The following is a 71,252-nucleotide window of genomic DNA, read 5'->3' as shown; positions in this document are numbered from 1 at the left end:
AGAGTATAATTATATACTAATGTGATATATGAGTATAATCTCATAAGACAGTCAAACAGCAGAGTTTAGACTCTAGAGAGAATGTAAGTGAAAGCCATGCATGGGCTCGCCTTCTGCCACCGTCACCATCTCCCAGGCAGCTTCCATTGTGTCCTTTCTCACCTTTCTTCATGTTAATGCAAACACATGTGTGTTCAGACAAAAAAATGCATGTTTCAGTCATGAATGAGGTCACACACCCCATGCTGTTAAGTGGTTTACTTCTTGCTTGCAGTGATACTCTTCTCACTCACGGAGGTACCTCTGTCTTGTCCATTGATTGCTGCAAATCTCAGGAGTGACTGTAGAATAATTCCTTAGGTTGTCCTCTCTTGATGGGGTTTCAGCTTCCTTAATTTATTTCTCTTCTCCATTCTTCAGAGTGATGCAATTGATAACCCTGGGAAGTGTTTCCTTAAGGAGATGTGCCCTGTTTCTCTTTGACAGCCTCCTCCCGGTGCAATCACCGATGAGATGAACTTGTTATATCTAGGTGTACACTACCAAACTGTGTCAGACAATGGTTTCTCCAAGTAACAACTTCCAGCACGGACAGCCTTGCCGGTGTGGGGGCCTGTGCTAGTCTTTGAAAAGTGTTGACTCTGACAAATGAGATATAACACCATTGTTGATAATCTGCATTTCTTTAATTATTAGTAATGTGTCTTAGCTCGGCTTCAGATAACAGAAATCACCATGAGGGGAAAAAGATTTACTATTGAAACACAGTTGATTAAAATTATGTCCAATCAGATGGAACAGAAGGTTCCAGGTTGAGATTCCAAGACTGAATCTCAGCTACAGACTGACCCATGGATGCAGCTTCCCCTCCTGCCATGCTCTGGAAGCTGGGGACTTGAGAACCTGGGACCTAATCACAGACTTGGCAGTCTGGATGCCAGGAAGCCTTGGCCATACCTGGGTTCCAGGACCGTGCTATCCGAGCTAAACCACGGATGCCTACATTCTGTCAAGCATACCCATGGATCTGGAGACCCATAGATGCAGAGAAACACACACACACACACACACACACACACACACACACACACACACACACACACAGACACACACACACAGACACACACACACACAGACACACACACACACACACAGACACACACACACACACACACACACACAGACACACACACACAGACACACACACAGACACACACACACACAGACACACACACAGACACACACAGACACACACACACACACACACACACACAGACACACACACACACACACAGACACACACACACACACACACACACACACACACACACACACACACACACCCTCTAGACCAGCGGGCCTCAATCTTCCTAATGCTACAACCGTTTAATACAGATCCTCATGTTGTGATGATCCTCCCACCATAAAATTATTTTCGTTGCTATATCATAATTGTAATTTTGCTGTTACGAATCATAATGTAAATATCTGTGTTTTCTGACCATCTTAGGAGATCTCTATGAAAGGATTGTTTGATCCCTCCAAGGAGTCAGGACCGCCATGTTGAGAAATGCTGTTCTAGACCTTGTTAGCCAGGGGAGCTCATAGCTCTTAGGAGACCCCACATTAGAATCTATAAAGCCATGTGTGAAAGCTCAGCACTAAGGAGGCTGGAGTGGAAAGCGTTGCCACACACATCCCAGCAGGCAGGAAGGCAAGCTGCAAGATGGAGGCTGAGCCAGTCTGAAATCTGTGACATAATTGTACTTCTGTGTTTTGTATCTTTTTTCCAAATGGATTGCTCAGTTATACCTCTTGTCTACTTTTCTACTGGGATTACATTTTTCTGCTTGATTTATTGATGATTTTATGTGTTACCTGGAAAATAATTTTAGCTATTATATTTACAATAATCATCTATTTATTTAATTTGCATTTCCTGTCATGTAGACATTAAAGGTGTGCGCCACCACCACCTGGGCTTTTATAGACATTTTATGTTTAATTTTTAAAGCTAACTCTATCATGTGGTGTAATCATGTCTCAGCCTTTTGGCTAAGATCAAGTGTAATGTGTGGTAGATCCAGGCATCTAGATTAACACTGCCCCACCCCCACCCTGTGTGGAAAACAAATTGTCCCAGCTAGCTTAGTTTGATTAATTTGTTGAATAATTTGTTTGCCACCCCCTCAAAAACAAAAAACAAAAAACAAAACAAAACCAATAGTCTAAACCTGAGGGATAAGAAGAAAAAAGAAAAATTATACAAAACAAAAAAACCTGGAGAATGTTTTAAAAAATAGGTCAACCTCCCTCCTTTTTCTCAAGCCCTTTTCTCCCTTGATAAAGTCTAACAATAATTAATTTTGATGACTTCACACTTTTTGGTTATCCAAAAGCCTTAAAGTATAGATGTGATAAGTAACACTCCTACTCAGAAGGCTTGATTGGGCCCTTCTTCCTCAATGTTAAAGGTTTAAACTGTTGGCTGGTCCTGTGTTTACCTGTGTGATTCCCATCCCCTACCAGTGGCCCTTGCCATCTTCCTTCCCGGGTCATGTGTGCAGGAGTGAAGACACATCCCAGGAACTTGCTAACAGAAACCAAAAACTTGTTCAGACATCCATACCAGCAACTTCTTTACACCACTGGACATCCTTTAGGATGCCCTGCCCCCTATCTACTGGTATTTCTCCATGTGCATTCCATGAGAAGTCAGCTAGAAGTGGGCTGGAGTGACGGTTCATCCGTAAGAGCACTGGCAACTTTTCCAGAGGTTCTGAGTTCAGTTCCCAGCACTCACTTGGTGGGTCATGACCATCTATAACTGTGGTCCCATGGAATCTGATGTCTTCTTCTAGTGTGCAGATGCACATGCACACCAACACCCATATACATAAAATACATAAAGAAAGAAATCTTGCAGGACGTTGGTGGTGCATGCCTTTAATCCCACCACTCGGGAGGCAGAGACAGGTGGATCTCTGTGAGTTCAAGGCCAGCCTGGTCCCAGAGCGAGTGCCAGGATAGGCTCCAAAGCTACACAGAGAAACCCTGCCTCGAAAAACAAAATAAAACAAACAAACAAACAAAAAAACAAAACAAAACAAAAAGAAATCTTAAGGCTGGAGAGATGGCTCAGTGGTTAGGAACACTACCTGGTCTTCCAGAGGTCCTGAGTTCAATTCCCAGCAACCACATGATGACTTACAACTATCTGAAATGAGATCTGGTGCCCTCTTCTGGCCTACAGGGATACATGCGAACAGAACACTGTATACATAATAAGTAAATAAAATATGTTTTAAAAAGAAACAAATCTTAAAAATGAAAGCAGAAGGAGTCAAAAACAGAAGGACCACAAGCTTGAAGTCTGTCTGATGTAAGCACCAAGCCAGCCAGGGATACATAGTTAAACTTTATCTCAAAAACAACAACAACAAAAAGTTGGCTAGAACAGTTCTTTGTTGCAATGTGTTTAATAGTCTTGGCTAACACCCCACTAAATGCATTAGCACTCCCCCAAACCTACCTACCTCCTATGCTGGTCTGGACAACCTAAAAAAGCTGTTCTCACATGCTTCTAAACATACCATTCCTGTCCCTTAGCTGAAAAGGAGAGAGGGAGGAGAAAACAGACAAAATCAGAAAGAACGCCATTACCGTAAGGCATCTTCTCAACTCCCTTTCCAAAGTCCACGTGTTCCTAGACAGACTGGCAAAACCTTTTCTGCCAAGCTTTCCCAAGCTTCTCCAACTGCCAGAGCCTTTTGTCTTCCTGTATCTCCTCTTGCATGGTCTCCATGCCCACCCGTGTAGCCATGCTGTAGGCATGTCCACACGTGCATCCATCCAGCAGACAATCTACCCAGTAAGCATGTATTGAGCTTTACTTGTGCACTGAGCACGTTTTATATTGTACTCGTTATGGCTGTCTCATCTGGCCTCATACACTGTACTATCAGGCAGACCCCCAGATCTAGACTTCCATTTTCCAGAGTGCTTTGTGTATCCGCTGCTTGCTGCTAAATATTAGCAGGATGGAAGTTACTATATATAGATAAGAGTTTTGACCCATGTCCCAGATCCTCATTCAAAAGCACTGAGAAGAGTTTTTTTTTTTTTTTCAAGATGCACAACATGTTTTATTTGATAAGCAAAAAATCTTTCATAGGTTAACAGCAATAAGAAAAACCAAACAGGCTGGGTGTTGGTGGTGTAAGCCTTCAATCCCAGCACTCAGGAGGCAGAGGCAGGCAGATCTCTGTGTATTTGAGGCCAGCCTGGTCTACAGAGTGAGTGCCAGCACAGGCTCCAAAGTGACATAGAGAAACCCTGTTTCACAGAATCAAAACACAGTCCAGGCGGCGGTGGCTCACACCTTTAGTCCCAGAACTTGCGTAGCAGAGGCAGCGAATATGAGTTGAGGTCATCCTGGTGTACAAGAGCTAGTTCCAGAATGGCCTCCAAACCCTGTATGGCAAAAATATTTTTTTTAAATAAACAATACTTTTCTAAGTTTCAAAGTATTTGTGTGATTATCTTGAAAAAAAAATTACCCAAAGAGCTAGTACTTTTTCAGAAAGCTAACTGTGGAATTTCCTCCCTTGGCCAGTCAAATCTTGTCCCTAGATATGACCCTTGCTAGTAGTTTCCTTCCAAGACTTATAAAACATGTTTATGTAGATTCAAAGACAGCTATGCCCTTATAAACATCTATCAAATTAGCACACACACACACACACACACACACACACACACACACACACACACAGCTATTAGAGCACGAATTTGAGAAAACCCTATGAATTCATGCAGGAAATAAATCTGGATGAGTAACTTAAATGTTTATCATTCTTTAAGCTACAAAGGAGTTTAAGTGCATTTTTATTCTTTGATCCTGGAAAGCTCAGAGAAGTTGACAGACTCCCCCTGGTCCTAGAGTCATCAAGGGCTCAACTAGAACTTAAACTGAAGTCAGACCAGGGATGTAGTTCAGTGTATAGCACTTGTTGAGTATAACGGAAGGTCCTGGGTTCAACCCCCCAGCACAGTTTACCTTAAAAGAGAACTCGAACCCAGGCCTTCGGCCTTCTGATTCATTGTTGTTTTAACCTTGCCATCTCTGAAGGTCATGAAATTATTTTTTGAGTCCAGCGCTTAATGGAGGATGTCTCTGAAATGCTTATTGCATTATATTGATAAGAAGTGATTGCTCAGGTTTATGAGTATTTGCCATGGTTTCCAAACTGCTGTAATCACATCACCTATACTGCCTCATTGAACCTTCTGAGAAGCATATGATGTGGGCAGTCCTGGCAGTACTGTCAGCTTCTGTGCAAGGAGACCTGGGTTCAGAAAGGTAATAACCCATGAGAGGGTGTGCAGCTTGAGTGTTCGTGGCTTTGGGTTTTGAACTCAAGTCCCTCTGTTTCAAGGTCTGTGCACTTAGGGTACTGTTTGCATTTGATGCATACACAATACTAGATAAACAGCTACTATGTGAAACAAATGCACTGTGAATTTGACATGAAGTCTATTTTAGAGGCTTTGCAATATGAAAGCAGAGAGGGGGAGAAGTATAAATGCTTCTAGATAAGAAGATAAATGCAAACTGGGTGATAGCATCGCATGCCTTTAATCCCAACACTCAGGAGACAGAGGCAGGCGGATCTCTGTGAGTTCGAGGCCAGCCTGGTCTACAAAGCTACACAGAAAAACTCTGTTTTGAAAAACAACAACAACAACAACAACAACAACAACAAACAACAAAAAGATAAACACTTAAGTAAAAATAAAGCAATAAAAAGAAGCAAGCAACAGAGAACACAGGGGAACATGGGACAATGGGACAGAAAGCTACAGAGTGAAAAGTCCAAGGGAAAAGAGGGATTGGCCCTCTCCACTTCTACCATGAGTCCTCTGAAACCAGCCCAGGGCTCTGATGCCTTGGTGTATGTATCCAAAGACTCCCGAACCCCATCCCCCACATCCCCAGCAGCCTGGGTACCAGCAGGATGAGGAGGCAGGTGCATCTTCTAACCACCACAGCCGTGAGAATAGGAACTGAGAGGAGAGGGGCTGGGAATGCAAGAGCCATGAAGACAAGCCTTGAAAAGTGATAGACTGTGTGTGCCTGTGTGTGGAGGGCTCTGAGTAGAGGGCACCAGTTAGGGTATACTCGCTGGCAAGAGGCAGGGATACAGCTGCCTCTCTCTTCAGCAGAAAGTCCTCCAGTACCACCATGGGTGCCAATGAGAGTGAGCAGCAGTCTGTGGGAAGGGCACTGTGGAGAAGGCAGATGGGGTGGAAGCTGGGGACAGAACTGGCAAAAAAACGAAGGCAAGGCCAGAGCAAGGGCGGAGGAAAATCTTTTTTGCCCTTGGGTGGTGGCATCTCCAAAAAGGGGGTCTGAGTCACCAGGGAAGACATGGATAACAGGGATGGGTCTTTACATCACCCTCCCTCACTTCCTCTCCAGTCATTTGGTATTTTTGACTTCTCCACCCTTTGTCCCCTTCTCCTGCCCCCAGCAAATCTGGCGTGTCTCTCTCTCTCTGTGTGTGTGTGTGTGTGTGTGTGTGTGTGTGTGTGTGTGTGTGTGCGCGCGTGTGTGTGCGTGTGTGTGTTTCTATATATGTACAATAAAGTCTCAGAACAATATTAGCTGAAAACAAAGGAGACTGTTATGCCTTGGCTGATTTTGAACTACAAAAATAGTCTTTGTATATGGTTAATGAACTGGGTCAACAACCCAAATAAAAGGACAGGTAAAAATTCTTTATACTACTGAGTAATGGACTGAGGAGTTGAGCACTGTTCCCAGCTGCTGTCATGTCTTGTTTGGGTCAAAGGGTCTACTCTGAGATCCGGCTAGGGAAGGTTAGTTACATAGTCACTGACTATAAGCCAGGGCAAACTGCAGTAAAGACATGCCCTGGAGTGGGGTGACAGATAACCTGGCCTCAAGTGCTCCTAGCTGTCCACACACCCATCTTGTTGGGTTTACAGAATCTCTGTACCTGCCCCTCCCCCATGGTCACTTAGGCTAGGCTTCCCTAGGAGGCACTGACCCAAAGAGTTCAATCAGCAACTGTCTTGGGAGAAGCCAGAAGACCCACAGGGCATCAAGGATGCTCATCCTAGCTTTTTGTTCTGCTTCTCTGGGTCCTGCCTGGTTCTCTGGCACTTTAAAGTCTGCTCATACAGGACCTTAAATGCTCACTCATTCAATGTAGTGCCATTTGGGTTACTCTCTATCTACAAGGAACCACCACAGATGGCTGCTGTGGATTCCAAACCATAATGTTTAGAATTCTTTACAAGATGAAAACGTGGGACCTTAGCTAAAGGCTATTGAGGGATTCAAGCTAAGAAGGGTCAAGCATGAACACAAATGCATGCTTCTGGGGGTGCACAGCCATGGCGCCAGGCCTGGTTGGCTCAGAGGCAGAGGTTAGGGGTGTCCATCATCTGAGTCCCAGCTGCCCTTCTGGGCCAGCCCCTCAGACCTTGCTGCTTTCCACTGGGTTTGCAGAAGGACTTCGGGACAGGAAGGAACAAGGCCACATATTTTTTAAAAGGAGTTGAGCGGCCCCTGCTGGATGCAAAGCGGCACTGATGCCAAACTCTGAAAACTAGCGAGAATATCATTCTTTTGTGTGTGGCAAATATATTATTTTGGTAATTAAATAGGAATATCTAATGCTTAATGTATCTAAGGTCCCTAATGAAAATTATCTCAATTCTGTCTCCATTCTAGAAATAAGACAAATGAGAAAATTATAAGAATTCTGATGGGATCTTCTAGGGCACTGATGTGGCCTTCGGAAGGATATAGGTTTAGAAATGTGACAGTCTGGGTTGGAAGTCACTTATTATTTGAGTGACGTGTCTTTTAACCAGAAACAAGTTAATTTTAACTTGGAATTGACATTAAAATATAAGCTGCCGTCTCCTGTTGAAAGGACAGTGACATCCAGCTAAAAAGAGAAGGCAAGACTGGAGATCCTTGAGCCATGGAGGTGTCCTATCTCTCCCAGGGGCCACTGTTTCTATACCGTGAAGGGGTGGGTCTCATCTGGGCTTCAGATGATGGGCAGATCCTGGACTCTTGTTTTCCCCAGGAACAGAGATTGTATTTGCTTGCATGCCTGTGTCTTGCTCAGAAAATTCAGTCATGGATTATAAAACAGGGCTCACATTGTGTGTGAATCTCTTTAAGACCTTACCGCCACAATCCAGGGTTCTCACTGTGCAGTGGGCACCCCTGGACAAGGTCTACCAGGAAGAGCTATCCCAAGCTTCTCTATTTCCTCTTTGACCTTGCTTGTCCAAGCCACCATAATCTCTTTGAGTGTGAAATTTTTTGTTTTTGCACTTCCTGTCTTTGTGAAATCCATACGTTGGGGTGACTTATATTAACAAACAAACAAACAAGAACAACAACAAAACCCAAAGCTGGGTGGGGATGTCCCATGCCTTTCATCCAGCACTTGGCGAGTTCGAGGCCAGCCTGGTCTGCAGAGCTAGCTCCAGGACAACAAGGATTATACAGAGGAAATCGTGTCTCACAAAAACTAAACAAAACAAAAAGACCAAGCAGTTCCCTAGCTCTGATTAAACCTTTTAATGGCTTGGGAAAATGTTGAGAAGTCTCTTGCCCACCCAGGCCCCTTGCTTGTAACACCAGTTCCACTTTGGGGGTTTGTACAGTTTGTGCTCTGTAGTCAATATTCACCTCTCATTATGTCCCATTTCCACTCGGCTCATATGTCAGGTGTTGGTGTACAAACTCCAGGCAGGTATAAGAAATGTCACATTTTCTTTAATGCAAATGAAATCTATTTGAGTCTATTTTACTATATCTCAGCAATACCCCTTTCCTTATTTTTTTACCCACTCTCTCTCTCTCTCTCTCTCTCTCTCTCTCTCTCTCTCTCTGTATCTCTTTCTCTGTATGTATGTGTGTGTGTAGCTACAGTGTATGTGTGTGTGTAGCCACTATGTGTGTATGTGTGTGTGTGTCTGTGTGTAGGCTGTCGAAGGCACCCAGCTTATTTCTCTAGAGTGTTGTGTTTATATTGTCTCCAAGGGATGGCTGGAAGCTAACAACTGACAATTCATAGTAGTCCATCTGTCTCCAGAGTGAGAGCTTGATGCCATAAGATTAAGGGTCCTTGCAGGCTCAGGCTGAGGCTCTGAGCTGAAAGCATTTCTTTCTCAGCTCTCCCTGGTCTGCCCCACTTCTTCCAGGCTTCTGGAAGCCTCTTGATCCATCACACTTACAAAGGACACCTTACTATAGACTCTGCTTCTAGGGACCCAAACTCAGTCATATCCTTTATCCTTTCTGGATACATGCGATTTGAATCTATGGTTTGTACAGTTATTAGTTTAATATTGATTTATTATTAAGTGCACAAAGATCCCAAGGGGCCTTTTTTCACTCATCTCACTATGTTGCCCTGGGTGTCCTGGAACTTGCTATGTAGACCAGATTAGCTTTAAACTCACACAGATCCACTGGCCTCTGCCTCCTGGGTGCTGGGATGAAAGATGTGTGGGATACCACCATTCTTGGTTCCATGCTTTTTTTTTTTTTTTAATTGCAACATTCCTAGCACTAAGTATATAGAATACTATATGTGCTCCCAAAAAATCCAGACCTAGTATATGAAGGTCAAGAGAGAAGGTCACTTCTCTGTCATAGTGAGACTGAAGACAGCCAGAGATCCACCATTGTGGAGTGCGGTAAATACTGAGGAACTTAATATCAGAAGCATGCTTCTTGGTGACAGCAAGTCCAGGTGGGTCCTGAAATTTGGGTAAGAAGGTGGGGGCATATTTAGGCTTAGGACAGAAGTTACTTAAGTCAGGGCAGGGACGTACATGGTTTTTCTTAAGATAATAATGCAAGGGTCTGGTTCATACTGGGAGCCAAGGTCTAGGTATAAAGGCTAGATGACTAACGGTTTTATCTACTTATAGTTCGCTAGAAAGCCTTGCTGGGAAAACCAGCTAGGGTTACTGCATGCAGTCATGGTGGCTATGACTCAAGATAACTATAGTAATGTCAATCTGAATTCATGCATACAATGGAGAAGGTGGCATACACACCAAGGGTCACAGAGCCTCTTAACCTCTATTAATAGACACTTTCCCCTCTGGGTGTTTGGGAAAGAAAGACACTCTACAGCCCTAGCTTGTCTTCTCTTGTTTAGTTCCCTCAAATTCCAAAGTCAGAGTTAACAGTCTCTGACTGGCCCTGTTTAGGTCACTTAATTGAACATAATGAACCACAATTGTTTCTATCAGGTCAAGCTGGCCACTCAGGTCATTCCTGGGCATGGATGGAGGCCCTGCTCAGATGAGAGCCAGAAGCCCAAACAAATCAAAAAAGGTCTTACAGAGATTAGTTCTGTTTCAGTCAAAATCAAGGCAGTACTCTCATTTGAATGGCACTCCAATATTCCCAGGAAAGGCTGGTCCAAAAGAAACTGGGGACAACTGGCTACCTATGGTCCTATTGGCACAGCAAAGCACATGCTGGCGTTCAGGCTCTTCAGAATCACAACTCTCTGTGGCTCTTCCCACCCTGCCCCTACCTGGCTTCTTCCCCCCAGCTTCTCGTTCCCTTATAACCCTGGCATTTGGGCTATGCTTCTCTTTTGTCTTTCTCTCTCTTGCTCACCTCTTTCTCTTCCTCTCTCCTTCCTCTCTCGAAGGCCATATTCAGTTTCATATTTTCTCTCTCTGCTCTGGGTCCCTTCCAGATGCCTCTGGCTGTTCTCTCCCTCGTATCTACAGTAAAAACTTTCCCCTCCACCACACCTTGGAGTGGTCATGTCCTCAGTTTATATGTCTGATGCCGAAACCTTCAATTTATACACTTGTTTTTTATTTTTAATTCTTTTAATGAGACAGGGTTTTTCTGGGTAGCCTGGGCTGTCCTGGAACTCACTCTGTAGACCAGGCTGGCCCTGAACTTTGAACTTAGAGAGTCACCTCCTGAGTGCTGGGATTAAAGGCGCGTACCACCACTGCCAGGCTCAGAACTGTATTTTTTTTTAAATTAATTTTTATTATTGATTCTTTGCTGTTTTCACATCATCGCATCGTGATCTTACTGGTCGCACTCATCTCCCCATCCCCGACTCCCGCATCTGCTCTCCACTCTTGCAACCTCCCCACCAAAACAAAAGTTAAAAGAAAAACCAAAACTAAACCAGACCAACAAAGCAAAAGGAGGAAGAGAAGGAGGAGGAGGAGGAAGAAGGAAGAAGAAAAGAAGAAGAAGAAGAAGAAGAAGAAGAAGAAGAAGAAGAAGAAGAAGAAGAAGAAGAAGAAGAACTATTTTGTTTCAGAAGCTATGGTGTCTTCACCCTTCAGTTCTTTCATCTTCATTTGCAAGCCAGAACTCTAGTTTTTTAAAAAGTGAGTTTTTGAAATTACCTTAGTTGAAAATTTTATCCCCAGACAATTATCTCTTCTACTAGCCTGTCTTTAGTTATTGAAGGGATGGATGGTGCCATGGGTCTTACTTCCGATGATTCCCAGGCAGGGTCACTGAGGCAGAATGCCTGGGTCAGAGGAAAGCTGCTATAACCAAATTTCTGGCTGAAATTGTGCATGCAGCTCATTTGTTTTGTGATACCCTCTTTTTTCTGAAAGCTATAAAGACAAAGGCCAGTGAGGGGTGAGAATAGATAAGTCTAGTGGGTAAATATGCAGGAGTGTTTTGGCAAATCACCGATTCTTTTTTAAAATAAGATTTATGGGGGCTGGAGAGATGGCTCAGCGGTTAAGAGCACTGGCTGTTCTTCCAAAGGTCCTGAGTTCAATTCCCAGCACTCACATAGTGGCTCACAACCATCTGTAATGAGATCTGGCACCCTCTTCTGGCCTGCAGGCACAACAATGTACATGTAATAAATAAATAAATTTTTAAAAACAACAAATAAATGTCTGTAGAATATTCCCACTTCCTCATTTAAAAAAAGAAAAAAAAGATTTATTTTTATGTGCGTCTTGCCTACATGCACCTCACATGTGCAGCCTCCTCACAGGCCAGAAGAGGGGAAGGGAACCCCTGGAACTGGGGTCATAGACAGGTGTGAGCTAATATGTGAACACCAGGAACTGAACACCAGGAACTGAACCCAGAAAGTGCTCTTAACCACTTGAGCCATCTATCCAGGCTGTTTGTATATAAATACAGTACTGGTCAGCCCATGCAGGGAGTGACACATGCCTTTTATCCCAGCACTCAGAAAGTAGAGGCAGGGGGATCTCTATGTTTGAGACTAGCCTGGTGTACAGAGTGAGTTCCAGGACAGTGAAGGCTACACAGAGAAACCCTGTCTTGAAAAACCAAAATAAACAAAGGAAGTAACTAAGTAAGTACTGGCTACCGGCTCTGAGGTGGTTTATACTTGAAGTGGCTCTGAGATAAGAGAACCATTACTATTCTGAATAAAAGGAGTACTCCATTCAAATGGAGACCCTGGCCAGTGGCCCAAAGGCCACACCCACAGACAGGGAGCAGAGGTAACTAACCATGAACCCAGATAACCACCACCACATGACATCATGCTACTCAGCCCAGTTTTTAGTGGAGTTCTAGGGATCAAACTTTTTAATCTGTACATTTATGCAGAGCCTGAAAATAGCCTGGTGATCTTAGGAGTGAATGCCAGTCACCAGTGAGTGGGGTATCTGCTTGGGGCTCACGCACCTGCGGGCTACCTCCACTCAACGCTTCTCAGGTGTGACACACATACTGGTCTGTGAGTCTCTTTCCGTCTGACTTTCTCTGTGTCTTTCCCACTCATATTTTCAACTCCCTGTGCCAGAGGACACATGGAAGTGGCTGGGAAGTGTTAAACGTTGACTGAAGTGACACTGGAACTAAAGGCAAATGTGACTGGACTGTGTTCAAACACTAGTGAGTGAATGACTAATCGTTGGCTTCGGGAGCCAATAGTCTGCATTCTGAGAAGTCTCAGTTTCTCACTGAGAACATTTTCATGCTGCACTTTGTTGTTAACAAATCAAGCGGGTGCCCATTTTTGAGTGTTGATTTATTATGCAAAGATCTGAATTCGGAGACAGAGAAGAAACATGCTTTATCTACGTATTTTTGAAAACTCCATCCAAGGGAAAGGAACCTAGTGTCAGTTTCCAGCAGGTGGGACGTTCTCATGGAGGCACTGCAAGGCCAGGTCTGTCCACTTCATCTCCTGTTCTTTCACAGACTCTGTGGTGCCGCCGTTGTCCTGCTCAGGCTCTGGAAGCTCGCTCTGAAAGGGAAGGACACCCACAACAACCATGAGTTTTTCTTTCTGTACATTTTTGAGATGGCTCTCATGTAGCCTAGGCTGATCTCAAACTATGTCATCTTGAACACTGCTTTCGCACTGGTAGGGACTGAGCTCAGGGGCCTCACACATGCTACCCAAGCATCCTATCACTATGCCACACTCTCAGCCAATCACCTGGAACTCTCCTAACTTCCTTTGCCTCCCAGGAGCTGGAGTTACAGGTGTGGACCTGGTGTTGACTAGTTACTTCTGAAAACAGAGCACATGGCTCTGAAAATCTGGGCTCCAGCACTAAAATGACCACTAAGGTGGTCATATCAGCTGGTTCTCTGAGCCATGAAGAGATGAACTAGTTGTTCTTCAGAGGCTTCTAGATTTGAAGGATGCCACAGTGTGGATTTCTGGGGCCTAGTATTTCACCTTCCAGCAGCCTCCACACATTTCATCTCTGACTCATTGTCCTGAGCTTGGATCATGACCTACCAGTGGGATTGCAACATCCTCGTATGGTAGCTTGTCTTCCCGCCAAGCGTCATCAATCAAATCCAAGATCCTTCCATCCCGTTGTACCTCACTGTCCATTTTCCTGCAGCTTTGGTCTTGTCAGTTCTGTAGGCCAAAGAGGTCATGATGAGGGTGCAGTATAACCCAGGACCAGGACTCCCCATACTTTTAACTTGAAACTGGTGTTGTTATTGTTGTTTGTTTCTTAACATCACCTCAGGAAAGGCCCATTTTATATGGGTCAGGTGACAACATAAAAGATCACAGTTCTTTCCTCTTCAGCTGACAGATGCTTGATAGTGTGAAGATGCAGTCTAGTTGACAGACAAGTTCCCAGTGTAACAGAGAGCAATACATTTCTGAACAAAGCCCTGGAAGGCCCTTCGTCTAACTGTTGCTTTCTTTACAATCGTATACAGTTTTTCCCTGTTTGTAATGCCTTTGACGAGTCTCATCTCCTGCTCCCCAAGCCCGCCCCCATGATTTGGCACAAATCTCCATCTGCCTTGGCTCACACCTTGGCATGGGAGCATGACCTTGACATGCGAGGTGACACTGAGATGGAATGTGTAAAGTGACCAACCATAGACCAGCTGCTAACCCTTAAACAGGAACAATGTGGGCAGCTGGGCTTACTCAGGAAACCACTTCCTTTCTTAAACAGCAGCCAGCCTGAGCTCTAAAAGTAATATGCCATGATCAACAGTGGCAGCTCCAGGTTCTGTGTCCCTCTGGGCTTCCTCTTCCTCCTCCTCTCTCTTTCTTGTTTTTGCATACAGGTTTCTCTGTGTAGCCCTGGCTGTCCTGGAATCTCTGTAGTTCAGGCTGGCCTTGAACTCACAGAGATCCGCCTGCCTCTGCCTTCTGAATGTTGGGATTATACGTGTGCACCAGAACTGCCCAGCCCTCTTCCTCTTTTTTGAGACAGAGCTTCAAACCCTGTAGCCAAAAGCCTCAGTAAGCTCCTAACCCTCCTGCCTCCACCAGTGGGATGATAGGCATGTGGCATCATATCTGCTTTATGATGCACTGGGAATTGAATCAGGGCTTTTTATGTACTAGTTAAGCACCCTACCAACTGACCTACATCCCCAGCCGAGGCGGGCCCTGCAGTTATCCAGGCAGGGAAGCCAACTGTGAAGAAATGAGAATGAAAACAGGGCTCAGATTGGCTATGGGGAGTCTGATGCCAGTTGGTTTATTCTCAACAAATTTAAATACAGTATAATTTGGAAAAAAGTGTCTCAGTGTAATACAATCCCCAGTGCACAAGGAAGTGTAATTACAACAAAACTTGACTCAGGGTTTATATGAGAAATATATTCATTGGAAGAAATATGTCATTTCTTCCAAGAAGCTGGTTTCTACAGCTAGGCTACCTATATTAGCTTAAGTGCCTAAAAAAGGGTCTGGTCTGGTCTAGGTCTCAGTCATACAGATAGCACAGAGGACATCTGGACTTTTAGCCACCCATGGTGTTGGTTGTGGGTGCTTGGGGGGGGGGTCTCTGGCTAGACAGATAATGTAAGGGTCATTTAGACTATTAGGTTATCTCTGGTCCTGGTTGTGGGAGCTTGATATGGCTGGCCCAACAGATAACACTGATTACCATGCTATTAACCATTTCCAATTACCAGCTTCCTAGAAGGAAGAACAGGTTTTCCATCTTTCCCATTCTAAAGAAAATCCTGCATTCTGAACATTCCTAGTCTCCCTGGAGATCTGTAGGTGCAAGGATCTTGGTGTTGTGTTCCCAACACTCAACCCTCTTCCTCCTAAAAAACAAAACATTTATTTGTGTATGTATATGCGGGAGTCAAAGGACATCTTGGGGTGAATGGTTCTCTTCTTCCACGAGGTGGGTCCCAGAGACTAAACTCAGGTGCCACACTTGGCAGGGAATGCCTTTATGCCACTGAGCTATCTTGCTGGCTCTCTTCAGTGCCTGGTCCGAGAGCTTCCTGACCATAGATGACTCCTCAGTTTTCTCCCGAGACAGCTGCAATAATTCACAAGACTGGTCATCACAAACAAGCCCAACTGTACTCCCTGCCACTAAGTGCCAACCCAAAGCAGGCCTTGAAACTACTAGCACACTGCTCTCTCAGGGACTCCTCTGTTTCTGAGAGAAGGGAGACTCATGTAAAAAACAAGCTTTGGTATTGGAGTCTAACTTTGCCATACAAGTATGTGCTTGCCTCCAACAGTATTCAAGGCAAGCTAGCATTATTCATCTAGTTTGGGGGTGGAGAATGGCTTTTACTTTCAAACATTAAACAGAGGGGGCTTGGGAGACAACTCAGTGGGTAAAGTGCTTGCTCTGCAAGCAAGGATACCCAAATTCAGATTGCTGGTATTCACATAAAAAGCCTGGCACAATGGCATGCACTTCCATCCCAGAGGTGGGAGGCAGAGAGGGGAAGACCTCTGGGAGAGACTGCCAGACAGCTGAACAGAAAGCTCACAGGCTTAGTGAAAGACTCAAAGTGGAAGCGATAAGAGGAACACACTGGTGCTGACCTCTGGCCTCTACACTCACCCCTCACTCCACCTCTAGGCACAAACTTCACTACCATCAAGTCATGCACACACAATGAAGCAAAAGGTGGCCAGTACCTCCTGCCACCTAGGAACCAGGTGACTGCTTATCTTTTTTTTTTTTTTTTTTACACTTAGATTTAACTGCCTCTAGCCAGTGGATAATGCAGAGCTAGCTGCAGAAACGTAAAACTAATCCTTCCTGTCAGTTCCAGCCACACTTCCAGAATCCCACAAGTTTTCTAACTTTCTTGTCACTCCTTTGTTCTTGGAGCTATGTCTTGGGCTACCTTTGACACTTCTCCCACTGATTTTCTCAGGTCTATACAGGTTTTCTGTCCTCCAACGCTTGCTGTTTGCCTTAACTAATCTATGAGAAGTTAGGTCGGCTTTGTGACTGACGGGTAGGGTACTTCTGTCTCCAGTGGTAATGTGTAACAGCTGTACCAATGATTCCCGATCTTTCCACAAGTCGGCCTCAACATTTTGCAACATGTCCCTCTTCTATACGCTTGCAACCCGGCATGCTTTTCATCCACCTCCTGCACGTCTTCATCGGTAATGTTTGGCCATCCTTCCAAACCCAACGCGGATGACAGATCTTTGGGTGGGGCACTCGGGTTCTCCCTTTACATAAACAAAGAAGCAAGCACAGGCGATGCCCAAGCTACGGCCACTGCTCCAATCCCTTACCGCATATTATAACTTCTCCGGGTTACTTAAATATATATTTTTACACGCGTACTCTTCTCTTTTCTAGCGCAATCCTCACGCCCAACACAACTCTCAACTCTCAGGTTGTCTCCTTTAGACCCCAGGCCCTTCTCTTCACCAGTCCCCTAGATCTCTGGGGACAGTGCGTGACAACAGGGGAGCTTATGGCACTGTCCAGACATCTCCTTCTAGCTATTAGACGCGTACGTCTTATGCATTTTCGAAATCGACAGCTTTGTGAATGTATTTCTAAGCTAAAAGCACGGCGCAGACACTAAATTTGGTCCTCACGGGCCACCATCCCGAGTCACGAGACGCAGAGACGGTCGCCGCCGCCGCCGCAGCTTCCGGCCCGAAGGCTGGAGATAGCATATGCGGAAGTGGAAAGGGGAGGTGGAGCGTCGCCAAGCGGGCATCCTTCCGCTCCGCACGGCGTGCAATAAGAAAGTGGCTCTGAAGGTCAGCACCTGCCTGCACTTCTGGAAGCACTGGACGCCCGGAGCCTGGTGCGAACGCGGGGACACTCTGCGAAACCCGGGCCGCCGGCGCGGGAAGGAAGGAAAAAAAAACAAAAAAAAAAAACCCCTTACCCACAGCGCGCGAATCGGCTTCCTCCCGGCCCCGCCCTTTCTCCCGGCCACGTGACCCGCGGCGCCCGCATACCCCGTATGTGGTGAGTCCATCGCTGCTGGGAGGGGAGGGGGCGGGGACGGGGGGGGACGAACGTCAATTGTTGGGCGCGCGCGCCCCCGAGGAACGGCGAGCAGGCCCCGGGTGCGCGCTCCGCCGGGGACGCGCTCCGCCGGGGACGCGCTCTGTAACCGCCTGCGTGCCCCAAAGACCGGCGAGCCGCGGCTTGTTGTGGTGCGGACGCGGCCCTGGCCACCGTGGTGCCGCTAGTTTCCCGGCCGCATGGCCCGCGGCCGCTGTCCGTCGATTCCCACATGCAGCCGGACCCTCTACTGTTTGCCTGCGGCTGCCCGGGCACCGCACCCGTGGGTCTCTCCGACTACTCCATGTGCAGCTCGGTGCCGGCCAGCCAGGTGCTGCGGCCTCGGCGGAGGCGGGCGTGCGGGCGGGCGGGCGGGCTGCGGGCTTTAGGGTCAGCGGCTCAGCGGGAAACCCTGGTGATGTTAGTAGGAGAGGAGCGGAAGCGTGGCGGGAATCGCAGATGGCCTCATGCTTAAAGAAGTCAAGCATCGGGAACCAGATTGGGAGAGTGGAAGTTTGGAAAGGGCAGTTCCATAACGCTTGAACCACGGAGACGCTTGGCAGCGAATCTGGATTGCAAATAGGGCTTTTGCCCTGTAACAAAATCGCGCAGTTAGAGCAGGCTGTTGTCTCATTGGTAGACTTTACCCTTGCCCCAAAATACACCCTCCCTACTCAGCGTCTGCTCTCCCTCCAAGTCAGGGTCTTACTATGAAGCCCCGACTGAGCACGCCTTTAATCCCAGCATTTGGGAGGCAGAGGCAGGTAGATCACTGTGAGTTCGAGGCCAGCCTGGTCTACAAAGCGAGTTCCGGGACAGCCAGGGCTGCTACAAAGTAACGCAGAGAAAACCTGGGGAGGGAGGGGGAGGAGGGGAGAAAAACCCTGACTGGCCAGGAACTCACTATGTAGAACAGACTGTCCTCAAACTCGCAGAAATGGGCCTGCCTCTGCCTCCTGGGTTAAGGACCTGGTGCCACCTCGACTGGCTTTTCTAAGCTGTCTTTCTTGAGGCTAATTTAGATTTTTAAAAATTTATTTAGCAAAGCAGGGTAGGCGCTCAACTTCTCGTATACCTACATTTAGTTTTAATTTTGTATTTAGTTTATATTTTGTATTTAAGTAAAGGATCAATGAATATAAATTATCTTTAGCTATTTACACCTACTCTTCATGGTGTGTGTGTGTGTGTGTGTGTGTGTGTGTGTGTGTGTGTGTGTGTAATAGCCCTAGCTGTCCTGGAACTCGCCTTACAGACCAGGCTGGCCTCGAACTCAGATCCACCTGCGTCTGCCTCCCGAGTGCTGGGATTAAAGGCATGCACCACCATGACAAGCTACACTTACTGTTAAAGTCTGTAGCTTAATGTATAACAAAACAAGTTTTCTTATTTGGAATTCAGCACCATCTTTAGGTTAATTTTTGTCCCATGTTCTTTGTCTTTTATTGATCAGTAAAGGAGGCTGTAAAACTAAAATGGGTTAAATGGGTTAGAGATTTACAAACTCACATACACAGCCATTTAAAATGTGTGCATACTGAAGTTTTTTTTTTTTTTTTTAAAGATTTTATTATGTATACAACATTCTGCTTCCATGTATATCTGCACACCAGAAGAGGGCACCAGATCTCATAACAGATGGTTGTGAGCCACCATGTGGTTGCTGGGAATTGAACTCAGGTCCTCTGGAAGAGCAGTCGGTGCTCTTAACTGCTGAGCCATCTCTCCAGCCCGAATACTGAAGTTTTAAGGACAATATAGATATTATTAATTATGACAATGTTGCTTCCTCCCATGGAGCAGTAGAGGACCGTTACTTAGCCTTTCTGCTCTCACCTACTGTGTATGAGCTGACAGTGACAGCATTAGTCCAAACTGTCATAGCTAATATGCTCCCCACCCCATGGCTGTCATAGCTAAGATGCTTCCCATGCCAAGGGCTAGATTTGCTTTTATAAAACCATAGTACTACTTTTATAGCAGTACAAATTTGTAAAAAAAATACACAATGTCAGTATCCAGTGGGATCAGGTTTCTCCAGCTACTCCACATGTGCTTGCAATACCTTGTTTGGATCAAAATTCTGCAGAGAACTGTCTGCTTCATTGGTTTGCCAGGCATTTAAATCCTCTAGCAATAGCTGCTTCTTAACCTCCCATTCCTCTTTACCATTTAAAAATTAGCTGGTTGTGTGTAGTTTTGAACACTCGTCTCTACTTCACCTATGACCTCTACTCCACTGGCTGAATCCTGAGTTACACTGTCCAGTATGGTCGTCATCAGATAGCCGTGCTGTTTTAAATGAAATAAATAATTGGTTCCCCAGTTGCATTAGTCACCTTTGAAACACCCAGCAGTCACAGGTTGCCTAGTGGCTGCTGCTTGAGTAATACAGATAAAAATGTTTCCATAATCACAGAAAGTTCTGTTGAAATACAGTGATCAGAAGTGTTAGATTCAACTTTTTTTTTTTTTTTTTTGATAGGAAGTGCAAGAAAAAAAGCCATAGGTGTAGGTTCTATATTATGAAAATTATCTGTTGCATTCATTATCAGGGTGACATTTAATGTCTGAGTCATCCTATCTGGGATGTTACAGTTGAGCTGTGTAGAGTGGTTCCTGTGCTATCAGTTCAGCTGACCCACCATGAAATTGTTCAAGAGCCTTTCAGTTAATAGGGATACCTTTCTTTCATGGCTAGCAGTGCCTGGGTCTGTTACTGCACCACAGCCACAGAGTGGTGGTTTCTAATTGTGTCTTGTCTGGCACTTTGCTGAAGAACTTGCCTCCCATAACTGTCTGACTGCCCTGAAATACAGTTGGGACAGGAATGGCAAGAAAAATGCTTAACTCTGTTCCTTTCTTTTCAGACTACAGCAATGACTTGGTGGCCTGGCAACCTTCAAAGGTAACCTGAAGGCTTTACCTTTAAAACCAACAGATAGACTTTAATATGTTTAAAACTGTGGCCTAGCAACCTCCTGAGTTAACCTGAGGGCTTTGCCTTTAAAAACAAACCATTAGACTTTAATGTGTTTAAACTGTTAGAACATACTGCAATTTTTTTGATACCTCAAATTGTTTTGTTTTTAGCCAGTGGGAACCCTTCAAGACCCATAGTTTTGATAGCTTCCTTCTTCTGGTTTTGCTTTAGTTGGGTTTTATATAGCCCAGGCTGGCCTTGAACTTGCTCTGTAGCCAAGGTTGATCTTGAACTTATGATCTTCCTGCCTCCATTTCCCAAGTGCTAGGATTACGGATGTGAGCGCCATGTCCAGCTCAGTACTGCTTCTTTTCCTTTTTATGTGTGAGTTATCAAAACATCATCATAGTCCCTATAAAACAACATAAATCCAGACTTGCGGGGAGCAGCTTGGCTTTAGCCCCATCTCCTCTGCCTTGATTGTTCCTCTCCTCATAGGTGTAGTGCTTCTCAGTTTGTTCTCAGTAAATAAGTACTCCAAGACAAACACACTTCTTTTTACTGTTTGTATCTTGCTGCTTTTACCTTCTAACAGATCACTCCACAAGGGACGTTGTGACTGTTACCTCTTTTTACAGCTTCATAGTATTCCCTCAGTGAATGAATGTATAGTGATTTTTTGTTGTTTATAAGTAATGCTGCAGGGAATGCCCTTTATACACCTCGTTTTGTATTTTTCCAGTAAGTAAGACTAAGCATCTTTTCATTAAAATAAGGCCATTTGCTTTCCCTTTTCTGTTGACTGACTGTTCCTATACCCATTTTCCTATAGCTATCTTAAAAAAAAAAAAAAAAAAAACTTTCTGAAAGTTATTTATATCTTTAGAAATTAACCTTTTGTAGTAAAACTCTTTCTTATTTATTTTGGTTTTTTGAGACAGGATTTCTCTGTGTAGCCCTGGCTGTCCTGGAACTTGCTGTGTAGACCAGGCTGGTCTCTGACTCAGAGATCCACCTGCCTCTGCCTCCTGAGTGCTACAATTAAAGGTGGGTGCCACCACTACGTGGCACAAAACTATTTCTAAGGCTTTCTTTGTGGATTTTTCCATTTAAAAGTTTAAGTAGTCATATTTCTCAGTATAATTTTTCTTCCTAATTTTGGTTGTAGTTTGACAGCCTTTTAAAACTTTCATCTTTACTTTGAAAATTTTCTCTAGTTTACCCTCCACCCCTTTAAAGAGAAACTTTTTGGTAAACAAGGAACAGTGTTGGTTGTTCTTTGGAAGAGCTGCAGCTTATTAGTGTAGTATGTCTGTCACAGCCATAGAACTTTGTAATGATAGGAATCCCGAGGCCGGCAGAGTGACTGCACATGGCTGTTCTCCTTTAAGGTGGCTTAAAGTGGCATGGCCCTTTTCTTAGCATCACACATTCACACATTTACTCACAGGTTTTTCTTCCTGTGTTCCATTTTATTTTATTTTATTTTATTTATTATGTATACAGTCTTCTGCCTGCATGCCAGCAGAGGACACCAGATCTCATTCAAGGTGGTTGTGAGCCACCATGTGGTTGCTGGGAGTTGAACTCAGGACCTCTGGAAGAACAGTCAGTGCTCTTAACCTCTGAGCCATCTCTCCAGCCCCCTGTGTTCCATTTTGTAATGTGATCTTTGATGTGCACTCTGGATATTTCCCCTTCACTTGTAAAGGGAAGAGGTTAAATGAGAGGACTACGGTGCCTTCTGTCCCTTAAGTCCCAATATGCCAATGGATTTCAAAGCTTTGGTATGATCAGGCCTTTGTTTCTGTTCTTTCACCTCTGATACTTAAAGTCTGTGTTTCCTGCTTGATGGACTTGATGGTAAAAATCTGCATCCCCTTTAACCATTTAGGTCCATATTTGAGTGACTGAAGGGACACTAGTCCACTCGGGATATGGCTCTGGCAGGCCTTGGCCTTCTCTCATTCTCTGCCTTGCTAAAAACCATTAGACTACATTCCTAAAGACACCAAAGTCTAGTCCCTTATTTGACCTTTTCCTCTTCCTGAGACTGACTACCAACGTCCAGCTATCAAAGTCCAGCAATCAAAAGCCCCCTGTGGCTCACCTGATTAATATGCCCAATTAAAATTAAATACCTCATCCTAACACAGGGTTTGCATTTTACCTTTATCAATCACCATTTGCTTATGGGCCACATCTGTCTCCTCTGGGACAAATATCCCTTCCCCTTCCCTTGTTCCCTCCCCCTTCTCTCTCATCCTCTGTCTCCTGTCTTTGTCTCTTACTCTCTGCCCTCTGTTCCTCTGGAACAAATAAATCTTAGTGCCGAGAACTTGGTCTTGTTGGGTCCTGAGCCGGTACTTTCCCCTTCAGCCTTCAAAGGCTGTCGTGAATACAGAGTTCTGCCTGTTGGCTGGGTGTGGAGCCCACAATAACATCTGATTTTGGTAAGGATCATCAGTTTTTACTTAAATCTGTATTGAGTATTAGGAACACAGAATACTTTGTTACACAATCTTGTGGTGTTAGACCCCCCGGAAAACTCAGGCCTCCGGGTCTTAGCCCAGGACCTCGGTCACCCCAATCACCAGGCGAAGTCGAAAGCTTGCTGCAAACTGCATGAGGCTTTATTGTTGTTTAACAAGCTAACCACATGTTAGCTCCGGTTTTTCACCCAACCACCATGGTGGATGGGTCTTTCACCCAACCGCCATGGTGGATGGCTAGCAAAGACAGTTCGAACTGGCTGCAGAGAGATCTTGTAGGGCAGCGTAAGGGGAGTGTCTAGGGGTACACACAGGCTCAGGATTGGTGTGCCTCCAGGATTGGAGGGTTTGCCCTGTGTTGATTGGCCAATTGGTTGTTATGGCCCATAGGCCCTCCCAGGGTGGTTGCTATGCTCTTCGAGTCATTGCTGTGCGCTTGTCCGTAAAGCACACCCAGAGCCATAAAGCATATCACCACCAGCTAACTTCTGATTGGTTCCTTGCCACAAGGCAGGCACCTAATCTCTTAGTGACCAAGGCAAGGTCATGGTAAGTAAGTGTTACTGTCATGGCTGCCGAAATGGGGAGCTGGTCCCTTCAGTGGCACATGGCACCATCAAAGAGGAAACAAGTAACTTTTCTGGAGTGAATGAAGGCCATGCCTGTTAGGGACAGAATCAGGGTTGTGGCTTTGAGAAACTGAAGACAACCAAATGTCCTCAGGAAATCTGAGTCCTCCAAGTTTATCTGATCCTAGAGAATGGAAACTGGTGCAGAGGATGATGCTAAAGAAACACACCTCATGTTACTAGGTGTTGTTTTCAGGGCATGTTACTGGTCTTCTGTGCCTGTTTTAAACTAGAATTCCTTTGTCTCAGCCCTACGATTTTAATTTGAGCGGGTTGCTCGCCTTACACCTCAAAAGCTTTATCACAGTTCTTCTGCCACCTAGTGGCCACAAGGCGATTTGCTTCACTTTTGTTCTGTTTCCACCAAGACGATCCAGTTATGGATAAGAAGGCAGAGAGATATAAAAGATGGCACATGCACTGCTGGGCTTGAACTTCTGGAATATAACCTGTAGCATTCCATAGTCAAGTCACCTTGCCCTCTAAGCCTGTTTCCTCAAACTGATACAATTTGTCTGTCTGTTTCTCTCTATCTATATCTCTATCTATCTATCTATCTATCTATCTATCTATCTATGCATTGGTGTTTTGCCATGGGTGTTGGGTCCCCTGGAACTGGAGTTACAGACAGTTGTGAGCTGCCATGTAGGTGCTTGGAATTGAACCCGGGTCCTCTGGAAGAGCAGCCAGTGCTCTTAACTGAGCTATCTCTCCAGCCACAACACCTGTCTTTTATTTTATTTTATTTTATATACCAACCCCAGTTCCCTCTCCCTCCCCTTCTTCTGCCCCTCAACTGCTCCTTTCCCACCCCCTCATCTGCTCATAGAGGTTAAGGGGGAGTCAACAAAGTCTGGCGTACCAAGTTGAGGCAGGACCAAGCCCCTGCCCCCTGTATCAAGGCTGAGCAAGGTATCCCATCATAGGGAATGGACTCCAAAAAGCCAGTTCATGCCCCTCAGATAGGTCCTGGTGCCACTGCTAGGGGCCCCTCCAACAGATCAAGTCCCATAGCTATCACCCACATTCAGAGGCTCTAGTTCAGTCCCATGCAGGTTCCCTAGCTGTCAGTCTCTAGCTCAGGTCAGTTGTCTCCGTGGTTTTCCCATCATGGTCTTGACCCCCCCCCCTTTGTTCATACGATCCCTCCTCCCTCTCTACAACTGAACTCCAGGAGCTCAGCCCAGTGCTTAGCTGTGGGTCACTGCATCTGCTTCCATCAATTACTGGATGTAGGTTCTTTTTTTAAAATTTATTTACTTGTTTTTATTACATATACAGAGTTCTGTCTGCATATTTGCCTGCACACCAGAAGAGGGCACCAGATCTCATGATAGATTGTTGTGAGCCACCATATGATTGCTGGGAATTGAACTCAGAACCTCTGGAAGAACAGTCTAGTGCTCTTAACCTTTGAGCCATCTCTCCAGCCCCTGGATGTAGGTTCTATGATGACAACTAGGGTAGTCACTAATCTGATTAAAGGAGAAGGCCCGTTCAGACAATATCTCTACTATTGCTAGGAGTCTTATCTGGGGTCATCCTTGTGAGTTTCTGAGAATTTCCCTAGCACCAAGTTTCTCCCTGACCCCATACTGGCTCCCTCTATCAAGATATCTCTTTCATTGCTCTCCCTCTCCATATGCCCCTCAGCCATCTCAATCCTTCATGTTCCCATCCCCCCCCCATCCCTTCCCCCCCCCCCCCATCTCAGTTTACCCATGAGATCTAAACTATTTTCCCTTCCTGGGGCTCTCCATGTGTGTCCCTCTTAGGGCCCCCTTTTTTAAACCTAGCTTTACTGGGATTGTGGATTGTAGCCTGATTATCCTTTGCTTTACATCTACTATCTGCTTATAGCACATGTCTTTTACAAGGGTGCAGAAGACAGAACGTGTAAGAGGCAGGCAGATAAGGTGAACAGTCACTAAAGTTTAGCATCTATTATACACATTGAGTTATTAAACAGTGTCATACATAAATGCCAACAAATTATGTATTAAGTAGATATCTCACTATTTAAAAATAATATGACCTAAAGAGGTATAATTTTAAGAATAATTTTGAGAAATAATTATAAAGATGAAGTAAATAGCCGGGTGTTGGTGGCACATGCCTTTAATCCCAGCACTCGGGAGGCAGAGGCAGGTGAATCTTTGTGAGTTCGAGGCCAGCCTGGTCTACAGAGCGAGTGCCAGGAGAGGCTCCAAAGCTACACAGAGGAACCCTGTCTTGAAAAACCAAAAAAACAAAATAAAACAAAAAAAACCCCAAAACTTTCCAGTTACTGTTCATAGCTTCATTTTACAGATGGGACAAACAACCGAAGTCCTACAACACATAGCTGGTTAGTTGCAGAGCAGAGCTTCTTTAGGGCTTCTGTCTGTGCTGGTCTACTGCCCCCCCAGTTCTGGAGCAGAGCAAAGACAGGGCATGGGTGGCATTGTAATTTGACTGTCACTATGGTTTGGAGAAAGTGGAGTTGAATGTGGAGTCGTCCTCTTCTCCGGGGTTTTACTTTGGGTCATGGTGAAAATATCAGCACACTATAGTGCTGGAGGAAAGAGCCCTCCACCACATCACATGTGAAGAGCCCACAGTCCTTGTTAGGACATGTAGAAACTGGTGCAGATACAGCACACTGCTGCGCTTTTCCAGTCTTCTCATCTTCGACTCTGTCTCTGGAGTCTTCTGTGTCCTCTGTCCCTACATTCATTGCTAGGGATGGTGAACATTTTGTTTCTTTTTTAGTCTCACATGGGGTATTCCTTGGGAAGGAGCATGCATGCCTTTTATTACTATCTAGAGAGCAGTTTGTACAACACTGAATTTGTTTAATAAAGTAATCTACTTCTCAGAGAAATATAATTTTTGGGGAAGCATTAGACTAGAGGGACCGAACCTCTACACCTTGACCTTTAGCTAGTTTAGTGTTGAAACTTCCAAAGCTCAAGGAAAGGGGACATTTTTCTTCTTTAAAATTTATTTTATCTGTGTGAGTGTTTTGCTCGCATGTTTATCTGTGCAGCACATGTGCCTGGTGATCTAAATTCTGGATAGTTATGAGATGCCATGTGGGTGCTGGGAATCAAACCTGGGACCTCTGTGAGAGCAGTAAGTGCTCTTAACCATTAAGCTTTCTCTCCTGCCCAATAGGGTACTTTCTAAAGAATGGAAGATGGTCTGCCAAGGAACGTTGGAGGACTTTTGGGGAAGAGAAACTTACCACACACCTCATGACACTTCTGAATCTAAGGGTCTTTTTCTTTTGTATGAATTTCTCTTTTCCATCTCTTCTCTTTGTCCTTCTTGGCAGTCCTTTAGCTGTAGCAGTTTGCATAATGGGAGAAGGGGAGATGAGGTCAGCCCAAGGCATGCAATAATGCCGTGTTGAAATACTGGTCTCAGCTCTGGACTGCAGAGATGAGTCACATTGGTTTTCTTTCCTTGAGAGACCAGTGGTCTAGAAGGAGGAGGAGAATGCAAAACCTGTATTTCCAAATTCTATATAATTTGGGGTGAAGAGTTGGGGAATATGTCAAAGACAAGGAATTGCAAATTGCTGTTGACCTTGTATTTACCTTGCAGGGGACGGAGTGTGGTGTAGGAAGTTTTCTCTGTCTTTGAGTCAGTGGCGTCTGTGGCTGATCTGGGAGCTTATTTTTTATTTTATTTTTTTAAAGATTTCCTTATTTTGTTTTATGAATATGGGTGTTTTGCCTGCATATATGCTCATCCTGTGTATACCTGGTGCCGGAGGAGGCAAGAAGAGGGTGTTGGAGCCCCTAGAACTGGAGCTACAATTTTGAGTAGCCATGTAGGTTCTGAGAACTGAACCCAGGTCTTCTGGAAGAGCAGCTAGTGCTCTTGCTGACTGAGTCATCTCTCCAACTCCTGACCAGGGAGTTTAACCTCTTTATTATGGCTCTAGTTTTAAAAATCAAGAAACTGATGCTTAAAACAAACAAAAACCCCCATGCTATTTGAGTGTCATTAGTGTCCCAGTTTATTCCTCTCGTGTTGTAAAGAGGTTTGTGTAAATGTCCCTTGAGAGCAAATACTTCCCACCCTTACATTCTTTAAGAAGTAGGCATAGAGGGGCTACAGGGATAGCTCAGCAGTGAAGCACATGAACTGTTCTTGAAGATGACAGGGCTTGGCTCCCAGCACCCAGATCTGGTGGCTCCAATGCCTCTGGCCTCTGTGGATACCTGAACATGTTGTATGCACCCAAGCATAAACACACACAGAAAAAAAAATAAAACTTACCTGGCAGGGGAGATACCATGATCATGAAGGTGGTTTTCCCAGGGCGAGTCTTATCTATTGCACTCCAGATGTGCTAACCCCTGCAATTTCCCCAAATGGAGGGAAACTTGACTGCATAATTTGTGGTAGTGGGGGACTGCGTTCATGCTCTCCCCTGGGGCGGGGGCGGGGAGGGGGAATAAATCTCAACAACAAAAAACAGTACAAGAAAGAAAGCCAGGGGTGGCAACTGGACCTCTCTGAGTTCAAGGGCACTCTGGTCTACTTAGCATAGCTGGTTCCAGGCCAGCCATGGTTACATAGTGAGACCTTGTCTCAAAAATTAAGTTCAATTCAACAATAAATAAAAAAGGCCTAGAATGGGCTGGAGAGATGGCCAAGAGGTTGAGAGCAATGACTGCTCTTCCAGGGATCATGAGTTCAATTCCCAGCAACCCACATGGTGGCTTACAACCATCTGTAATGAGATCAGGTGCCCTCTTCTGGCCTGCAGGCATACATACAGACAGAATACTGTATACATAATAAATGAATCTTTAAAAAAAAAAAAGCCTAGAATAATGAGGTATTTCATTGATTTTGCAGGATAGTATCAGAAGCAATTAGGACTTTGTTATCTTTGCATGTATTTGGTGCTAGCATTTCTTAAATGATATTCCTTGCTTCCACAGATGTCTTACTTCTCCGTGTTTTCTCACTGTGACCCTGCTTTCACTCACATTAGGTTGGAATATTAGAATTCAGAACAGTGTCTTTTCTCACCCTCTCCTTTTTTCCCCCCCAGCTGCCAAAACAAAGGGGATTTGGCTATGGAGGCTTTGTTGGAAGGAATACAAAATCGGGGGCATAGTGGGTAAGTTTGCTTCTGACTGTGTTTGCTTCTGGTGCAGTTTAAAAGCTTATCTAGTTCTGTTAAGCAGATGCTAAGCTGAGCCATTGCACACTTGTGTACGGCGTCTTCCCTGTATCATTTGGCCTAGCAGTACTGGACAGACTCTTGCTTCTATCCTAGTATGAGTTTTCTCTTGCAGCTCAGAGGGCATCAGTGGATGGAGAGCAGTGAGGTAGGCTGCAGTGTTTTCCCAATAATGTTTGGAAGAAATAATTGCAATAGATCTTGCTTAAGGATCAATTTTTTGAAACATTTTTTTAAAGTATTTTTTTTCTTCACAATAACCTGTTTGTTGCCAAGGCCATTCAATTTGGCGAAAGAGACATGATATAAGATTGCCTGGATTCTCTCAAAAGTGCCCCAAAAATATCCCAGAAGGTATGGTTAATAGAAGTGAAAGTCTCACTTGGAAAGCTAAATGTAAAACATCTGTCTGTGTTTTACCAAGTGACTTCAGCTTTAGGTGACTCATTAGAGGAGAGCAAAATATTCTGTGGCGTCTCTAGTGTAGCACAGCATGAAAAGCAAGGGTGCAGACATCCTAGTTGTTGCTTCTGTTATGGTTTAGTTCTTCAGACAACCCATGAGAGATGAGAAACCACGTAGGCATACGTGCTGTTTGGTCTGTTGGTGTTTGTAGGGGATTTCTGACATCCTGTGAAGCAGAACTGCAAGAGCTCATGAAACAGATCGATATAATGGTGGCTCATAAGAAATCCGAGTGGGAGGGGCAGACGCATGCCCTGGAGACTTGTTTGGACATCCGTGACCGGGAGCTGAAGACCCTGAGGAATCAGCTGGACATGAAGCACGAAGAGGTAGATGGCTGCTTCGTTCTTGTTATTTTCACCTCTGGTTTTTAAATTATTCAGGGATCTATATGCCCATGTTCAGGCTTGACTATAATACCATTGGAGCAACCCATGCCCCAGTACCCTTGATTCACTCTTTTGGTAGTTTGATCTTTTATGCTAAACATGTTTCTTAAGTGTTTTTTTAAAAGAAAGCATTTGCTTACTGTAACGATAAATCTTTCCACCAAGCCGCCTGAGCCCCGCTGCCACATGGGCGCCCCAAGTAACACACAGAGACTATATTAATTACAATGCTGCTGGCCAATGACTAGGATTTCTCAATTGCTAGCTCTGTCTTAAGTATCAACCATAATCATTAATCTATATATTTTATAAAGACTTATCTGATCGAGGACGCCGGCAGCCCAACTCTCTTGTTGGGCTCACAGAGAAGAGAGGAGGAGGAAGAGAGCGATTTTCTGCTTGTCCCTGCTTATATTCTGAGTCTGCCTGTTATGTCACTTCCTGCCTGGATCACAAGACTTCTTTTTACTACATTTACCAGAGTCCTCCTCAACTCCCAATCCCACCTAACTTGCTTCCCAATTGGCCAACAGTACTTTATTTATCAACCAATAAGACAAACATATACAGAAGGACCTCCCCCATCAGCTTACCAAGTTAGTTTCTTTTTTTTTTTTTCCTTTTTTTTTTTGGTGTTTATTCTAATATTTATGGTTTCTTTTAGGAGAAACTTTAGTATGAAAGTATATTAATATATATTTCAAGGGCCATTTTACTTTGGACACATATATTGCATACTTTATGTAAGAATGACAGATAAAATTGGGATATCGCTTTGTTAGGTGTTTACTGTACAAGCCTAAGGCTCTGAGTTTGCATCCCCAGAGCTCAAGTAATGGAGTTGAGTATGGTGGTGTACCTCTGTAACACTAGCACACAAAGAAAATGGAAGAAGGGGTTACATAATCTTTGCATACTTTCATCATATTACATGTCTGTGTTAATACCACCAAGTTTAATAAGGAGTTGGTTTCACTTGTAAGTTTAGGTAAAAAACAAAATTGAGGACTTGGTGTATGATTTAGCTGTAGAATGCTTACTCCCCAGCCCCACAAAAAAACACAAACAAAACCAAGAAAAATTGAGTCCTTGCTTTTAACCATTTGCCTCTTTTGTTAGAGTTAACAAGTCAAGGCTGGGGAAGCAGTTCAGTGATGGAGTGTTTGGCATGTGCACAGTCCTAGCCAGGACCTCCAGCACTGTAAGCTAAGCTAAGCAAACCCATTTCATACAGACCTTTGTTTAAAACTAAGGGATAACCATCAGATGGTGGTGGTGTACACCTTTAATTCCAGCACTCAGAGGCAGAGGCAGGCAGACCCCTGTGAGTTTGAGGCCAGCCTGGTTTACGGAGTGCCAGGGCTACACAGAGAAACCCTGTCTTGAAAAACCAAACAAAAGCAAAAAAACCCCCAAAACCAAAAACCCAAAACCCAAAAACCAAAAACTAAGGGAAAAGAAGGAAAATAAAATAATTTGCAGTCCTACCATCCACTAATATTGGTAGTATAGGGGGAAGTTTAAGACTATTTCCTAATTTATTTCTCATAACTTAGCTGGTGCAATAGAAGAACACTGGATACTGGGAGGGAAGCAGGAAGCATTGCAGGCGCAAGCATTGTCTCTTAAGTTTCCATACAAACTAGTCTTGGAAGGACAGGGCTGTAGGAAGATGCTAGTCTCAAACCTCATTCTCATCCTGCCTTACTTGCCCACATGGGATCTGCCCTCATCCAGACCAATACAAATTGACTGCTATGCCCAGTATACTTCCAGGACTGGCAACACGAATTGTGATTTGGTTGATGATACTGTATACATGTATCAAAATTTTCAAAGAATTAAAAAGTTATCTCCTAGTGGTTGGCCATTTGCACTTAGAGTCAAATAGTACTTTACTAATATTGGCTATATCAAATTTTGATTTCTGCAAATGGTATTTGCTAATCTAGAGTTTATTCTAAAGTTTACCAGATCTTTTAGAATATAATTTACACAAAGATAGGGAAGGTGATGAGAAAGCATACCAAATGACACTAACAGCATTCCCTCCCTCAATAATTTGGAAGAGCTGGAGAAATAGGTCAGTGGTTAAGAGCACTGGCTGTTCTTTCAGAGAACCCAGGTTCAATTCCTAGCACTCATATGGTGGCTAACAGCTGTCTGTAATTCCAGTCCCAGGAGATCTGACACCTCCTTCTCGCCTCCATGGGCATCAGGCATGCATGTGGTGTATAGATACATGCAGGCAAAATACCCATACACATGTGAGAACACGCAGACAAAATAAGTGAAACAATTTGAGTAGATGCATTCTCCTTTTCTGGTAGCTACTGTGGCTTCTTCACTTCTCCTGGGGCAAGACAGAAGCAGTTATGCTCAGTAATTGATGTGGCAGAGGTTTCCTGGTTTAGAAAACTACTGTGTATAATGATATCTAGGTTGTTTATTTTTTTAAAATCCACAAAAGAAACTCACATTTGTGTAATAATAAGTCTTTCCACCAAGCCGCCCGAGCACCGTCGCCATGTGGGCACCCAAAATAATAATCAGAGACTTATATTAAGTATAATGCTGCTGGCCAATGACTAGGATTCCTTATCTGCTAGATCAGTCTTATTTATCAACCATAACTATTAATCTTTATATTTTATAAAAAATTATCTTATTGGATGCCAGCAGCAGGCGTCTTTTCTTGCCAGGATCACATGGCAGCTCCACAGAGAAGAGAGGAGGAGGAAGAGAACTATTTCCTGCTTGTCCCTGAGTCTGCCTGCTATGTCACTTCCTGCTTGGATCACAAGACTTCTCTTTACTACATTTCCCAGAATCCTCCTCGACTCCTAGTCCCACCTAACTTGCTTCCCTATTGGCCAACAGTACTTTACTTATCAACCAATAAGACAAACATATACAGAAGGACCTCCCCATCATCTCCTCTTTTCTGTCTAAATAAAATGAAGGGTTTTAACATTAACATAGTAAGATATATAACAAAACAGTTACCAAGTAAGAACTGTAGTTATGATATTTAGTTCATTAACATTTAGCAAGATTTAAAGAAAATATTCTATCATCTATTCTATCTTTGTGAGTCTAAGGTCTTATATGTAACTTATCTTTTATAATAATTAAAGAAAACTATAACCATAACTATCTGTCTTCAACTCCATCAAAGACCATAGAAGGATAATATATAAACTCTAGAATTGACAGAGACATCTCGCTTCCTGGACAGTCACCTGAAGTTTCTCTGTAACATTGGGGCATCCATCTTCAGCCTATAGGCCACAGTGTGTCTGGCACACTTCTCCATGAAGCAGGAACTCTTCAGGACTGTCTTTTTTTGCAAGTTCAGCAGTCACTTTTCTGTGGGTCCTGCATGTCCGGTTTATACAGTAACTAATAGTCCAGGCAAGAGCAGTTTCTTGCCCAAATGGCTAATCTTGCCATGTTGAAGGCAAACTCCATATTGAGTTTCTTCTATGCCCATCTTCCTCTCAGACATAATTGGTGTTGTCAGGAGCAGTTGTGTCTTGCTGTCATGAAAAACCCTAAACCATTTAAATGTCATATATTCTGTAGGTCTTTGAAAGGTTTGAAGAATATCCATCTCAAATATATCTTTGTATGTCTAGCACACCTAACTAACCTAACTATAAATTCTGACTATTATAGGTGACTATATAATCACAGCAATAAGACAATAAGTTAAATCCAGGCAAGTCCATTAATTGCAAATGCAGCCACTGACTCAATTAAAAGACAAAAATTAGCCAATGAGATGAAAATAATGAATCACAATTATTTAATGATTGTAAATGCATATGAAGATTGAAAGTAAAACCTGCCCCCAGACACCTGAAGAGAAAGATGATGTAACTGTGTTCATACTAGAAAAGACTGCTTGCTGTGGTCATAGACCCTGTATGGCTCTTCCTTCCTGTCCCCTCACTGTGCTTTCTAAGGTCACTCCAGTTACCTATCGAGAAGTCCACATCTCAGATTATACTTTTAGGAAAACTCAAAATAGGACAAAAGAATACCGTAAGACAGTTTTAACTTTCCTTGTATGTATGCATAAATACCAGGGCTGTCAGTAGGAAATAATGAAATCACAGTCATGCTTGGGAGTTTTAACACATTTGTCTTAGTATCCGATGGAAGTCTTCTAAAGATACAGATTTGAACAGCGTGATCAGCAAACTTGACCCAGTTTATAACTATAGAACACGACACGAGAACTGCAGAGTATGCATTTCTTTTCCAGCACAAACTGAACAATTACCAAAACTGACTCTATACTGGGCTATGAAGTAAATTTTGCCATAAACAAAGGCTTGAAATCATAGATCTCTCTTAACCTAGCAGAAACAAGTTAGAAAAAGGTAACCCTGAAAAATCTGTATATTTGGAAATTAAGAAGTAAAGTTCTAAATGACTCAAAGAAGAAGTCATAATAGAAGTGAAAATCAGTTTGAATTGAAAGATAGAACTATGATCAGAGTTGCAGGATGCAGATAGGGCACTTTATTGTCATAAGAGTATGTCAGAAGAAAATAGGTTGAAAATTTATAGGAAGTGGTTTATTTCAGGGGATTAGGAGGAGAGCTTGTTAAATCCAAAGATTTTAGAGGAAGGATTAAAATTATACACCAAAATTTGAAAGTAAGAATTTGGAAATACTGTGCCATGAAAAGATATACAAAAGAGAAGGGATGTAATGTGGGCTAGAGAGGGCTCCGTGGGTAAGGATGCTTGCTGCCAAGCCTGAAGTCCTGAGTTCCATCCCTGGTACCCACAAAGTGGAGGGAGAGGACCAACTCCCATAGGTTATCCTTTGACTTCTACTTTGGGACTATAAGTAGTTAATAACAGTCTTGAAAAGCAAACACAGGGTTTAGGGAGAAATTATATTAATGGAAACTGCAGAAGCCTTAACACAGCCCTCTTGTTATTGCTAGAACAGGAGCATGGAAAAGCAATTAAGGTGGAGGATCAAAATCAACTTGACCTAATTAATTTCAAACATGTTCTTTTTATGTGATGGAAGCATTTTATTGCTGTTAGGCAGCTACAACAGATTAAATTGTGTGTTTTTGTAACAAAATGGTTTTAAGTTAAAAGACAACTTTTCAGGTACTTAGAAATTAAGCAATATACTTCTAAAAGACCTTTCAAGTACTTGGAAAAGCAATACACTTCTAAATAATCCTTATTTTTAGACTTGTTTATTTTTATTTATGAATATGAATGCTATATCTGCATATATCTATGTTCACCATGTGTGTGCCTGGTACCCATGGAGATCAGAAGAGGGCATTGGATCTCTGGGACTGGAATTACAGACAATTGTGAGCCACTGTGTGAGTGCCGGGAACTGAATCCTGGTCCTCTGTAAGAGCAGCCAGTGCTCTTAATTGCTGAGGCATCTCTTCAGCCTCCCAGATACCTTTAAGTCATGAAGAAAATTAGAATATACTTTAATAATGAATGATAATGAACTTCCTATGGGTCACATTTGTGGGTTGGATGAATGGCACAGTGGCAGAGTGTGTGCTTATATATGCAGAGGCCCTAGCATTAATCCTCAGCATAGAACCCAAATAAACAGAAAAATGACACAGGGTGCTTCTGACATGGTGCCTAAAGAGAAATATATATATGTATGTATGTGTGTGTGTGTGTGTATGTATGTATGTATGTATGTATGTATGTATGTATATATATCTATCTCCAGATACATTACAATAGGAAGGCTGAAAATCAGTCATTTAAATGTCCATTTTAAGAAATCAGAAAAGTCTGGGAAGATGGCTCAGTAAGTGGGTAAATTGTTTGCCACACAAGCATGAGGACCTGAGTTCAATCCCCAGCACCATGTCAAATCCAGGTATGACTGTACATGTCTGTAATGAGCACTGGAGGGACGGAGATAGGAGGGTCCCTAGGGCTCGCTGACCAGCCAGTCTAGCTGAACAGATGAGCTCCAAGTTCAATAAAAGACCCTTCCTCAAAAAATGAGGTGGAAAGTTATTGAGGAAGACACCTAACATTTAACTCTGGTCTCCACAGTCATGTTTCTATATATGCATGCACACCTGCATACTCATATGAACACACACACACACACACACACACACACACACACACACACACACACACACACACACACACACGACTATTTCGACTCCTGTGCTTCCTTTCTGTTTCCATGTACTGGCTAAATTCTAACTGGTTGTCAGGAGGATACTGCTGGATATTGAGGGCTAGGTATGAGATTGTTATCACTGGGACCAATCACTGAAGAATGGGTTAGGATCCCTTCCTTACTCTGGGTGGTCAGAAAAATTATAAAGTTAGTAGAAGCCACCTATTGTTTTCCAATCTGTCTCTGACATTACTGACCTGTGCTTTACTTGCAGAAATTACTGTACAAGTTCTATAGGGTTCCAAAAAATGAAATATTTTTTAGTTATTAAAAAGTAAATTTTATATCTGCTATTTTTATGAAGATTTATTATTAATTTTAACAAGAGGGTTTGGGAAAATAAATCAGACAAGGAGTGTGAGTCTTGAACTAACTTTAACTTTGTAAAAGAATTATTCCTGTTTGTAGCTGTTATGTAGATTCTTGACTCAGCCATTTGTTTGCCTGCTTGGGAAGAAGGCTAATTGTGTAGTACAAGGATTATTTTCTTTTTTTATGTTGTAGGGATATTATTTCAATGCTAATACTGAACTGTATTACTCTTTCTGCTTTTAGGTTGAAATGTTGCATCAGCAGATAGAAGAACATGAAAAAGCCAAGCAAGAAATGGCCATGGAGTATAAGCAGGAGTTACTGAAACTGCAGGAGGAGGTGAGACTTTAGTTCTGTGACGTGATGTAGTCAGTCTTTCTCCATAGCCCTTGACTATTGAGTTGAGAACTGGTTTCTACTTTATATGGTAGGAAATGCATATCCCGTGTGATAACCTGTGGGAAGAATGTGGCAGAAATACAGTTTTCTGACCTTGAATCTCGGCAAAGAATCTTGCCCAGTATATTTGATATAAGCTAAACCAGCAATTGGCTGAGCACCTAAAGGAAAAACAGCTTGATCTTGCTACCAGAAAACTTAATATTTTAATTTGTAAGCTAATTCAGTTGCTGATTTTTAGATATTGGAAGAGATAAGAGACTTAGAAATATTTGGGGATTAAGAAAAGCAAGGGCTGAGAGATGGCTCGTTGGGTAGAGGCACTTGCCACTGAGCTGGATGGCATGGATTTGATTTCAGGAACCTATGAATGCATGGCAATTGTAATAAAACTAGACTGTTTTTTGTTTTCTTTTTTGGCCTGGAAATTTCATTGGTAGCATTTATTTCTCACACATACATATACAGACAGGCAGGCACTTTGAGGTAGGGTATCTCAGGCTGACCTAAGACTCTTCATGTATTTGAAGATGACCTTGACCTAATTTTCCTGCTTCCACTTAATTGTATGATCACAGCATTTGGTACCATGCCCAGTTTATGTGGTACTGGGTTACGTGTTACCAGGGCCTGGTGCTGACTAGGCCAGTGCTATACCAACCAAGCTATTGCAACTCTAACATGCTGCCAATCTATTTTCAATAGGATAATTCAGCACTGCTTTTGCTCTATAATCCCGATTTGTCTGACCACCACAATTTACTAAACTCTTAAATTTTAAGTAAATAACTGTTTTTACAGTTAGGGAGACTGAAGAGAAGCTATGAAAAGCTGCAGAAAAGGCAACTAAGAGACTATAGAGGAAATACCAAAAGTCTGCGGGACGATCGGTCTGAGATTGAGAGGCTAACTGGGAAAATAGAGGTACGTTCACAGCAATAGTTGCAGCAGCGACTGTCAGCTCAACATTGTGTAGGAAAAAGCTATTTCCAATGGAGCTGTTTCCTGACGCCATTTCCTGCCACCCCGGGGGGCTGTTGCTGAGCTACTCAGTGGTGGGTGGGTGATCCACAGGACAGCCATTCAACACTTGCTCCCCTGGGGCCAATGGGGTTCCAAGCCATCGATAATTCTCAAGAGGGTAGTTCTTACCCTGTAGGGCACTTGCAAATGTATGGAGGTTTTGTTTTGTTTCTTTTTTTGTTATTGTTAAAATGATGGAGCATGAAACTGGCATTTAGGGTACAGGGAACTGGGTTACCCAACATACTTGGGACTGTACCCTGGAGAAGATCCTAGTATTCAGTACCTCCCATTCTGAGAACACTGACCATCAGTTAGTAGCAGCATCCTGTTAGAACTGTGTCTGCACACCTAACTGAGTAGTTGTGAGTGAATATGGTTCTGGAATTGTTGGCCTTTTCTTGCAGAGTACTCTGCACTTCAGGTATCCATTCAGATAGAGCATGAGTTACCAAAGCATTTTCCTCCCTCTGCTGACTTTGTGTTTGCTCTGTAACCCCGTGATTACTGATAGGAGGCAGTGAGTTCCCGCTCCTCAGTATGAGCTCTGCAGTGCATAGTCAAATTCTCCCAGGATGCTTTGGGACCTTAGAGAGTCTGATCCAGAGTAGTCATGGGGTCTAGCCTGCTTTACCCAACTTGAGAAACACTGTTCAGCACCTTTGTGTGACGACTTAAAACTTTTCTGTTCTGGGTTATCTGTCACACACAAATGCCAGTGTACTTTACTGCCTGGAATTATAATTTTTATGTTTGGGGTTCTTTTATATTTTAGTACTTTTGTAGATTTAGAACTTAGAATCAGAGGACCACACAAATACTGCTTCCCCTCCAGCCTTCTTCACTACTGTTCCTCCCCTCCCCCCAGCCCTTCACTTCCTTATCATCAACCTTCACTAACAACCATGAGCACAGAACTTCAGGAGTCATCCTCTGGTCCAGGTTACTCCACTGGCTCTGAAATTCCATTTCCAGATCATTGTTATCCTCTTTAACATTGCTCTCATCATAACCTTTGAGGGTTTCAGCCACAGACATAGTGTATTTCACACTCTGGCCTTGCAGTTTCTTAGCATCCTTTCTTCTGATCTCCTCTTCATTTTACCCGCTTAGTCTTATTGGCATTCCTCAGTTCTTTCTTATTTTTACGAGATGCTTTCAATAATATAGCCAGTTCCATATTATTTCTGCCAATCCATGAGCACGACAGCTTTGCTGTCCTCTGGTGTCTTCTTCCATTTCCTTCTTTGGTGTTTTAAAGTTTTCATTGAAGAGATTGTTTACTTCCTTGGTTGTGTATTCCACAAGTATGTGTATGTGTGTGCATATGTATACTTATTTAGTTCTGCAGCATTTTAAAGCTGTTGTGAATGAGCTTACTCTCCTGAGTTCTTTGTTAGGGTGTCTGTTATTGGTTATAGAAAAGCTACTGAGCCGTCTTACCAGCCCCTGCATTTGGTCTTGTAATGGTGTCCTGTGGATCGTGTACATTCCCATCATTCTGTATTACCTCTTTCAAAGATTTTATTTTATGTGCATTGTGTTTTGTCTGCATTCATGTCTGTGTAAAGGTGTTAGATCTATGGAACTGGAATTACAGACAGTTGTGAGCTGCTATGTGGGTGCTGGGAATTGAACTCTGGTCCTCTGGAAGAGGAGCCAGTGCTTTTAACCACTGAGCCATCTCTCCAGCCTTGACTTTCTTAGTATTTTTGTCATTGTCTGATGTTCTAATTCATCTGCTTTGTCTTCAGGCCCTAAAACTCTGTCTTCAATTTGATTTATTGGAGAAGCTTTCCATTGAGTTTTTGTGTGATTCAATAAGATTTTTATTTACTTTTTCAGTATTTCTGTCTCTGTTGAATTTCTCTTTCATATCTTGTATTGACTTTCTTATTTCATTCGGATGGTTGTTTGAGTCCTCTTTGGATCCCTTTCAAAGTTTATGTCCTGTTTGATTTTATTGAATATTTTTATTTATTCATTCATTTAGTGTGCATGCCATGTCTATCACCCTCCAGTTGAGTGGGGCCAGGTTTTGGTTTCTTTTATTACATACTTCCCTAAATCACTGCTGGTACACTGTAGAGAATGCCATACAGACAGACTGAGTGAATGGAATATCAGAAAGCTGACCTATAACAATCTAAGGAATAATCTAAAACTGAAGGTTCCTGGAGGACAAAGATGGGAAGATTGAGGACCTTTGACCTTGCTTCGCCTTATTTTCAGAAATGCTGGGCTCATTTTCATGATGTACAATTTGAAATTGCTGTTGATTAACCATGACTTTTGAACTATTTGGCTCTGGGTTATAAATGCCTCTTAAGATGTGGTGCATATTTTCCACATTATTCAAGCTTTTGCAATTCTACTGTGAAATAATAATAAAATTTTGACCATCAAAAATACTGTTCTAATAGAATATAAAGTGAGAATTGGGCTACTGAATTACTGACTTAGAAATCTGAATCTCTTTAATTCTGGGTCTGGATGTCAGGAATTTAGATGGCAAGGGAAATATTATTTTAGCATGTAAAATTATACAAAATGGTAACAGCCCTTAGATGGTAACTGATCTGTGAAGATTCTCCTGAATCCAGTGTCATGTGTCTGTTTCTGCCTCTTCACCATTAGGGTGTTAAATTTAGAAAGACACACATCCAGAGGCATAAAGTAAGCAGAATTCCATTTTTCCTCTGCAGCTCAGTCAGCTAAGGGAGTAATGGAGCTCCTGCTGAGAAGGGTGCAACTGTACCCAGGGAGTGGGAGGCTGGGAAAACAAAGTGAGAAGTGCTCACAGCCCAGGAAGCACTTAGATGTTAAGTACCTTAATTGTCTCCTCAGGAATTCCGACAGAAGTCTCTGGACTGGGAGAAGCAGCGTTTGATTTATCAGCAACAGGTATCTTCTTTGGAAGCACAGAGGAAGGCTCTAGCGGAACAGTCAGAGATAATCCAGGTAGGCTTAAGCCGTCTAGCAGATGGGTTCTGATTGAATTTGACCTCCTGCCATGTACCTTCTGATGGTCGCCATTGTCTTTCTTGAATTCTCTGTGCTAACCTTTATTTGGTAAGCCCATCTTGCTCTATTGTGGCAGCCTTGTCTGCATTGAAAGCTCTCAGATTCCTTCTGTTCTCATGTCACCTTTCTTCCACACTGTCTTCATCTTCACTCTCCTAATCTTGGTCTCCACCCCTGCCCCACACCTCTACCCCCTCTTTGTGTCCCTTCCCATTTCTTTCTGCTTCTGTCATTGGTTTTTCTGGCTCTACTTCTGTTTGCTTTGTTTGTATCCATGACAGCTTGAGGACTTTGGCTAAGGTGCCTCAGCCAGGGAGCTCAGTTAGTTTGACTGTTTAGAAAGAATCTCACTGCACTGGAATGCACCCTAATGGAAATAATGCCTTTGTGGCTCCAGAAATGCTTTTTAGTATAGTGGTAGGTGTTATTGAAGAAAAGAAGAAAAAAAGAAGAAAAAAGAAGAAAAAAGAAGAAAAGAGAAATTGCTGAGACAGACATATTGACTATAAGTTTATTATAAGGCTCGGCAGAATGGGGAGACTAAGAAGAGGAACAGGGTAAATGACTGACCGCCATGGCCAGTCGCCATAGAGAGACAGAGTGCACAGAGCGCACAGAGAGCGGGACAGGAACAGAGAGAGAGAAACAGAGAGCGTAAATGAGCAGGAGCCTATCTTTTAAAGGGGTCCTCTGCACCTGTGTGCAGACTTCTTTCCCATGGAACCTTGGGCTGATCAGGGTATTGCCTGAGTGGATTCCACCAGGTAACAGGGGCAGGCCAGCATAATGCCTGAACCTTTCAATAGGAACTTATAAAAACTAATGGCTTCAAAAACTACATAGACACTGAATTTGGGATATGTCTTCTTGGGTCATAGCCAGCTCCTTTGCATTTTTTCCTTTAAAGTCAAGAAAAGAAAGAGGAATGAGCAGAGAGATGGTGTTATGTATAGCCATCCCTGTTACCCATGGGACGCTCATTGGTTAGGTATGTTATTTGTAGTATGACAGTCCTTCTACACTGGTAGTTATCTCATTTCTAGAATGCCAGGACAGACTGGGTAAGTTCAGAGAACTAGAGGGAGATTTTTTTTTTTTTCCTTTTAAGCCTTCCTCTTCTTTGTCCCCCTGAAATACCAGCTGTTTGGTATATTATTGTGAATGGTTTTGCTCTAAGTAACTCCTCTGAGATTTTTGCAGGACAGCCCTACATCCCAGAGAATAAGGACTGTATTGTCATCTTCAAGAAGCTACCAGCCAAAGTGGGACAATGAAGTCCTCATTGGGGGAGGGGGTATGATATGGGAGAGGGTGTAACCTGTTTGAGAAATCTCTGTGTTCTTAAAGGTTATGATACACTTCTGTATTCTAATTACAGCCATTAGACTGGGAAAGAACAAATTGAGTTTTTATTTTTTTCAGTCCTCATTTTAATCACATTGTTTATTGATTACATAGTCTTTAAGCCATTGCTATTAAATTACTATTGTGATTAATTCTATGTAATTCAAACTTTGTTGTTAGTAAAAATGGAGTTTTTATTTACCATTTACTTGAGTAGAGCTAGAATAGGATGCCTTTAGAGAGCTGACATCTGTTGTGCCCACTAAGGATGTTTGAATAATTCTTCTCATAGTTTTGTTTAAAATAAAGTTATCTGATCAGTTAAAAGTATTGCTTACAAATGTATTTCTCTTTTGCCTTTGGTAAAAAGCTTCCTGTGTCTCAGTTTGCATCAATCATTGCTGTATGATTATCTTTTCTAAACATTTAATTAAATCTCTGTGTGCCCATTACCTAGTGTTATAGTTGTTATCATCTTGCCAATCTTGTGTATGAGTGGGCATTGAAATGCATTAGAGAAATTGCACCTAATTTTCTTTTCAGTGTGGTATTGAACCCAGAGCCTCACTCATGCTAGGCAAGCACTGTATCAGTCTAATCCCATGCCATCTAAACTGGTTCTCTGTGTGCAGTTCATTTGTGTTAACAACATTTATACATTTTTGTGCAGCTGTTCTTTGGAACTTTTCCCTCTTTGTTTTAGAAAGGGACATGACATTATTTCCTTTTATTTATGTATATGGGTATTTTGCCTTAATGTATGTGCACCATTGTGCAGCCCCACAGAGCCAGAGCAGGGCATTGCATTCCTTGGAACTGGAGTTACAGATTGTAAGGATTCAGGCATTCTGCTGCCTGGCCCTGCACCTGACAGAAGGCACTCAGGCAGGACCCTGGTCATCCCACAGTTCCATGACTGCTAGTCTGCATGCAGTTGCAAAGGACCCCTTTCAAAGAAAGACCCTGGCCCACTTAGGCTTTTTCTGTCTCTTTCCTGATGTTCCCTGGGACAGACAGGACTTTTCTTGTCTCCCTCCCTTTTCTGTCCTCTCTCTGTCCCTGTGTCTCTTTTCTCTTTCCTTTCCTCTTCCCTCCCCTTTCTAATAAAACTTCTCACTTAAGCTCTGTCTGCCTGGCAAGTTTGTCCCCTGCCATGGAATCTGCCAACATCCCCCACGTGCATTATCATGTGAGATCATGTGAGCTACAATGTGGGTGCTGGGAACTGAACCGAGGTCCTCTGGAAGAATGAACAGCCCATGCTCTTATCCAATGAGCCACCTCTCCAGCCTGATTCTTTTCATCTTGGAAAACTAAAACTGGTTACATTTTTTTTTTTTTTTAAGACTGGTTTTCTCTGTGTAGCTTTGGAGCTTGTTTTGAAACTCACTCTGTAGACTAGACTGGCCTTGAACTCACAGAGATCTGCCTGCCTCTGCCTCCCAAATGCTGGGATTAAACACACGTGCCACCATCACCCTGCAAAACTGGGTATGCTTTTACTCTTTATTTTTGGCTATTAAAATGTTACAAAGCAGGCCCGACATGGTAGCACACACCTTTAGTCCCAGAACTGGAAGGCAGATGCAAGTGGATCTATGTGAATTCAGTGAGCCAGCCTGGTCTACAGAGTGAGTTCCAGGGTAGCCAGGGCTACACAGAGAAACCCTGTCTTGAAAAACAAACAAACAAGCAAACAAACAAAAAAAAGTTGCAAAGCAAATGAAATTATCTCATTTCAGAACAGGTAAGGACTTAAAATCCCTATAATATCACAGAATGACATTAGCAGGGTAAATAATACCAATAGCAATATAATTTAATATTCAGTCTGTGCAACTTTCTCTAGGTGTCTAAAAACCATCCTTTCAAGTTGGCTGTTAGAAGCAGAATCCAGTTGAGCTTGACTGATTGCATTTAGGTGACATGTGGGAAAGCAGAAAGCCTGGGAGATTGGGCAAATCTTATGAGGAAAAATTCTTAAGTATTTTTAACATCTAAAAATGAGATTCAAAAGTAACTTCACGCTTTTTGAGTCATGTATTTGCTTGAATTCTACTCGGCTATTACACTTATGTACTTCAGGCTTATTTTAGAAAAATGAGAACTTTTTTTTTTCTTTTTTTTAAATGTAGTTTTGGAGCTAGGAAACCATTGTTACAGAGAGGGAAATTGCTTAAGAACAAGATGGTTGAAAGCAGCAAGGGCTTTAATTTTCCAGGGAATCCTAGTATAAAGGCCTAGTCATTGCAGCCCCAGCCTCTGACCTGTCTCCCCATCAGGGTCACCTCCAGATGTGTCCATGTAGGCCATAGCATCCCAGTGGGCAGCCTGAAGAGCCGGCAAAGCTCTGTGTCTACTGCCCAGGGCACTTTGACTCAGATGCTTTCTGTCTCTGTAATGTAAATTGCCTTCTTAATGGTTTCCTTACTTTCACTGTCATTTGTATAGTTGTGATAAGGCCACCCTTCATTCAGTAAAACATGCTGAATGCTCAGTGAATAAGGGGACTTTCTGGTTTCTTGAAGTAGTTTGTACATGAAAAGATTCCTAATATATTTATCTTTAAGTGTTCCCAAAGCCAGCTGTTTAGGAGAAGTAATGATAATTTTAGGAGTTGCTTTTCTTGATTTTCTGACTGACTTGCTTAATGTTGGGAGAGGTATTCTTGAGATTAGTGCCCCTGTAGGAATATAATGTGAATTGCACAATTTTAGCCTTTTTTTGTAGTTAGAATAAAAAGGTAAAAAGAATTTAATATATTTTATTTAACCCAGTATGTCAAATATTATCAGCTCAAAATTTACATTCTTTTTTTAAGCTAAGTCATTGGCACCCCCCTGTGTACTTTACAGTTAGAGCATTTTTCAAATCAGAATAGCCACAGCTCAGTGCTCAGTCTCCACATGTGGCCTTACTGCTATAGAGTACAGTACAGCCTGAGGTATCATTTCTAGTTCATGAAAACACTGACTTTTTGCATGAGTGAAATAGTAGATCAGTAAAAGAAGACTGTTGATTTTCAAAACTGAGAAGCTAATTTTAAAGTAACAAATCTGGTTACACTGTTGCTTAACACAGCTAAAGCTCCAGAACTGAATTTGCTTTCAGGTCACAGTGTTACATACCAATCACAGTGTTACATAGAAATCACAGTGTTGCATAGTGTTAGATTTTTTGTTTAAATTAAAGATGAAGAAGAGGAGGAAGACACAAGATGAGACATATTAACTAGTTTATTATAGTCCTGGCAGAGTAGGGAGACTAAGAGAGAAGGGTAAATGGCTGACTGCCATGGCCGGTCGCCAGAAGAGAAGAGAGAGTATAGAGAGAGCAATGTAGAGAGAGCAGAGTGTAAATGGGCAGGGATTAAAGGGGTCCTTTGCACCTGCGTGCAGATTTAGTTCCCATGGAACCCTGGGCTGACCAGGGTACTGCCTGTTTCGTCAGGTAACAGGGGCAGGCCAGCATAATGCCTGAACCTTTCAATCCCACCTTTACTATTATTAAAAAAAGGTGCTGTTACCTGACTGAAAGGCAGTACCCTGGTCAGCCCAGGGTTCCATGGGAACTAACTCTGCACGCAGGTGCAGAGGACCTCTTTAATCCCTACCTATTTACGCTCTCTTTCCTCTCTCTCTCTCTCTCTCTCTCTCTCTCTCTCTCTCTCTCTCTCTCTCCCCTCTCTCCCCTCTCTCCCCTCTCTCTCTCTCCTCTCTGCTCTGCTCTTCTCTTCTCCCACTTACAAGCCTTCTCTGCCACTCTCTGGCGACCGGCCATGGCGGTCAGCCATTTACCCTGTTTCTCTTCTCCTTTAGTCTCCCTACTCTGCTGGGCTTATAATAAACTAGTTAATATGTCTAATATGTTTCATCCTGTGTCTCATCTTGCGCCCCTTCTTTTTCTTTATATGTAATTTAAACAAACATCTAACACAGCAATCACAGGTTACATAGCGGTCACACTGTTGACTTTTCCTACGTGTTGTCTGTCTTCCAGAGTGCTTATTTGGACGGAGGTTTCCAGCTGTCTGTGCGCTCCAGGCTGAATGGCTGGGTTAGGGTTGGGGTCAGCTGAAGCTCAGCAAACAGCCACAGCCCTTTTCTCCTTCCTATCCTCAAGCAATCTCTGCATTTACTTATTCTGCCCAGGGTTCTGTGTAAGACTTCCTCTTGGGAAGAAGAAGGTTAGATTGTTTTTCAAAGGGGGGAGACAATTGCATGCACAGTGTTAGCAGTCAAGCTGGCTTGAATCTTCTGTCACAGACACCCTTCTAGGGATTTGTTCAAAAGACAAAACAGTTGCCTCTGCCCTAAATAAAGCCGTGACCTCTCATTTACACAAACATTGTTTATCTGTATCTTTGCCCCCCCACCCCCCAGTCACTTTGTGCCACCATAGTATCTGAGTTTGGTCCTATACTGTGGACTGTGGAACCTTTACATCTGTAGCAGATAGATTCCACAGAGATATTTCCATTTGAATTTCTAAAATAAAATTGTGTCTTTTCCTTAACAGATGTTTAAAATAAGGGAAGTTTACCTTTACAAATGACTTATGCCCATTTTGAAAGACCAGATGAACAACCAGTCTGGATACTGAATTAAAACTTGAGAAAACCATAATGTGGGAAGCCAGGATACCCCCTTCGGCAAGTAGAGCTTGCTGTAAGGTCAGGCACTGTACACCTCCACAGGCCATGACACAGGTGCCGAAGTGGTTTCATTTGACTAGACTTGATAGGTAATGCCACTGAAAGGAACTAATTTCAGATGTACTATGTTTGGTTAAATCTGTCAGCTCAGAAGTGTCCAAAAACTGATGATTGAACCAGTCCTTCCTATAAGTACCTATTTATGATCCTTTAATAATCTCTTTCTTTCTAGGCTCAGCTTGTCAACCGGAAACAGAAGTTAGAGTCTGTGGAACTGACCAGCCAGTCAGAAATCCAGCACCTGAGCAGCAAGCTCGAGCGGGCTAAGGACACCATCTGTGCCAACGAGCTGGAGATAGAGCGCCTTAACATCAGGGTCAACGACCTGATGGGGACCAATATGACTATCCTGCAGGAGCATCGGCAAAAGGAGGAGAAACTGAGGGAGTCTGAAAAGTTATTAGAGGTGTGTGTTAGAATGCCTAGGTTAGGGAAATGTGAGTATGAGTGTCTTAAGATTGACCTACAGCAGCTGGGCATTGGTGGCACATGCCTTTAATACCAGCACTAGGGAGGCAGAGGCAGGCAGATTGCTGTGAGTTCAAGGCCAGCCTGGTCTCCAGAGTGAGTGCCAGGATAGGCTCCAAAGCTACACAGAGAAACCCTATCTCGGAAAAAAAACCAAAAAAAAAAAAAAAAAAAAGAAAAAAAGATTGACCTACAGCTATGTCCCAGAATTCTCAGCTTCCTCCTTGAGCTGAGGCTGATGGCTCAGCTGCTGATAGCTGTATTAATACTGTCCTTGTCATAAAACTTGCCGTCAGATTTAGTTCCCATGGAACCCTGGTTGCTTTTCTCATGAAAAAGAAATGCTGTAATGTTATCGGACTTTTTTTTTTTTCCTGGAGTATTTTGCAGGCTCTGCAGGAAAAAGAGAAAGCTGAAGGAAAGTCGTAATAATATCTGACTTTTTTCTTGAGTGTTTTGCAGGCTCTGCAGGAAGAACAGAAAGAGTTGAAGGCAAGTCTTCAATCTCAAGAAAACTTCATCCTTGAGGAAAAAATACAGAAGGAGAAACTGCAAACAAAATTAAAGACAGTTGACACTCAGCACTCAGTAGACAGCAAGAGGTCTGTTTGAATCTTAAATATTATTCTGCTGGTCCATTTGAAAGTTTGGCATTGAATGTCAATTTTAATGTTGAATATTTACATTTTTTTCTGTTCTTGTCTTACTCAGTTTTAACTTATGAGTTAGATTCATTCTCATTGTCATAAAATTTGCATGGATGGTTTTGTCTCCTTTCCAAGGATCAGAAAATTGGAAACTCCTTATTCTCTCCTTGTTGAGTCCAGGGAATCTCCATGTCATAGGAGATTAAGGCATGTGAGGAGTAGCTGCTTGTTATCAGTAACAGCCTCTCACTGAACTAATTTCAGTGAGAACTGATTTTATTATATTATTATTGTTTTATTCTGAAACCGTATCTCATGTATCCCAGGCTACCTTTAAAATTACTACATTGGGGATGACTTTGGACTCCTGACCCTCCTGCTTTTACTTCTCAAGTGCTGGGGTTACCAGTGTGTGTAACTACACCCAGTCTCAGAGCTTCCTGCATGCCATGGGAGTACTCTACCAGCTAAGCTGTACATACCAGCCCTGGGGTTATTTTTATATATATCTGTTATTGCTAGGGAAGGTTTATAGTAAAAATAATCGAGAGAATGAGCTTCCTTTTAAGTTGGACATCTTCCTAACTGCTTGTAATTTTTCAGTTAGAAATCAAGTTTCAACTGTTTGATGTGGCTTTTCCCCTTGAAAAATATGCCAAATCCTAGTAAAGATTAAATTGTTGTCGACCCTGGATTGTTCTCCTGGTATATTTTTCTTTTATTTCCCGAAAAGCAGATGACAAATTGAAGAGTTCAAAGGAGCTTAATTACAAGAACAATTGGAACAGAAGGTTGGCCTTGCGTTGTTCTTGTCGTCAGAATCAGACCTGTTCCCTTCCTCTGTCCCTTCCTCCTCAGGTTACTGGAGGACTGTCAGGTGGAGAGGAAGTACCCCTCTCCAGGGCACGGAGTCTTCGACAATGTGCTGTCTCAGTTGGACCTCAGCCACACCAGTGAGGAACTTCTGCAGGCAGAGGTGACTCGTCTTGAAGGCAGGTAGATAATTAGATACACGCTTAAAATTTCAAGTTAGGATGAACTTTGATCTTCATGTTGACTCTGTAAAATAACACAGTAGTGGGAAATAAAGTTGGTTTTTTCCTCTAGCATTCACAATAGCTCACTTCCTTATTTATTGAAAACACAGAAGAGAACTTCCCATCTTTCCGCTGGTCTGCCTGCATCCGGGCCCGTGATCTGCTGAGTGTCTCAGCCTGACTTCTCCTGCCATGTTTCCTCTCTTGGGCTCTTTCTTGAGAATGATTTGTATGGACAGAAAGCAGTCTGTGATCTCTTCAATTCTGAAAAGTTAAGCCCCCTTTAAACCTTTTATCTACATCAAAAAAAATCTCCTCTTTCTTTGTTTTTCAAAATAAAATTCTTGAAAATTTGTGCATTCTCACTGTCCCCACTTCACCCTTTACCTTTTTAGGCCCCGCCCCCTTCAGTTCAGCTGTCCTTTCTGATACCTCACTGAAACTGTTCTTGGAGAGGACACAGTGGGCACATGCTGTTTCTTCTTTCTTTGCTATATGGTGTGATTTAGATTTTCTTGGCAGTGAATTGAATGCTGGCTTATGGCATAGTATACTGTAGTATAGCATATCATAGCATAGCGTGACACAGCGTGACACAGCATGACAGAGTGTGACACAGCATGACACAGCGTGACACAGCATGGCAGAGTGTGACACAGTGTGACAGAGTGTGACACAGCATGGCAGAGTGTGACACAGCGTGGCAGAGTGTGACACAGCGTGGCAGAGTGACACAGCGTGACAGTGTGACACAGCGTGACAGAATGTGACACAGCGTGACAGATTGTGACACAGCGTGACAGAGTGTGACACAGCGAATGTAGTGTGACACGGCGTGATGTAGTGTGACACAGTGTGGCGGGGTGTGACACAGCATGACAGAGTGTGACACAGCCATGACGTAGTGTGACACAGCGTGACAGAGTGTGACACAGCGAGATGTAGTGTGACACAGGGTGACAGAGTATGACACAGCGAGATGTAGTGTGACACAGCGAGATGTAGTGTGACACGGTGTGATGTAGTGTGACACGGTGTGATGTTGTGTGACACAGCGTGGCAGAGTGTGACACTGATGTAGTGTGACACAGCGAGATGTAGTGTGACACGGTGTGGCAGAGTGTGACACAGCGTGGCGGGGTGTGACACAGCGGGACAAAGTGTGACACAGCGTGACAGAGTGTGACACAGTGTGGCAGGGTGTGACACAGCATGACGTAGTGTGACACAGCGAGATGTAGTGTGACACAGGGTGACAGAGTGTGACACAGCATGGTGGAGTGTGACACAGGGTAATGTAGTGTGACACAGCGTGGTGGAGTGTGACACAGTGTGACAGAGTGTGACACAGCGGGACAGAGTGTGACACAGCGTGATGTAGTGTGACACAGCATGGTGGAGTGTGACACAGCGTGACAGAGTGTGACACAGTGGGATAGAGTGTGACACAGTGTGATGTAGTGTGACACAGCATGGTGGAGTGTGACACAGCATGACAGAGTGTGACACAGCGGGACAGAGTGTGACACAGTGTGACAGAGTGTGACACAGCGGGACAGAGTGTGACACAGCGTGATGTAGTGTGACACAGCATGGTGGAGTGTGACACAGCATGACAGAGTGTGACACAGCGGGACAGAGTGTGACACAGCGTGATGTAGTGTGACACAGCATGGTGGAGTGTGACACAGCATGACAGAGTGTGACACAGCGGGACAGAGTGTGACACAGCGTGACAGAGTGTGACACAGCATGACAGAGTGTGACAGAGTTTTGCCATAGTTACAGACTTTTAGTTTGTCATATTTGTGAATGTTTTTTACTGGGAAGAGTTTGATATTTTGTTTTAAATTCATTTATTATAATTGCTTTTATACTAATGTGTGTACAAAAGGTAGATGAAATATATATATACATCATTAGCCAAACAGAGAGAAGAGGAAATTCCACTTTATACTTCCTAGGTTTTCTTTATACATTACATCCTTTTGCTTTTACTTTGCTGTTTCTGGAAAGCGCTAGTAGTGGGTGTGCTTTGTTTGTGCATACCCTCTGCTTTACCCCTTTTGCAGTATGTGAGGCACTCATGATCACTATTGAGGTGTATGCGTGTGCTTTAGACTGAGTCAAATAAAGCTCACTATTACTAATTATTATTGTTATTATTTGGTTTTTCAAGACATGTTTCTCTGTACATGTAGCCCTGGCTGTCCTGAAACTTGCTCTGTAGACCAGGCTGGCCTAGAACTCAGGGATCCACCTGCCTCTGCCTCCTGAGTGCTGGAGAAAAAGGCATGCGCCACCTATCACACTGGACTAAATAAAGCTTATTAGTCTTTTGGTATTGGATAAAATTGTATGTTTTGGTCATAGTTGCACCCCCCCCCCCAATTGCCTTTCTGATAATCATTACTCCCTCCTGTCAGGCTCGGAACCCCTCCCTCTGGGGTTTGACCTCTAGTGCCTCCTTGATCACCTTTGCCCCTTCAGGCCCTGCCTTTCCCATGGGATAGGACAATGTGGTCTCTGAGTTTACTCTCTGTTTCCTTTAGTGTTTAGCACATTGTGATCATATACTAAGTACTAAATAAATGCATATTCTAGAATTTCTGGAAATAAAATTAGAGTAAATAAATAACAGTGTTTAGTAATAATGACTTAATTTTTATTTTTTTTAAAAATCAAGTGGATAAAAGAACTGTTTTAAACAATTGTGGTGTTTAGTTGTATAAATATCACCTAAAACAGGAAAGGGGCGTTTGATTGATTGTTTTTGTGCTGTTGTACTACAAAGATGATATTTTTGCATATCTGGCCATTTGACTATGTTTGTGAAATAGTATAGTACTAAGCATTTGTGGAATAGTCTATGTGCTGGAGGGCTAAGGGCTAATGACTAAGTTTGGCAGGAGTAAGAAGTGAACTATTTTAATCATAGAAATTTTAGTTTCAGAGATAAAATATTTATGTTAAAGGACTTGAGGAATTTAATCTAGACATTTAAAGTAGAAAATTCAAGAAAAGTTTACCTTCAGGTTGTAAATATTGAATTTACATTATATAAGGTGATTAGGGGAGTGAGGGTTGGGGTGGTTGTAAACAGGTGGACGCTGAGCTAGTTCATAGGAAGGTATTGGCCACTAAGGGGTAGGGGAAGGAGGTGCTTTGTGGTGAAGGGTGATGTGTGTTGACTCAAGGAGGCAGGAGGGGCAAATGGCCCATGGCAGACAGCAAAGCTTAGCAGTTCAGGAGCAAAAGGATCATGTCAGAGAAGAGCAGTAGGATGGGCTCTTGATGAGAGAAATGAGTTGGTACTCTTTAAAGGTTGTTCTTGAGGTTTTTGTATAGTCTGACCTGGCATATGTGTCGCTAAGATGATGAAGTTTGCTCCCGCTGTGATAGTTCTTGGTGGATTTTCCTCTCTCATACAGTTAGAGAAAAATCATATAGCAATAGCAAAACTGTTAGTAAAGTTGCTGGTATCTTTATAATTGTGTAACCAGTTCAGTTTAAGTCAAGGGGAAGGAGTAGAGGTAAACATTGAAGTCAAAGCTACCTCAAAGGTTTGAGATGGGTTTGCTGCATCTGGTGATGGGGAATTGGAAGAGACTTTTGATGTGAGGTGTGAAGTTTAAGTTATTTGGAGGATGTATGTTGGACATTTAGATAACCCATCTTGTGGATTTCAGGAATTTTATTTATTTATGTATGGTTGTATTTCTGTCATACAGTTTGGAATCTGTGAGTGCAACATGTAAACAGCTGAGCCAAGAACTAATGGAAAAATATGAAGAACTGAAGAGGATGGAAGGGCATAACAACGAGTACAGGACCGAGATTAAAAAGGTGAAACCCTGTGTGCCTGGGGTCACAAAGTGGGATGTATTTATGAGTTGGGGAGATGATCAGTGAGGGAAATCTATTTAGGAAGACTGATGTTCAGGAGTGGACGAGCACCTGGAGTGCGCTTGGTGGAAGTCTGGCTGAGAAGAAGAGGTTCAGTGGGAGAAGGAAAGGGTAAGAAAGGATGATGGGGAGATTATTAAAGTACATTGTGTGTATATAAAATTGTGAATCGGTAAATTAAAAATATATTTGTAATCTGGTCACTTTGAGCTCTATAACTTTATTTTAAATATTTTGATGATTTCTAAACAATTGTTTATTACAAGAAGATATTATATGACCTGTCATTGAATATTTTCTTGCTGGCTAACGATAAATATGTATTTCCTCTTTGGTATGATGTAGTCAGTCTCCTTATTGGCTGTTGAGTTATTCAGAGCCTTTTTATTAAAGGTACACTGTAATCCTAGCACTTGGGAGGTAAAGACATGGGAAATCAAGGCCGGCATGGGCTAAACAAGACTGTCTCAAAATACTAAAAATAAATTAATAAAGGGCTCTGGTTCTCCTCTTTGTTGGCATTTATTTACTTGCTTATTTAGAGACTTCGTCTTGTTATATAGCTCAGGTTGGCCTCAAATTCATGATCCTCTGCCTTTGAATTCTAAATATTGAGATTAGAGGTCTGTGTCACCATACTTGGCCTAATTTATGTTTTTCATTACTTCTTTTTTTAAATTTAAATTAGAAACAAGCTTCTTTTCCATGTCATTCTCAGTTCCCTCTCCTTCCCCTCCTTTTCATTACTTCTTGAAACTATTCTTTGTGTGTGTGTGTGTGTGTGTGTGTGTGTGTGTGTGTGTGTGTGTGTGTGTGTTTGCATGTGCCTGTACATGCGTGTGTTCATATGTGTGCGTGGAACCTAGAAGTAGACATTGGTATCTGTGTATTGCTACCTCTTCCCACACCTTCACCCTCTTCCTTGACACAGGACTTCCCAGGGGCTCTTGCTGAACTCAGTACTCATTGGTTGACTAGCCTAGTTGGTCGGTAATTCCAGGATGCGTGGGTTGCAGACATATATAAACTTCCGAGGCATATTTTACGTGGGTGCTAGGAATCTGTTTAGACAAGGCCTTCATGCTTCTGCTGTAGGAATGTTGTAGCCTGAACATCTCCCAAAAAGCTCTTGCCTCTTTCTTCCTATTATATTTCTGTTATGTCTCTTCTGTGAACCAGAAAACCAAAATTTTGATTTGTAGCTGTGAAAAGAATGAGAGTCTTGGGACCCTCTACATAAATTGGGCATAGACTTTGACATTGACTTTTGGTGTTTGAGTAACTCAGACTCTGCTGAGACTTAATACATGATGTTAAGTTTAACCACCAGACTTGCAGAATAATTATACAAGTTGGTAAATTGCTCATTTTCTATTTAATCTACTAAAAGTTTCATGTCTTGAGGTAGGATAAGAATTACCTTATTGTATTGTTTCATATATTTTCTTTGTTAAATGATGTCTATTTTAAACATTGACTTGTCAGTTGATGCGGATGCACCATGCGTTGTTATCATAGTCATCTCCAATCCCTCTTCTACCCCTTCTGCTGAGCGCGCCTTTCCATCTAGTCAGTCTGCTGCTTCACTTGTTTTTCTTTTAGGCCTGCTGAGTTTAGTTAGGGTTGCTCACATAAAAATTGATGGGGATATTTACTGGCGTAGTTACCAGTGACCACACCACTGAAGAAAATGGCACTCTTCTCCTGGCAGCCATTAACAATTTGTCTTTCTCTCAAGTATATTTTCCTTTTAGGGCCTTGTCCATGCTAGGCAAGTGCTATACCATCGAGCTACATCCCCAAACCTTTTTTTCTTTTTGGTTTTTTGAGACAGAGCTTCTCTGTAGCTTTGGAGCCTGTCCTAGAACTTGCCCTGTAGACCGGGCTGGCCTCAAACTCATAGATATCTGCCTGCCTTTGACTCCTGAGTGCTGGGATTAAAGGTGTGCACCACCACCACCAAGCCAAACCTTGTTTTTTGAGAGCGTCTTCCTGTGAAGTTCAGTCTGGCCTTGATATCCCTGCCGTAGCAGGCTGGTCTCCTGCTTGGGATCTTCCTGTCTCTGGCTCTGCCTCCTGAGTGCTAGAATATGTGTACTACCACATGCCTGAATTCTAAATACTTTCTCTGAACTTTGGGTGTTTTTTGTGCATCTCTGTAGTTGAAAGAACAGATTCTGCAGGCTGATCAGACCTATAGCTCTGCACTGGAAGGAATGAAGATGGAAATCTCCCAGCTAACCCGGGAGTTACACCAGCGAGATATCACTATTGCTTCTGCCAAGTGTTCTTCCTCAGATATGGAAAAGCAGCTGAAGGCAGAGATGCAAAAAGCAGAAGAAAAGGCAGTACAGCACAAGGTAAGCCCACCCAGAGCTCTCTCTCCTTGATGTCTGCTTGTTTGCTCCCAAAGAATGAATTATAACTTCCATATTACGTCAGTGAACTTTTAGTAGACACCTGTTTTGGGCTGGTCAGCAAGCAGTGTAGTGAGGATTGGTGGGAGGTCTGATGGATACAGACAAGGAAGATGGCCACTCCAGTGCTGTGTGGGTAAGGGGCTGGGCACAGCTAGGGAGTTCCCTGTCTACAGAAAAGATCTGTACTGCTGCTAGTAGAGAATGAGTAAGGGTGGAGAGTCTGGGAGGAGCAGGTGTGGCTACAGCTGTGGCCTGAGCTTTGTGCACAGGCTGTAGAGGGAAGAGGGTGGGTTCTGGGGATTCTTGGCTGCTACAGTCAGCTTAGGCTTTGTGTTAGACAGTGAAAGAAGCTATTACTGAGGAAGTCAGTTTGGGCAGCCAAGTAAGGAGACAAAATAGTTGAAGTGTTGAGGAGGATGATACATGTCTGTGAGAGATGCACATGACAGGGAAGTTAGTGGCACATCTGATTTCAGATAAAGCCTGGAAACTGGTCAGTCAGCTTCATAGAAAGCCTGGAATCCAAGGTTTGACATTTAGCTTTGGAAGTCCTTGCTTGAAGTTGGCATTTGAACTCCTGCTCCCCAGACATAGTGACTATAGTGAAAACCAATAGAGTATATACAAGAGTGACTTGAATCAGACTTTGGGTATTTCTCAATTTGGGTAAAAAAGATAGTGGGCTGGAACTTTTTTAAAAAAGAAGTGGTGAGGAAGTTCTTCAGGCAGTTTCTGCTGAGGAGGAAGGTACAAAAGTGAACTTTTTATAGAGCTAGTAAGCAGAAAAGATGAGCAGAGTGAGTACTGAAGGTAAATGAGCATTTTATGAAAGTGCAGTTCCCTGTTGGAAGTGGGAAGATCAGGGGAGGAAGCAGGGTGTGGCTAAGGGTCTGCCTCCAGCTCCCATTCATTACTGAGAGTGACATTTAACCACACGAGTGCCAGTTTACCCGCTAACACCTTTGACACCTTCTTTTAAAAAGGATGTGTGGGGCCTGGGAGATGGGTCCGAGGGTAAGAGCTCTTGCTCTGCAAGAGTGAGGACCTGAGTTCAGATGCCCAGAACACACAGAAAAAGCCAGGCATGGCTGCATGTTCTGTTGTGGGGGCAGGAGTGGGATGGGGTGAGCAGAGACAGGCGCATTATGAGAACCCACTGGCTCTAGTTTCTGCATATATGCTTGGCAGGCACACCTGTGCCCTCATGTGCATGCATCACAGACATACACTGTATGTACACTGTATCTATATGAATGTAGTCTACAATAACTAGGCTAGAGAAAATTACCCATGGAAAAGCTTTGTAAGATACATTTGATTTATGTGGGTTTTTTTTTCACCACGATTTTCCTTTTTCAGGAGATTCTGAGTCAGCTAGAATCACTCAAGTTAGAAAATCGCCGTCTTTCTGAAACAGTGATGAAGCTGGAGCTGGGCTTGCATGAGGTACACACACAGACACTTCAGCTTTTGTACTTCTGAAGCCATTGGAGTAGCTTTATAAATACTGATGTTAGATGGAGTTAGAATTCAACTAGTGGTAGGTACAGTCTCAAGAAATGGAAGTATCCTACTGCTAGAGGAGTTTTTGCTGCAGCAGTAGGATAGTTTTCCTGTTATGTGTGTGATAAGATGCATATATAGTCTGTGTTCTCAGCAAGTAGAATGTCTGCAGAGGGTTCAGGATAGTGCTAACACAAAGTGTGGAATGGATGCCGGGTGCTGGTTTTAGTACTATGTGCTCACAGTGTCTTTTTTATGATAATTCAAGTTTTTATTGCATTTCTATGAAGTATAGTTCATTTAGTCAAATATTCTAGAATCTTTAGTAAGTGCTAGATTGAACACAGGATGAATAATCAAATTCTTGACTGTAAAGACATTACAGTAATTTCATAGAGATCATGAGAAATATATATAAGGTACTATGAAAGCAGAGAGAAATAGATTGGCTTCCAGGCAGTGTGATAGTCTTTAAACATTTTATTATAAATGTCTTATAATTTATAAAATGATACATCTGTTCTGACCCATCTTTTTTTGGGGTAGGTCAAATGTCTGAAGATTGAATTCTCTTTTTCTGAACTTCTGAACTTCTGCCTCCAAAAAAGATAAATAGTCACACAAGGCTCCCTATTTGCTCCTAAGTAGTTCCAATTTCACAGTCATGGAGGCTGAGATGGAAGAAAATGCAAGGGGCTAGAAGAACATTTAATTTCGACTAGGAAAATGGGGGACTATTTTTGTCATCTTTCAGATGGGTGAGATTCTCTAAGCATCATGAACCATAAGGATCTTACAACGTAAAAATGTAAAAGTAGCAACACAAGGGCTGGGTGTGTATTTGGAGGGAGAGCAATTACCTAGCATGAGGCTCTGGGTTTGATATCCCTAGCCCTGCAAATGGAGTAAAAACAAATGAACAGACAAGGACAAGTAATCCATAAGCAGACACAGACTAACAGGAAGTATCAACAAGAACGTCCTGCAAGAGGAATAGCAAAGAGATGCAGTAGGAAAATGGCAAAGACTGAGGAGATATTTCATAGTAATTTATATTCAAGTGAGCAAGGGAAGCCGTTCAACTTCCCTAATGACCAAAAATTTTAAAAGTCAAATTTCTCTTGCTAGTGCTTTAAAAAGCTAACATATGGCCTCTGTTGGCAAGTGTTTAGAGAACAGACTCTCCCATGCACATTGACATGGCCTACAGGACAGTTGGGCCGTGGACATCAAACTTGTAGATATATGCAGCCCCAAGTACACCTGGGTATTTATTTACGTCTGTGATAAGAAGGACCTGTTCTTCAGTGTCCTTAGCAGTTTGCATTCCCAAAGAACCCCTTTTGTAGGAGTAAATGTTCAGAAGTGGGCACAGCAGGCATTGTCAAATAAACTGGTTACTGAAATGGTTGATTTATGATTGTATTGTGAAATACGCTGTCATTTAATACAACAGATGGAAATATTTATTCAGTTTTGCCCTCACTCTACATCCCTATATTTTTTTCTTTTAAAGCACAAACCCATATGGGTGGGGTAAAAATAAGAGAGGAAAGAATAGCCAAACATTTAAAAAATGTTTTTATTTTTGTGTGCTTGTCTGCATGTGTGTGGGCACATGCGTGTATGTGTTTGTATGTATAGCAGCTAGAGGGGGTACTAGGCATCTCCCTGTGTCATTCTCCATCTTGCGTACTGAGACAGGGTCTCTTACTTGAACCCTGAGCTCGATGACTTGGCTGGTCTGGCTAGCCACCTTGCTCCAGAGACTCTGTCTCCTCTTTCAAAGTGTTAGGATTACAGGCAGACCACCATGTCCACTCGGCCAGCATTTACATGAGTGTTATAGATCTGAGCTCTGGTCCTCCTGTGTGGCAAGTACTTCAGCACCTGAGCCATCTTCTCAATCCCATAACTAAACGTTTTATAGGAAGTGGAAGATGGATGGGGGCAGGAGTTGGAAGACCAGTTGGCTAACATGCTGGCTGGCTAATGACTGGATGGATGGATGGATGGTAAATGGGTAGATTAGTGTGTGAGTGGGTAAATGGATGAGTGGGTAGGTAACTGAATGGGAGTATGGACAAATGATTTTGTATGCCCTGATAAAGCCAATAATGAGTAAGTTGTAATTCATGAACTCTTCTGATATATACTGCAGGATCCTTTAAGAATATGTGATTTGGCAGTGTTAAAGATTTAGGGACCCAGCTGGGCGTTGGTGGCGCATGCCTTTAATCCCAGTACTCGGGAGGCAGAGGCAGGCGGATCTCTGTGAGTTCGAGGCCACCCTGATCTCCAGATCGAGTGCCAGGATTGACTCCAAAGCTACACAGAGAAACGCGGTCTCGAAAAACAAAACAAAACAAACAAACAAACAAAAACAAAAACAAAATTTAGGGACCCTAGTGTGTTCATATTCAGAACTGAGAGCTTTGGGGAATGTCACAGCCAGACTCTGCCCTGAGTTCTGTGCAGCTGAACGTTCTCCTGAATCCTAGTGGAAACATTGATCTTTCTTTATTCCCCTAAGTACATGCCTACATGCCTGCTACCTATTTGTTATGCTACCTTTACCAGTTATGTACCTGGAGTAGTTGTTAATAAACCACTAAGTCTTGGAGATTCTAGAAAGATGCAGGGAAAGACAGTATTATATATATCTTTTAAGAATGTGCAGTGGTTCTCAACCTTTCCAATGCCTTGACCCTTTAATACAGTTCGTCATGTTGTAATGACCCCAACCATAACATTATTTGTTGCTACTTCACAACTGTAATTTTTCTACTGTTAGGAATCATAATATATTTTTAGAGTTAGAGGTTTGCCAAAGGAGATCATGGCCCACCGGTTGAGAAATGCTAGTTTAATGATTTTTTTTAAGACATCAAAGTGGTAAAAATCCTGTCAGTTTTAGCTTTCTGTGGTTCCAGAGTTACATATAGTGTGGATATCTTGTACAAATTGTCAAAACATAACTATTAGGAAATGCTTTTTGCATGTTATCACCTAGGAAGCTGAGATTACTTTTCCAAATTAATCTATAATTATTTTAATGAAGCAGCAGTTTTCATGAATATTGGCTACTTTAAAGATGGGTAGCAGGTGACAGTGCAGCCCATGCCCTGCAAAAACAAAGACAGGTAGCAGTGGACAGTGTAGCCCCTTTGTAGTATACAAATACAAAGATGGGTAGTGGTTGACAGTATAGCCGCATGTCCTGCAAATACTCCTCTCTGAGATGTTGTCAGCCATGGGCAACTACTGAAAGGTCTTGTAATTCCTAGTTTACAAGTGCATTTACATGTTTGTGACTTGACAGGTAAATTATGTTTATCAGATCACTATCGACCAGCTTGCTTTCACAGTTTTTTTTTTTTTTTTTTTTACAGAAAATGAAATGTTAAACTGTAAAGATCACCATCATCTTATAGAATGCTAATTAAAATCTCTCATGAGAAAAAGTAGACCTGTATTATCAAGAAATAAGATATGTAATCATATAACTTAGACCAGATCACAGTAGTAATTCCTGCTATATACTTGAGTCCTGCTTTTATGTTGCCTAGCTTTTTAAAACTAGGTACCAAAAAGTGCTTTTGGTGAGAGGGTATTTATTTAAAAGCTACCCCTTTGGGCAGAATTCTTTTTAGAGTCTTGTGTTTAAATTACTTTCTTTGAATCAGTTCTTTTGATTTCCTTCCACAGGTATTCTGTGTGAGTAGGGGTGGGGTGGAAAGGGTGCCCCTCATTCTCCTTTAAGAGCCATGGCTATTATATTCTTGATCTCCCCTATCTCTGATTCTTGAAGCTTTCCTCTGCCCTGTTTCTACCCCTGATGTCGAGTACAGGAGGACGCCATCCTGCCCCCAATTTCCTCCTCCCTTCCCTCTAGGCAGACTGATGCTTTCTTTGTGTTCATCTTAACACAGCTAAAGACAAATCTTCACTTTCTCTAGGTAAAGCCACAGATTAGATAAAACTGGAAAAGGAACTATTTCAGCCAACACCGTTGCAGATTGATCATAAGTACCCTTAAACATACAAGTGATTCTAGTATTCTTTTTTTATTAGGCAAAAGAGATTTCACTAACAGACCTTCAGGAGAATTATATTGAGGCATTAAATAAATTAGTGTCTGAAAATCAACAACTACAGAAAGATCTGATGAACACCAAATCTCAGCTGGAGCATGCTACTCACGTGTGTACAAAAAAAGATGGCAGGATCTTTAAACCAGCACGCAGCAGAGTAGCTGAGTTCAAGAACGCAGAGTTTAAGTAAAGTTCCTTAAAAGTCTCTTTGACATGTGTGTGCTGCCGTGTGATTTCCTCTGCTTTGAGAAGTGCAGTCATCACAGGCTCTGGGTTTAATTCTGACTGCAGAGTGCACAAGTGGCTCAGGTGGTTCGGCCTTCATTTCATTACAGCTTTTGTTCTGTGCACCCTGCTTATAGGTGTGAACCCCATTTGTTCCCCAGAGCGTTTTCATGCTGCCTCCCACCACCTCTATCCCACCTGTTCCATAAGAAGTAAAACTTGGCTTATTATAAAAAGCGTCCATTGTATTTTTGGTCAATTAATATCAGGTTGTTACCGTAAGAAAGATTCAATGAGAAGCCACTGGCTTCAGTGTGTTTTCCTATCAAAAGCCTTTGGTGACACTCTCACCCACAGTGACATTATGTGGCTGCCTTCTCTGGGCATGGGGCTGTCCTGCCTGGTCACTCTGAATCACTGTGGTAGCTTGTTTGGCCTCTGCTATGGGGCAAGCATGAGAGCAGAGCTTGAATGAGTGAGGAACACTTGTCCTTACATGGGCTGCTCGTTTCTAAGTGACAGCACCTTGCTACCTAGCCTGTTATTTAATGTTCAGATGAGCATGCTTCTTTCAGCATTTATCGGAAAGAAAATTTGCTACAATTTTTCATTTATTTTGTTTTCTAATCTGCTATCCAGGCCAACCCATGGCCAGCACAGACATGATGGAATAAAGACTGAGCAGTACAAAACAGGTCACCACTCGCCTCGAGAACAAACGTTGGATAGCATAGAACCCATGGCCAGGGGCCCCAGCCCCATGAGTCCTCACACCAGCCCTGACAGCTCCACCGTGTCTCTGCCTTCCAACTTTCTATGCTATGCTCACTCTTTGCCTTCAATGCTAGATATAAATGATGGCAACTTTTCTGACATCCTGTCTGACTGTATGAATGACCAAGAAGAGTTTGTATCTTCGGTATGGAAACGTTCTAATCTTAACATTTATTTTTATATTTAATTTAAGGTGAAAAGGGTGTTTTGTTTTACTGGGTCCCAATCAGTAGTACCCTTTATTATTTTCACACATTTCCACCATGCAGTTTTACTCATGAAGGCACATTCAGCCAACATGACTTCAAACTCACGTTCTGAAATGAGTGTAGGTATTCACTGACAGTAGCCTGCACCTTCCTGCCTGCCTTTTCTAGAGAGGGCTGACTCTGTTGCAGTGATTGCATCAAGGGCTGTTTCTGGATGCCAGCAGAGTTCCAAAGCATGGGCAGTGATAAGGGAAAAGGGGCTGTTGGGAAGGGGCTGGTGGCAGAGGGCAGACGGCAGTGCATCTGAGGTGTGCAGAGTGGCATTTGGGTATCTGAGATGGCCCTGGTAGTAGAGGCTATCTGTGACTCTGTGCTGGTTCCCCCACCACTAGGCTCCACTGTTCTTTGTCCTCTGTAGGGAAGCACTTGTGTTGGGCCATTTCATTGCCTGTTGTCAGCTGTAGTCACATCCTTGTGAAGGTTTCAGTATGATTTTTAAAATGTGTCAGCAATTCCATGGAAAGGTTTCCCTTTAGTTTTCAAAATGAATGTTTTACTTTCATGTAAACAAACAAACAAACAACTTAACACCTAGAGAAGTGACTTTTTTCCTAAGTTTGGCAGCACACCTTTCCTGATTTATGATATGTGAATTTTATGGATGTCACTTTTTCTGAAGAGTGTGAACATCCACGTGTTTTCCTTCAGAAGTACCCAGTACTTGGTGCTAGTACTCCAGGGGGCCAGCGTAGTTGATCTGATTATTCAGCAGTTGCCTGTTGGCTTGCCCGCTAGACTTTACTGTGGTCCTGCTGTGCCCATGTGTGGACACACAGAGCAGGAGAGCTGACTTGCATGTTCCTAATGGAGGTAGCACAGGGTGGCCTCTGTTACCTGTCACAGTGTTCTCTGATGATGGCATTGTGTAGTGTAAGAACCTCAATTCCATCTCCAGTTAGTGTGCTGTTGGGATAGTCATTTCTCACTTTAGAAACTCATTTCTGTTGTGTCAGATGGAGACAAGATACTCTTCCAGGCTGTGTGTATGTCTGTTCTGTGTGTTTATTTACACAGTGATTTGTGCTAACTCAGCATTCAGGGTGACTTCCAAAACATAACTGTAAATGAGGCCAATTACATGTGCTAGATTTCTGTATTTATTACCTCCAAGCCCTGAGATCAGAAACATAGCTGGAAGCAAGAGTTGCAGATCAGAGACCATGGATGGAATTTTAAGAAAGGGAAAAATACTGATTTTTTTTTTAACTGGCATCTAATTTGTTTTCTGTAGCTTTTCAGAGCTTTCAAGTGAGAGTAACTTTCAGGGTCTTGAAATAGCAGGCATTGGCTGTGTTCTCGAGTGGCAGGCAGGCATTCAAGACTGAGCTGAGATACTCTCAGACTAGTGACGAGCTGTTTACACTTCACATGGACACTGCTTGAGTCAGAAAGAAAGAGACTTATGGTGCAGTGTTTTTAGAACTTACCTTTTTTTTTTTTTTTTTTTTTTTCCTTTCTTGGCATTAAGATAAAAGTATCTCTTCAGAAGAAAATTTCCCCCTTTAGCATTGCTAGGCAGAAAATATCACAAATAGTGGCAGAGCATCCATCCCTGCTTCCTAACACATGTCACGATTTGTGCCTCTCCCAGTGCACGCTGCCCGTCTCTCCTCTGGGATCGATAGCTACCAGGTTTCTGGAGGAGGAGGAGCTTCGGTCTCACCATATTCTCGAGCGCCTGGATGCACACATTGAAGAATTGAGGAGAGAAAGCGAGAGGACGGTGAGGCAGTTCACAGCCCTCGTGTAACCCTGAGCGGCCACAAGCAGAAGCCTAAGTTATAAAGTTATAATGAAGATGATGCTTGCGAGAGCAGCAGCCAAGAATCTGCACATAGGTATTTTCACTGGCTTGTTTGAAGGACTTCTTCCAATAGTAATTGGTGAGAATAAACCACTTTGCAGACTTTTTCTCACATGGATATTTATTACCACAAGCAATACTTTTTCTTTTTGACTTAACTGTGAATAGCTTGTACTAATTAAAATAAAGATTTTATACTACAATTTGAAACTAAAGTAACTACGGAGCTTCCTGTAAAGGAAGTATGTAGGGGAAGCCTGGGCTCTAAAGTCGCTCGGCTGGCTTCGTCCACTTTCTTACCAGGTTAAATGCAAAGTCTGGCTAGCAGTGTGTAAAGGGGCCATGGTGAAGTCCTTGGCAGGGAGGCTTTTGACCCACCCTGAAGGGGGAGAGAGGGTGGCATAAGATTGGAGCTGGATTTAGTTAGTGTGTGGGACTCACGGGACCTCCACTGTGAATGCTGAGCATCTGCACACTGAGGAGAGGGGTCAGATGGGAGATTGGATTTAAAGCCACATTGTTGACAACCAAGGAGGGTGAGGAGAGTGGAGAGCCCGGTTCTGGGCAGCCAGACTAGTTCAGTAAGTAGAGTATGCAGTTAGAGCAAGGAGAAGACACATGCTGTCCTTGCCGGCTCCAGGACCCAGCTCCTTTCATTCCCCCTGAGAGTGGGTGCTTCCCATCAGCGCATACACAGCCTGGTGTTTCTTCCTCCTTCAAGGAGAAACAGAAAAACCGCCCATCTACTCCATGTATTTGCTCCTCCCCAGCACACATTGCTGTAATAGCTGTTGGCAGTGAGGGTCTCTGGTTTGTCTCCTCTCCTCTGAGCTCTCTTCACTCTAGAACTGCTCTCCTGCGTGGAGGTCACTAACAACCTAACCTCTGAACATCATTCTTGTCCTCTATTGCCACTGCTGGCTCCCATCTGTCTCCTGGCCTCCCCACTTCATTGCCATCAGAGGGCTCTAGATGGCTTTCCTCTTCTCTAGAATGTTCCATTCTGTTCCCAAACCCTCATGACCATGTAGGCCAGCGTGCTCTCTGGTCAAGGAATGAGAGGTGCCTCCGAGTTTGTGAGATGTCTTTTATTTGGTTGTCTGAGAAGGGTCCGACACCTCACATTTTCAACAGAGAACTCTTGACTTTCCATCTGGCTGAGATTCCACCTCAGGACAGAGCTTGTGTTTGCCGGTTCCTCCATGTTGCTCCTGACTCCTCACCATGTCCTCTGTCCAGTTTATTGCGATGCCCTGCTGCGTATGATTCTCTGAGATCTGTGTACTGCTCTCTTCCACAGCCGCAAGTCTGTTACAGACTATGCAGACTCCCACTTAGAATCTGGGTGTGGCCTCCCACGGGGTACCATTCCGACACCTGACACCAATAATTCATCTTCACAGCGTGTTCAGAGCTGTGTTTTCAGACCATGAATGAGATGTCACTGCTTCCTGCATTGCAACCTCAGGAGGCTTCTCACATCCCTCATCGTGAAACCCAAATGACATGTCATGCCCACAGAGCCTCCGTGGCCTGGACTTGCACATGGCATTCACTGTGCCACCCTTAGTGAGATGTTTCCTAAAGGATTTCTTCTGTGGGCTCTTCATCCTCTGAGATGAGAAGACTTTGTTACTTGGATTACGCCTCTTGGGGACAGGGCCTTTGCCTGCCTCATTCCTGGTGGGGTCCTCACACCCTGCTCAAGCCCTTCTTCTAGGAGGTGCTCAGATATGGTGAGCCAGTGATAAACACCATGCTGAGAGAGGGAGCCAGCTCCAGAATATCACAAAAAGCAGGATTCTTTTATATGAAGTTCCCAGATCAGACAAATCCATACAGGTATTTGCTGAGGGCTTGATTCAAGTTGGGGGGAGGAGAACTAATTGAAGAGTATGGAATTTATCTTGGGAATTAAATAATATCCTAAAGCTCATGGCACTGACCATTGCCCCACTCTGAGAACACCACAACTAACATTTGATTTGCATCCTTCAGAGGTTTTTTTAAAATTCTTTCATAATTTCATCCATACGAATGATGTACTACTTTGATAATAGTCCTCCCCACTATTTTATTCCCTTCTCCTAACACTGAACCCCTTCAAAAGTCCTTTTTCTACTGTATGTGTGTGTGTGAGTGAGTATGTGAGTGAATGAGTGTGTGAGTGTGTGTTTTCCTACTGCATTTAGAGTGGCCTGAATAAGCATGGGTAGAGAGCCATCTACTGGAGCTTACCAGTGGCTGTGTCACTGAGGAATATGACCCTCCCCCAGCAACCATTAGCTGCCTATATATCTTCAAGGAGGGACAAACTCTTGAGACCCTTCCCAAAGAGGTAAATTTTATGATGTGTGAATTGTATTTTAATTAAATTTTTTATTTAAATGAAAAACAATTACATTTTACATACCAATCCCAGTTCCCTCTCCCACCCATCCTCTTTATTTTTTTATTTTAACTTTTATATATTTTCACTCTGTAGCCCAGGCTGGCCTGGAACTCACTATGCAGTCCAGTTTGGCCTTGATCTCATGGGGATTAATCCTACTTCGGCCTCTCAAATGCTGGGATAATAGACACGGATCACTAAGATTCTGAATGTAACTTCCTCTCCCCAAAACTCCTGATTCAAGGCAATACTGAAAAAGGTAAAATTAAGTTTGTATTCTGGAAACACTGTGGTACACGCTAAAGTGAAATTTGACATTCCTATTCTGGCTCATACTGTGGAGCAGTGACACCCCTGTCAAGAGTGTAGATGATAGGACTTCAGGAGTGCTTGCTTTTGTGGAAAGGTTCAGCAGGTGAGATAATGTGACTCAGAGGGATTTGCCAGGCATCTGCTGCCTGGGCCACTCCAGCTCTGCAGTGGGTGTGGTCTTTGGGCAGCTCCCTTGAAAGAACAGTTTCCAAGGTTACAGAGGGTGCTGCTGCAGTATCCGCCAGGTGGTTTCTTGGCTACAGAGCATGAGGCATTAGCCTCATGGATAGATGGCTGCTTCCACTAGTTAGAGGGGTACAGACCACTTTTGAAAATGGAGGGTCCCTGCCCTCAGACTGCTTGGCAAGCAAGCCCCTCTGATATTTCTTTGAGCCCAATTGGCCAAGGTAGAGGAAGACAATGCAGTGTAAAGTGATTGTCTAGCACATACTTGTAGCACACATACATATCTGTGCACACACTCACACACATGTGCACAGATACACATGTACACAAAGAATGTGCCAAACCAGGATGGGAAACATTACAAGACAGCCCAGGCCTAGGTCAGCCCCTCTCACTGGCCAGGGTCCTCCTCTCTCAGCTTCCTCATTGCTTCCCAAATGGATTAAGAGCTGTTAGCCATGGTGTTGAAGATTTCTCCTGCATTGTGGTGGAGCCTTGGAGCTTCTCTGAATAATGACTAAGTGCATGAAATAACATGCATATCATCAAAGAGAACTATTGCTATTGTGTTGACACTGAGCTATCAAAACAAAAGAAAAGCAAATTTGTGCGCTTCTCTATAAACTCATTAAATAACAAGGCTGTTGGCAAGCCGATCACCTACTGTTCCTTGAAGCAGCCATGCCTGCTGAGGACGTTCTGGGGTGTTTGCAGCAATTCCAGTGAGCTGTGATATCTGCTGGAATTAAAGCCACAGGTACTGCAGCACCACTGTGGGTTATGACCTCTAGTCACAATGGAAGACACACCACGTTTGGGTTAGGGGCTCAAGTTCATGGGGCTCTAGACTGTGTTCTGGCTCTAGGCTCCTGGGGATGCGGTCTTTGGCTTCCAGATTAAGATTTCAGGGACTCATCCCATATCTCACAGACTCTGGTTCCCTGGAGACATTTCACTTCTTGAGGGTGGTAATATTTGTACTTAATGTAAACATTTTTTTAAAATGCATATGAGTGTTTTACCTGAGTGTGTGTGTGTGTGTGTGTGTGTCTGTGTGTCTGTGTGCACTATGTGTGTGCATGGTGCCCTGAAACTGGAGTTACAGATGATTGTAAGCCACCAAGTGGGTGCTGGGTGCTAGGAATTGAAAATTGACCTTGGTCCTCTAGAAGAGCAGCCAGTACTCTTAATCTCTGAGCCATGTCCTAGTTAGTTTCTATTGCTGTGAAGAGACACCATGACCATGACAGCTCTTATAAAGGGAACTATTTCATTGAGGTGGTTCACAGTTTCAGAGGTTCAGTCCATTATCATCATGGTGGGGAGCATGGCAGCATGCAGGCAGGCAGACTTGGTATTGGAGAATTCTGCATTTTGATCCAAAAGCAACAGGGATCCAAAAGCACACTCACTGGGTGTGACACACTTCCTCCAAGACCACACTTACTCCAAAGGTCACAGCTCCTAATAGTGTCACTCCCTTTGGGGGCCATTTTCTTTCAAACTACCACAGCCATCTCTCTTAAGAGATAACAAACCAACTTATCAAAGCAACAGTACTTTTTAAAAATTTGAGGCAGCACATTTGGGCTTCTGAGAGAACTACTGCCCTGTGTCTGGTAGGTCAGAGCACCCTGCCTGAGTTGCTGATGATACCTCGTAAGGCCTAAGGGTATCATCAGCCAGGTCAAACACCAGGAAGACTCCTCTCCAGGGTCTTTTTGGAAGAAAGTTATGACATCTTGTGCAGGCTACAGATAATCAAAGAGACGTCTTTTGACAGCATAGCAGAGAGTTCTACTGTCTGCTGTGGACAAGGAGCACAAAGCATGATTGGAAAGGCTAGTGCTGTAGGCCTCAAGAGAACTGTGCAATGCCCAAATGCATTCCCCTGAGCACTGAGACAGGGTAAGCAAGGGAGTGGTTAGCATGGTGAGACAAGGCAAAGCTTAGGTGGGTGTAGGCAGTAGTCCCAATCTGCCTTTACAAACAAATTTCTGAACCTTTATGCAACCTCTACAAACAAGGTTAAGCGTATTGTTTAATGTGCATCAGATAATTCTTCCAAGCCAGGGTGTCTGTTCGCTCACAAGAAACAAGTTCTTCAAGTTTGGCTTTGTCACTAATGTTTAAGATAATGGGTTTCATCATGACATCTCTTGTTTTTTAAACATCAGGCCTAAAAAATATTTGCTTGGATTAACAATCTGTGTATAATAATATTCAATGTTCAGAAATAAACTTGGTAAAGAACGGAGGAAGAATCTCAATTATGGCATTTCTGTGTACAGTCTATATTGTTAAGATTTCTGAATGAATATTGCAAGGAAAATTAACACTTTTTTATCTCATCAATGTGAGCCATGAAGAATTTAAGGATGGTGTCACTAAAAATACCCAGACAGGGATTGTGTATTGTCTCAAACATAAATCCTAATATAAAATTTAAGGTAATTCAAGAAAGGGCAGGGTTTTTATTAAAAAACTTTCAAAGATTCCAATGAAAGTTTCATATAAATGACACACCTTTCCTCTTGTGTGGATTTTTCATTGTACATCTCAGAGAAATTACACATCTCAGAGAAAATGTAATGAAATTCATCTCATATTGTCTCAGTCCATTTTCTGACAATGTATCAGAATTCCTGGAACAAGGAGCATTAGTTGCTGTGATAAAATACCATGGCCAAAAGCAACTAAGAGTTTATTTTGGCTTATGGTTCCAGAGGGATAGAGTTCCTCCTAGCTGGGAAGGTGTGATGTTGTGACAGGCAGGAGCAGGCAGCTGGCTGGCCATGTTTTTGTCGGCACACAGAAGCTCCGAAACAACAGAAAGTAAGGTAGGGCTATAAAACCTCAAAGCCCCAATGACACCTCCTGTCTTAGTGCTTCTTGGTGTGATAAAACACCGTGATCAAGAGCAACGTAATAAAAACAAGTTTAGTTTGGAGCTCATGATTCAAAGGGATTAGAGTCGGGGCTCCTTATGGTGGGGAGCATGACAGCAGTGGAGCCCTGGAGCAGTGGCTTAGAGCTCTCTCATCTCAATCTACAAGCACAAGGCAGAGAGAGAGAGAGACGGGGGCGGGGGGGGGGGATTGTGAAGGAAGCTTTTAAAAGCTCATACCCTAATCCTCCCTAAATACTTCTACCACTGGGTACCAAGTATTATACATGAGCCTATGGGGGTCATTCTCATGCAAACCACCGCAGGGTTTATTTCATCTTAACCACTCCCACGTCACGCTCCTATCATTGAGAGAAGAAGTCAGGGCAGCAACTCAGCAGAAGCCATGGAGAAGTGCTACTTACTGGTATGCTCCCAATGATTGATCCGTCTGCTTTCTTACACAGCCTAGGGCCACTTGCCCAGAGGTGGCACTGTCCTACTGTGGCACGTAAGTCATTAATCAAGAAAACGCCCTACAGACAATCCGATGAAGACTTTCTCAATTGAGGTTCTTCTTTCCACAGTAACTTTAGTTTGTGTCATGTTGGCAAAACAAACAGACCAAAAAGCCAACTAACTAGCACACTTCCCAAAGGTTCTGTAGTCTCCCCAACAGCACCGCCAACTACAGGAGCCTGTGAGGAGCATCTCTTGATCAAACTGCCACCCGAGGTAATTTATAAAGGAACAGGCTTCATTTAGCTCGTGGTTTGGGAGACTGAATATCCATGACAGGAAAAGCACAACCCATGAGAACCTCCTGTCACTGTCAGAGTCCAGTAGGGGAATGGAAGATGTGAGTGCTTGTGAAGGAGATAAATAGGGGGCAGCCTTGCTTTAGAATGACTTCACTCAACTGATGCAGCCTCATGAGAGTTTAGAGCTTGCTCCATCTCTCCAGAATCTAAAAATCCAATCTGGACAGTGGCATTATATTTAATGGCCTAATCACTTGTTAAAGGGTCTGCCTCCCAACACCACTAATGGCAAAATTCAACATGACCTTTTCTTTGTTGTTGTTGCTGGTGGTGATGGTGGTGGTGGTATGTGTGTGTGTGTGTGTGTGTGTGTGTGTGTGTGTGTGTGTGTGTGTGTGTTGCATGCGTATGCATTTGTGTGTGTACTGTGTGTTAGTGTGTGAATACATGGTAGGTGTGTGAACACTAGAGATTAGCACCAGAGTGTCTTCCTTTATCATTTTCTACTGTATTGTTTGAGACAGGCTGGCCAGTGAGCACTGAGTATCCTATCTCAGTCTATCCAGTGTTGGGGTTACAGATATGCATTGCAGCTCCCACCTTTTAACAGGGAAGCTGGGGATCAGAACTCAAGTTCTCATGCTTGAGTGGGGATCACTTTGTACGT

At 43.1% G+C, this 71,252-nt stretch overlaps 2 protein-coding genes and 1 non-coding gene across 13 annotated transcripts; 2 read left to right on the top strand and 1 right to left on the bottom strand.

Moving 5' to 3' along the window:
• Positions 1 to 13,063: 13,063 nt before the first annotated feature.
• Anapc13 (anaphase promoting complex subunit 13) lies at positions 13,064 to 17,755 on the bottom strand. Of its 5 annotated transcripts, none has more exons than XM_027414315.2 (3): positions 17,669 to 17,755; positions 13,806 to 13,931; positions 13,064 to 13,301 (listed from the first exon to the last, which is right to left on the bottom strand). In XM_027414315.2, exons 2-3 carry the CDS (start codon positions 13,902 to 13,904, stop codon positions 13,176 to 13,178), a joined length of 225 nt encoding a protein of 74 aa, XP_027270116.1. In that variant the 5' UTR covers positions 13,905 to 13,931; positions 17,669 to 17,755; the 3' UTR covers positions 13,064 to 13,175. The 5 variants fall into 5 exon arrangements, with proteins under 5 accessions (XP_027270116.1, XP_027270118.1, XP_027270117.1 ...); XM_027414317.2 differs by having other exon boundaries at positions 17,546 to 17,684; XM_027414316.1 differs by having other exon boundaries at positions 17,550 to 17,683.
• On the top strand, positions 17,609 to 64,250 carry Cep63 (centrosomal protein 63). 7 transcript variants are annotated; one of them, XM_035443895.1, is made up of 16 exons: positions 17,628 to 17,751; positions 20,660 to 20,698; positions 28,888 to 28,956; positions 29,636 to 29,813; positions 36,640 to 36,735; positions 37,597 to 37,719; positions 40,666 to 40,779; positions 47,073 to 47,306; positions 47,831 to 47,970; positions 48,874 to 49,011; positions 52,784 to 52,898; positions 55,121 to 55,318; positions 56,738 to 56,824; positions 60,956 to 61,161; positions 61,840 to 62,119; positions 63,835 to 64,250. In XM_035443895.1, the coding sequence occupies exons 1-16, from the start codon at positions 17,747 to 17,749 to the stop codon at positions 63,991 to 63,993; spliced, it is 2,181 nt and encodes a 726-aa protein (XP_035299786.1). In that variant the 5' UTR covers positions 17,628 to 17,746; the 3' UTR covers positions 63,994 to 64,250. The 7 variants fall into 7 exon arrangements, with proteins under 7 accessions (XP_035299787.1, XP_035299786.1, XP_027270111.1 ...); XM_027414309.2 differs by lacking the exon at positions 17,628 to 17,751 and adding an exon at positions 17,866 to 18,121 and having other exon boundaries at positions 20,661 to 20,698; XM_035443896.1 differs by lacking the exon at positions 20,660 to 20,698 and having other exon boundaries at positions 17,609 to 17,751; positions 28,887 to 28,956.
• LOC113835538 lies at positions 28,096 to 28,260 on the top strand. The gene has a single exon (XR_003485165.1). It is a non-coding gene; the product is annotated as a U1 spliceosomal RNA (small nuclear RNA).
• Positions 64,251 to 71,252: the final 7,002 nt, after the last annotated feature.

Source organism: Cricetulus griseus, chromosome 4, assembly GCF_003668045.3.
Source record: "Cricetulus griseus strain 17A/GY chromosome 4, alternate assembly CriGri-PICRH-1.0, whole genome shotgun sequence".
Classification (NCBI taxonomy): domain Eukaryota; kingdom Metazoa; phylum Chordata; class Mammalia; order Rodentia; family Cricetidae; genus Cricetulus; species Cricetulus griseus.
The sequence above is the reverse complement of the archived record's forward strand: the minus strand, read 5'-3'. Positions and strand labels throughout refer to the sequence as shown.

Excerpts from the sequence above, each read along its gene's own strand:
- Anapc13 (XM_027414315.2), bottom strand. The coding sequence starts at position 13,904 with ATGGACAGTGAGGTACAACGGGATGGAAGGATCTTGGATTTGATTGAT. Across the intron at positions 13,302-13,805 it reads AGGATGTTGCAATCCCACTG|AGCGAGCTTCCAGAGCCTGA; the intron begins GTAGGTCATGAT and ends CTTCCCTTTCAG.
- Cep63 (XM_027414309.2), top strand. The coding sequence starts at position 18,023 with ATGCAGCCGGACCCTCTACTGTTTGCCTGCGGCTGCCCGGGCACCGCA. Across the intron at positions 29,814-36,639 it reads TGGACATGAAGCACGAAGAG|GTTGAAATGTTGCATCAGCA; the intron begins GTAGATGGCTGC and ends TTCTGCTTTTAG. Across the intron at positions 40,780-47,072 it reads AACAGTCAGAGATAATCCAG|GCTCAGCTTGTCAACCGGAA; the intron begins GTAGGCTTAAGC and ends CTTTCTTTCTAG.